The sequence below is a fragment of the Babylonia areolata genome, chromosome 7 (genome assembly GCF_041734735.1).
Source record: "Babylonia areolata isolate BAREFJ2019XMU chromosome 7, ASM4173473v1, whole genome shotgun sequence".
NCBI lineage: Eukaryota > Metazoa > Mollusca > Gastropoda > Neogastropoda > Buccinidae > Babylonia > Babylonia areolata.
Genome location: NC_134882.1, coordinates 43948619 through 44020707, shown reverse-complemented (window position 1 = coordinate 44020707; position 72089 = coordinate 43948619). Strand labels below are relative to the sequence as shown.

Genomic DNA, 72089 nt, shown 5'->3' with positions numbered 1-72089 from the left:
GGGTTCGAATCTGCCATTAGGACTTTTTTTTTTCATTTTCTTTAACCAGAAGCTTTATAATAACAAATACAGAACACATTTTAACGATTAGATTTTTTTTTTTTTAAAGTGTATCACAAGTGAGTCATGAAGGCCTTGCCTCTCTTGTCTATCTATATTTTATACTCCTTGAAATGAATATTTTTTGTCTGTTTTTCTAGACTTGATAAATGGGCACTCTTACTTTGATGGTGTTTTTAGTGTTTGTAAGTTGCCTGTTGGCTTTTTTTTTTTCATCTGTGTACAATATTTTATATATAATTTTGTTAATCATCTGTAATCTTGTTCATCTACAGGTTTGAATTTTAATCCTCCAGTGAAAATGGAATGGTCTATTCCCGAAAATGGGATGATCCACACTGGAGGTATCTCCTTGGGATACAGAATGTGACAGTATTTGTGCCCAGTTGTCTTTTCCATTTTTTCCCTTTTCTATTTTTCAGGACCAACAGGATTGATACTGACAGTTTTTTCAATCCATATATGGCCCTTTGCATTGGCTGGGCTATAAGCAACAAAGATTAATGAACAGATAAGGAATAATACAAGTTAGTTAGTTTTGAGCATTATACCATGTGTCACTTTAAATCAGGCAAACCAGTTAACAACGACAAAATTATTATTGTGTGAACTCATCTCATTTTCTTACAGAGAAGTCACTGAAAAGGTCCAGATGTTCAGTCCTGAAAGACTTGTCACGTGCTGAGAGAGTGGATATCGAACAGTCTGTTAAAGAGATTGTTCGCCTGAAAGAGATTGTGACTGATATACATGTGAAGTGAGTATTTTTTCCAAAGTTGATTACGTAAGGGTCACAAATTTGAGAGAGAGGAAACTGAGAGGTCATAAGGTTGATAAAATGTTTGAAGCAGAAGAAAAAAGATTAGAAGATTATGTTCTCAGCACAACATGATATCAAGTTTGAGCTATCAGTTCATTTCAGCTTTAAAACATCAGCATGTGTTGTTTGATGGATTAAGCTGTTGTCAGTTATGATTGTTGTGTTTATGTCAACATATACCAATATTTCTTGACTATTTCAGAGCAAGCTGTTTTAAAAAGAGTTCTCAGCTATCATTTGAATTGTCAGTCATAACTTTTTCCCATGGTCTTGAGAATGAGAGCTAATTTAAAGTGACATTTTCAGATTGTACATATATCTTTTTTCTTCTCTGAGCTGGGCTGAAAATCTTTGTTGTTTTACAGGTTTGAAGAGACTCTTCATCGATGCCTGTCCTACATTTCTGGGTATAATCATTTAGCAGCCCAGGTTGAAGGTCATCGCAAAGTCAAGTACTCATCACAAAATTCAGAGCATGAAGAAAAACTGATGCAGGTATTTCAAGTCATTTTGTTTCACTGTAACATACACATACAAATATGCATGCTTGCACACACACATGTACAACCTCAAACACACAAACACAAACACAAACACGCACACACACACACACACACACACACACACACACATCTGGAAGGATTAGAATTATGCATTCTGAATGAAGAGAAGTATGTCACACTATCATGTAACTATGTTTGATAAGTATAATGTTTGTTGATGCTTTTGTTGATTCTGTATTTGTTGCTATGTGACTGAACAGATCTGTGATATGGAAATATGAAATTTAATTAACTGTACTAATTGTCTCCTCTGTTTAAATCACACACACACACACACACACACACACACACACACACACACACACACTCACTCACTCACTCACTCACTCCTCAGTAACTATTTAGAAAGAAATGCTCAGAATTTACTTCCCTGAAGACATTGAAAAAGAAATTCCCAAGAATGCAAACTTGAAATCAGAAAAAAATTGTTGTACGCTTTAGTAATATAGAGTGTTTGCTGTTAATGACAGGTGAACTGGATAAAGAGGGAACTGACAGTTTAACTGATGTGTTCTCAGCCTTGCTCTCAAAGGCAGTGCTATGGTTTATGTGCACAGACATGGCAGCTGTACAAGCCAGGAACTAAAATAGTTAACTACATACGTTATCAGCCTAACCTTTGAAGGCAGTGCTGTTGTTTGTGTACACATCTATGGGGGCTGTACAAGCCAGGAACTAAGATAGTTAAAAAGATGTGTTGTCAGCTTTGTCTTTGAAGGCTGTGCTGTTGTTTGTGTGCACAGCTGTGGCGACTGTACAAGCCATGAACTAAGATAGTTAACTAGATGTGTTATCAGCCCAACCTTTGAAGGCAGTGCTGTGGTTTGTGTTGACAGCTATGGCGGCTGTACAAGCCCGACAGCCCCCTGGAGGCCAGGGTGTGCGCACAGTGGGGAGAGCTTGGTTTCCAGGGTACAGACCCTGCCACAGACTTCCGAGGCATGGGGATACTGGGTCTTGACCAGCTGATGTGAGTTACCATAACGTGCGTGGTAGTAAACGAATGAAGGCCTTTGTATGCAAGTTAACCAGAAGAAGCAATTGCATTAGCTGTGTTGTTTTATGGATCTACATTGAAAGACGACATTGAAATTGTGGAATGTTAAAATGTTATCTGTTCACATTTGAAAATGTTTGATGTATTCATATACATAAACTGTCCACATAAGTTTCTCAGACTGGGTTAGGCCAGGGTTGATGCTTTGATTATAAATTGACAAATTCTCAAAAGAAAGAACTGTTTTCTTTATTCTTATCACCTCAGCTGGCTCAAGGCACATTTGTTCCAATCAAATTGGTTTGTCATTTTACACTTAGGCTGATACTCATTAAACATTTATGATATACATACTTTAGCACTCTCTATTTATGCTAAGACATTAACTGTGTGGATTCAGAAATACTGTAACTGTTTGATATTTATTTCTTGCTAATCAGTGTTGTTTGCGTGTGTGTGCACACATGTGGTTGATTGGAGATACATCCTTTGGTGTGTGTTCATGTGCATTTTTGCTTGTATACTCGTACCTGTTTGTGCACATGTGATTTATTGGAGTTAATATTTTTAACCACTGCTTCGTTTTTTCGTGTTTATGGGGTTTACCTATTTTTCTCTGAATCACTGATTCCTGCTGTTGAATGAGTGAAGTTTCATGCTGATATGTTTGTATCTAAGCAGTTTGTGGAATTTGTAATGATTTTCTGTGCTGTTTAAAAATATTATCAGCTTGTAATATTCCTCTGTATTTCATACATATTTCAGGTGTGTTTTTAAAAGTTGCATGGTGATGTTTTTGTGAATTGCACTCAGATATTCTCATGGTTTTATGAACAGCAGTTAGTAGAGCATTTACTTGTTTCTGTGCAGGTATTTTGCCGAAAAATACAGCAAAGAAGCCCAGAGTGCTCTGTCAAAGTCATGTCATCCAAAATATGGGTAAGGATTGTTTTTTGTACCTTTTTCTGCTACTTAATTAATTTCATATTTGTGTTGACTGTTATGGGGTAATTTTTAACATCATACATTGTGTCTTTATATGTGGGTAATATAAACATTTGAAAACAACATGTTTAATTCTGCTAGTCACAATTTTTTTCTTCTTCTATGTTAATGGAAGAAAAAAGTTACAAGTGCTCACAGTCCCAACATTAAACATGGGTACAGAAGTTGGAAGGAAAGGCTGGATTGGGAAAAGGTGAGATGGAGGTCTAAGAAAGAATTTTGGATTGATGAAATATTAATATAGTTTGACTTTTTTAAATCTGAGAAGATACAGATGAGATATGGATGTTTGTTTTGACTAATGTATTGAAATGAATCACCTTTTCAGGTTTTCCTTTGCCATTGTTGGGATTAACATCACAGACTTGCAGTATCATCTGATGATGAAACGCAAACTACGCACCCATTTCTACAATCTGCCCACCCCTCAGCCTTCCATGGACGATTACCATGAAGTCTTCTGTAAGCAAAGAGGCAGTGTTTAGTGAGAAAAAGTGTTTTTATGGGAATCTCTACTGTATGTATGTCAGTTTCCTAAAGTTTTTGTTGTTGTTATTGATGAAATGTAAGCTTTCCTTTGTTTGGTAAAACTTTTCATTTTGTTGGTGAGCTTTTCTCAAAAGGGGAAACAGGTGATATTGTAATTGAGTGCAGGCTTTCTGATCAAAATAATTTAGGCCTGATTCATTTTGGAAAGAGAGTTGTCGGCTTTAAGTCATACTATGATTTACATAAAACTTGTAGTCATTTTTACAAGTTTTCTTTCACTCCGGTTATTTGATTAGACATGCTAAGGATTGATGCCATTAACTGAACTGCTCAGCCTTTTGGTAGGATGTGCAATACATTGATGCACCAGGTGAAGTTTTCTACCCACACTGGAGTTGTATTATTTGATAGTCGAGTTAGCTCTAAATATTCTACATATTGTTACTGTTTTCCCCTTGTTGTGTGCAGGCTATCTCATGTCTGAGTTCACCAAGTTCTGGTTCAACGAGAAGCCCCGAGATGTCATGGAGTTCAATCGTATCCGGGACAAGTTCCAGCGTCACATCATCAGCCTTCTGAAAAAGCCAGACGCTGTTTTGATTGCTGACTTTCAGCGGAAGTGACGAGAGTTGTTTTTACTTGCAGTTGTTTTCATTAACTGTGGCAGTGGGTTGTAGTTGTTGCCATCATGAATCTTCTGTCTTCATTTCCATATTTTTGTACTATCACCACAATTCTGTCTTACTTAGTGCAATTTATGTGTCTTATTGAGTTGATTATTTGTTTTGTTGGCAACACGTTAGTATTTCGAGCAAATCTCTTTTTTTAACATTTCGACAGAGAGATTTGTTGTTTTTTGAAGGCACATGTTGCAGTCGGATGTAAGGACGATGGTCTTCCCACTCACTTATATGTATACTCACTGTCACACACAGACACATACACACACAGACACACAGACACATACACACACAGACACACACACACATGCAGAGACACACATCTCACATACACACACACATACACACACATATAAACACACACACACAGACACATGCAGAGACACACATCTCACATACACACACATTTAAACACACACACACACACACACACACAAATATGGCTCACACACACACATACAGATTACACACACAGATGGTGCACAGTGTAAAAATAGTGCAAGCTGTAGTCAGGAGGACTTGCTGTTTGCCAGGTTTTCATCTTTGTGTCAGACTGTTTGAGGTGAAAGATTTGTTTCAGGGACTTCTTGAAGTCTGGGAATTTTTCAGTTGTGAGTTCATGCATGTAGTCTGTCTTTGGTTGTAATTCAGCCCATTGGGAAGGCTTATGTTTTTGGGTCACAATTATCACAAATAGGAAGATGATTTTTAAATGATTCCTTGGTCCAGGGTGAATTGCTGTTCATTTGCAGGTATGGAAGATGAAATCTCCAAATGTTTGGTTGTTTAAAAACACCATACTTTTGTTAGTTTGGCTGTTGAGCATGCTGTTGCAATCGTTGCTGTGTACCACATTAATGGAGCAGAGATGAATAGTTGCGTCTAATCTGTAGTTACCATTCTGTTTCTTTGTTTTTTAATGGGAATGCTGTTGTGAGTATTTGAAAATTAGAAGACTTTTTTTTAGTGACTTCATTGAGTAACAGAAATTTTTTTTGGCTGTTCTTTGACTACGCACTGTCATCTGTTGACAGTATGGAATTATGTTACTTTTTCAGAAAGAATATCTTATACAAGATGTTCTATATTGCTATAATAAAAGGCATGATTGTATGAGCATGTATTTGTCCATTTTCTTCCTTTAAAAAATCACAAAAAGTTACATGGCCTTTATCAGCTTTCTTGAACAGCATTTAAGTGCTTTTGGGACTTTGGTTTGGATTTTTTTTTTTAAGACTGTATACAAAGTTGAACCACTGTGTACTTCCATCTTTGAAGATTCTTCTTCTTCTTCGTTTGTGGCCTGCAACTCCCACATTCACTTGTATGTACACGAGTGGACTTTTATGTGTATGACTGTTTTTACCATGCCATATAGGCAGCCATGCTCCGTTTTTGGGGTGTGCATGCAGGGTATGTTCTTGTTTCCATAACTCACCAAACATTGACATGGATTACAGGATCTCTAACATGCGTATTTGATCTTCTGCTTGCGTATACACAAGAAGGGGGTTCAGGCAATAACAGGTCTGCACATATGTTGACCTGGGAGATTGGAAAAATCTCCACCCTTTACCCACCAGGCGTTGTTACCGAGATTTGAGCCCAGGACCCTCAGATTGAATAAACAAAGCTTTAACCACTTGGCTATTGCACCCGTCCATCTTTGAAGATAAAATCAACTTTCCCTTAAAAGAATCATTCCATCTATTTCTAGTTCGATTGAATTATTTTTCAGATATTACTTTTAATCATGATTTTCTTTACGTGATTGTCTTTTTATAATCAGTGGATTCAATTTTGAATCATGGTTATAGAATGAAAGAAGTTGAGACACACACATGTTTGGTTGTTTCTTTTCATAAACTGGACATTTCATTTTTTGCAAAGATAGTGTTGAAAGGAAGCAAAATGAATTGAATTATAAGAGAGCTTTACAGAAAGACAAACTCAGAAAGAAAATATACCTGCCTGATTGGCCGCTGATTAATATGCAGCAAGGCAGTTTGAAGAAAACTATATTGTGCACCTCATATTTATTTTTGTGTGTGTTCAAGCATTCCTTACACATTACACACAAAAATAAAAGCTTGAGCAGTTCAAAGAAAGGGTTCCACGTTACAAAACCCAAGAGGTCTGGAACACACACTTTGTCCCAATGCCTGGGATTAGAATGTTTTCTGAGACTTCTATTGTCAGCTTTGCTTTCCTTTTGTGGTTACAAGGTTGGGGTGATAGTCATCCACAGAATTGTTACAGAAGAACACAAAATACTGTGAGACTGGTTTGTCACTCAGTGAGCAGCCTTTAAAGGGCATGCAATTCCATATTCTGCACCTATTTCCAAAGTTGCCGTCAAAAGATGGTCACTAAAATGCCTGTGTGGTGCTAGACCATTGCATTGTATTGTATTGTGTTGCATTGTATTGTTTTGTGTTGTATTTGCTGTGAAAGGCATGGGTTTGGTAAAATAATAACAGTACTTCTGATTTTAATTCCAATTTGCATATTGTTGTGTTTCTTTTAACAACAGTGTCTTTTCTGTCTGACTGGGCATTTGCCTGTTTTCAAAATCTTTCTTTTTCTTCTGTTCTGAATTGTAAAACCTGTTCAAAAGATGTGTTGAAATTGGCTTTTGCTATTGAAAGTTTTGGATTTGCTGTTCAAAGTGGAGAATTTATTGACTAATAATGAAATACACCAAACTAAGATCACAGTCTGTATATTGTGTTTGTTCTGATTTTGATACTGATAGTGCCACCTGTCTTTTCTGCCTGTCTTCAAAATCACTGTTTTGTGCACACCTGACTTCTTACACAGGTACAGCCAGACTTGTCAAACTGCACTCCTTGAGTGCCACTCATCCTATATCTATACAAATGTACATTCATCCATCATCCATTGCACCCACCCATACTCTATAACAATCCAGCAATCTTCATGAAGTTATTAACATTAGATTGCATTTAGGACAGCCACAAAGATTGCGTTTAAGCCAGCCACCAAAAGAAATCCTATGCTGCTGTTTAGTGGCTAACAATTGTATAGCACACAAACTGCAACCATTTCCACAAAAATAACAGGTAGACATGTAACATGTCAGCTATCTACAGGAGATAAAATTATGTTCAAGATGCATTGAGTACTCATTGCTGTAAGTCTGCATCAAACATCACCAGACTGAACCTGACTTAAAACCCTCAAGGCGAGAGGAAGAGAAGTCAGCATAGAATCTTCTAGTGCTAAGATCATGAGACTGAAGGACAGTGTATATCTAGTGCTGAAAAACTTCTGGTGGTCAGATCTTGATGCTGGCACCAAAACAACAAGGTATTCCTGGTCACCTACAAACATCACAAAAGCTCAGAAAAGTGATATCCAGAGAGCATTCTTCTTCAGTATATACCACAGAAAGTGATGTAGGCATAATAAGTAACATACATTCCCACTGCATTTACCCAGAAGAATCTGCAGACATTCACTCCTTAAGTGAATTTTGTCAGAAGAACAAAAATTACAAAACAGAATGAAGGTGATCCCCACATAACACTGCTTCACATCACAGCAATTTGATGTCATCGCCTTTTGGTCTAGCTTGTATTGAACATGAAATACATGGCTTTCTACTTTGCTTCACAAACTTCCCATTCGAGCCCTTGTTGCCCTCAGGTCTAGGTGTATGTAGGTGCTGGCGGGGGATTCCAGCCTACAACCTTGCAGTCAGTGGCCTGTTGCACAAATGGATGCAGTGCCTTGGCGTTTGAAATTAAATTGCAATGTCAATAAAATCAAATTATTGTTTCAAATTTATAAATGTGGCTGTTTTGACTTCAGTTTGGTGATTAACCATCCAGAAGCTCCAAACTGAACAAGTATGAAGACCGGAATATATTCATAACTATAGGTCAAGTTAAATGTTTAAACAAAAAATGTCAATAATGGGATCACCAGGTGAACAATAAACTTTTTTGTCTTAAGCTTCACAATTATGATTTGTAACAGGGAAGGTTGGGGAGACCATGCTTTGTGGGTTACTTTGGAGTCACTCTGTTCTCACAGTTCCAACATTTTCCTGGTTACATGTATACCAGTCACTCATACATCTGACAGAAAGGTGAGGCACTGTGTCATACATAGCCTGTGATGAACTTTAAGCATCAGGTTCACATTTAATTGAATTGTTGGATGTCTATATTATTCAGTGCTAAAATCTCTCCAATAACAATTCTTTGAAACCTCTTGATCCTTATGATTGATGTTGGATGACCATAAGCAGTTAATCAACATGATATGTAAATATTGAACATGATTGGTGGTAATGCACAGTCACACAAACACAACCGCACATCCTAATATCAAATACACAAACATGCATGCACACACATACACATAAAACTCACACACATATACAAACACATACACACATTTTCACACACACACACAATACACACACTCACACACATACACTAACACACACACACACACGCTCTAAATTTAATCACTCGGAGTGAAAGACGTTGAATCAAAGAACACACACATGTGTGTGTGCAATCATGTACACACACACAACCCCCGAAAGCGGAGTATGGCTGCCTACATGGCGGGGTAAAAACGGTCATGCACGTAAAAGCCCACTCGTGTACATGCGAGTGAACGTGGGAGTTGCAGCCCACGAACGCAGAAGAAGAAGAAGTACACACACACACACACACACACACACACACACACACACACACTAAAATCACTGAAAATGAAAGACACTGAATCAATTGACACACACACGCACACACACACACATGCACACACATGATATATATTTTGACATGCGTGTGCACGTGCACACACACACTGTTGGGGGGAGTTGGGGGTGGGGGAGGGAATGGGGGGGCGAGGGGGGGGGGGGAGCAAATATATTGGGTTTCCATCTCAAGGATATGTGAGAGTCATAGTGTGAATTTCGGCACTGGAAAAACCTTGGAGTGTTCTGCATGTATTTCCAATCTTCCAGGTCAGCACCATGATAATGACTGTTCACACACACACACACACACACACACACACGGCAGCGCACACAGTCAGCTTTCACATATTCATGTATGGCGAAATGTGTTGTTTATCTCCATAGCCTCTTCGTTGAATTTATAACTGATCATGTAGCTCTTTCAACGGAGGAAACCAAAAAAATAACGGATTGCGTAATGTTTGTCTGCTCGTCACACTTAGCGGACAGACATCACGTGATACTATTTACAATTTTTGCAGAGTGAAGATGGCGGCTATGACGAGCTGCCATCCACTTCTTGTTGCTCCGGGCTAGAAAGGGCTGGAACACTTTATATATGCGCTGAAACCTGGTTGCTACCGAAAAAACATGTGGAGGTTTTGGAACTGCGTCCCTCGATGTAAGTGTTTTATTGAATTTGTTGCTTCTAAATGCCTTGTGAATCAAAATATTATTTGGGTCCAAAACCGTAAGTTGACCTCTAAACTAAGGTTAGACAAAGCATTATAATTTGATAGTAATTATGCTCTGTATCTGTTATTCATAAAGGGTCGGTATCGCCGCGGTTCTTTTAGACGTTTTGAAATGATTCGTAGCTGCTCGATTGTGATCACTGTCTCTGTCGACATAGAAATTGTCCCCCAGGTGACGTCTGTGGTTTCCAAATGACGAAATAGTCTATTTATAGTGCACAGGGAATGCCCATGATTGCAGCGTTTAGAGACTCACTGTCTCAGCAAAAACGCTTGTTTTTGATCGGTTTATCTGTCGAGTAGGTTATCAAAAATCTAAGGAACAAATAGTTTAGTAATGTTTGAAAAAAAGCCCAGAATGTAAAAAGTTTACTGTTGTTAGTATTAATAATAAAGTTTGATTCATTTTCATTGACAGGAGTAGATCTTTTTTCTATATTATTTCATTGTGTGCCCCCATGCCTCCATGCACCCTACCCCATCCAATCACACACACACACACACCTGTGACCCCAACTTGTCCTAAGAGCAAAGGCCATTAGGCTGTTGACCACTCCCAATGGTGTCATGCACACACACATCCCCTCCCCCCAGACCCTTCCTTTACAGACCCCCCTCCCACCCCCCATTATCCCACCCCCCCCATCCCCCGCCCATCCCCTGCTTTAAAAATACAATGACATAACACACATTTAGCAGAATCATAAGTCTCAGTTGCTGTATGACTTTGACTATAAATGAAAAATGAATTATATCTAACTTTTATTCAAAATTGCAAGCAATGCTAAAGGTGGTCAACATAGGCAAAAGCAGCAAATATGTGCTATCCTTTCATTTCTTCAATTGATAGCCTCCATTGCTACAACCAAACTCATAACAATGAAGTGCCATCATATGCATAATATAAAAAAAAGAAAATGAAGCAAAAAGTTGAAAAAAGAAGCCTGCTGTTTCGAACATTCTGCCTCTCTCAGTCACCTTTGTTGGTCACAATTTTGGAGAGCCAGTCAACTTTGAGAGCATAGATCATGTGACACACCTCATTAAGTTGCAAGCACTGAACTTCTAGCAGTCTGCTATGTTGACTGTATGGTAGGAAATGATAGGTAGATTCGTTGAATTCAAGGAAAAGACACACAGTCAGGTTATGGACAGAAACAATATCTTTTCAGTTTGGTTTAGTTTTGTCACCCTGATGTAGAATCATTCAACTCTTTAACAGTGTGTTGATTTATGAAACGTTTGCACAATATTTCTTGAGAGTGATGGCTGATGGTCTGTTTCAGTTGTACGTCAGCAGCTCCATGGACCCCGGGCATCAGCGGGGGTGTGTGTGGAGGAAGAGAAAGGTGACCATGAAGCACGGGAGAAGTTTATCCTGACAGGGTGTGCCGATGCCAAGGAAAAACATGGCACCGCTCAGGAACAAGGTGGCTTCACAGTCAAAGATTCTGAGGCGTTTGAATTCAGAAAGAAACATTTCTGGGGACCACATGGCTGTCGGTCAGTTGTGTTCTTCACTTATTGTCATGTCCTTACACCACTCGCTGCTCTTCTCATTTTCCCTCTCCCTGTCTGGAAATTCTTACCTTGACAGTACAAGAGAGTGTTTTTGTTATAAAATTCATTGCTTTGACATGAAGATGTATGTTACATTGTTAGATTATGAGCAGTTCAACATTCTCCCTCTCTCTCACTCAAACACACACACTCACATGCACATATGCATTTTTATATGGTGTGAGTCACAGTGTATTTATTTTAAAACAAATGATGTGGTTAATGATGAATATCAACATACTAAAAACATGGGAAATGAAATAACATAGTTCAGACTTCAAAAGGAGATCAGTAGTAAAGTCAGCAGTTGATTGAAAATAAATTCTATCAAAACCATAGTGGGTAGGGGTTGGATTAGTCTGTTCATGTATTAGGTAGTGCAAAGTTTTACTTTTATATTTTATTTATATTGTTACAGTTTCCGGTCACATCCAAAAGCGGATGTGCAGGAGGCAGACCCAAAAGGTGAAAGGTGTCAGGAACAAAGGAAAGGAGACTGCCATGGACAGTTTAGGCCTTCTTTCCATGGCCAGAACCAGAAGAAAGAACATTATCATGGGCAGTGCAGGCCTCCTTTCCATGGCAAAGACCAGAAGAAAGAACACTTTTATGGACCATTTTGGAGGCCTTTCCACTTCGGAAATCAGAAGAAAGAAGACTGTCATGGACCATTTTGGAGTCCCTCCCACTTTGAAAATCAGAAGAAAGAAGACTCTCATACACAGTTTAGGCCTCTTTTCCATGGTCAAAGACCAAGGAAAGAAGACGGTTGTGGACAGTTCTCGCATCCACAGGAGACAGACCTGAAAGGTGAAGGTCATCATGAACAAACGAGACAGAGGAAAGAAGCCAGTCATTCTCAGTTTTGGTCCCGTGTCCGTAGCCAGAATCAGAGGAAAGAAGATGGTGAGAGGCGGTTTTGGACTCCTTTCTACGACCAGCAGGATGCCTCTGAATACGAACACCACCACAGGTGGAAGGAGCACTGGCACGGTCACTTCTGGTCTCAGCTGTGGGGTCCACACCGATCCTTGGAGGCTGTTACATGGGTCAGTTGCTTGTGCACTGTACTTTTGTAGGCTGTAGTACAGTGTGATAAAGAGCCAGACTTTCTGGCATGTCATCCTCAGTAAGGTATGATACAGACTTTGGCTCTCTGGCACACCATCATTTGCTTTTTGGAGGGAGGTAAAGGGTGGGGGTGTCTAATTATGAAAATTATGATTCAAATTATGAAAATTAGCTGTTCAGTGAGTCATTTGTATGTAAAGGTGGATGGCAAAATATCACATGATGGAATCTGACTATCTGGTATTAAATCATTTGTCTTTTTTTTTTTTTTAGATACAAATGAATAAGATTATATTTGAATAGCCATTTTTTGATTGTAGTATAGTAATACATGTTTTAAAAATTTACTTTCTATCTCTTGCAAAGAAAGATAAGTTACTACCAGTCTCTTTCAAGAAAAGCAATCACATCAGTTAACATTTTATTTTTAGCAATATTTAAATGGACGTTGTAGTGAAGAAGGTTTCCTGTGAGTCAGTCCACTTTTCTTACTGTTTATCCTTCTTCCCCTCTGTTTTAACTTATTTTCTTCTCTCCTCTTTCTCTTTCTTACTACCTTTTGCAGATTCATGCTTTCTTACCTGATGATGATTTGACTTTATGAATTTAATTTTTATGAAGGTGCATGTTTTATTTTTATTGGGTTTCTTTCCATTCACCAGGGGGCTGCCATGGTATTTGGTCTTCACATGTCACGAAAGCCACAGCTGCAGGATTTCTTCGAGACCTGGAAGGACCCAGACAAACGACAGCACTGGTGGAATGTGTTGCTCAGGGTGGCGTTTTCCATGCCTCCGGGTGAAAGTGTGTCAGTGAGCCGGTCCATAACTCAGGGGCCCCTTCCACAGAAGCAGGATGCAGAGACCAAGTCAGTGGACAGCCCCAGGAAAGCACAAGAGAAAGTGCCTGAGACAGTGGTGCCAGAGCCAGAGGTAGATTTATCAGTGTGTGTGCTCAGTTGTGTGTGTATGTGTGTGTGCGTGTGTGTGTGTGTGTTTGTGTGTTTCATAACATGTGCTGATTTTGTGTTAATGTTCCTGTATGGAGAGGGAATGTTGGTGGAGAGGGAATGTTGGTAGGGAAGGTGAAATTATCAATGTGTGTGTCTCATTATTAGTGCTGACTTAGTGTTAATGTTCGTGTATGGAGAGGGAATGTTGGTGGGGAGGGTGGGTTTGTGGAGATTTTAGGAAGAGACAAAAACAGATCATATTTGATGTTCCTTTCTTTGGCTGGATTGCCTTACTGATTCTAGTTCAAATGCCTAAACCTAAGGTATTTTACAGTGTACTGGTCAAGTGTTGCAACATGGGTTTCAAAATCATTGATTGCTGATGGCTAATTAAAGTCGTTGATTGTGTCTGTTCAGTTTGAATGGCAGATTCTCAGACATACAATTATTTTTGTGCATCTTCTCCCCACATATATGAAGAAAACTATTATAGATTTGGACACTGTTTTTTTTCATCAGGACAAGAAAACACTGAGTGATGTCATGCAAGAGTTTGAGGCATCATGTCAAAACTACACAGCTGTGGCCAACTCCGTGTCAGGTGTGTTGGCAGTGGAGCAAGGAAAGTTCATGACAGCAGTGGAGCATCTTCAGATGGCATCACGCCTTGGTCACGCTCCAGCGTACTTCAACCTGGCAGTGTGCTATGAGACAGGACTGGGCATGAAGAAAGACCTGGAACAGGTAATCTGCTGTTCACTGAAGAGGTTTGATGTTGAAAATTATTTTTGGCTTGGAAAGACCCGAAACAGGTAATCTGCTGTCACTGAAGAGGTTGGATTGATGAAGAATGTTTTGGGGTTTTTCATTTTTGCTTTTGTTGTATTATTATTTTTTTCCTAATTTGAAGAAAGACGCAAAACAGGTAATCTGCTGTTCACTGGAGAGGTTTGATTGAGGAAGAATGTTTTGAGCTTTTCACTGTATTTATTTAATTTTCATTTATTTTCTTTTTTCTTTTAAATATTCACTTGATCAACCTTTTCTGGTTCAGTCACTTTGTACGAGCTAGTTAAATTTAAATGTTCTGTGATTTGTGTACCAATATTAACGATAGCAAGTTTGCTGGATAAAGTCAGTTAATGTGGATAAAAAAAAAATTCTTCATGCTTTGTGCCTTGCCTGTGATCTGTTGAATTTCCACCCCACACCTCTTCAACAACCAACCACCTCAATCACCACACCCTGGTCAACCCATCTGTACCACCCTGTGGTTGCAGAAATCCTTGATCACAATCTGGTTTGGGTAAAAAAAAAAAAAATTGTACACTTAATTTTATGTATCCTTCACATGCTTCTATTTGAAGCACACGTTGCTGTACATATATATTTGCATATATTGTAAACTTGAAACTTGTATACATGACTGACCCAATCTTTCTCTGTCTGATTGCAGGCAGCCGTCTATTACCAAATGGGAGCTGACGTGGGTCACACTCAGTCTATTTTTAACCTAGCTCTCATGACCTTGAGAGGTGAAGGAGGTATAGCGAAGGACCGAGCCAAGGCCATCCAGTTGCTTACCAAGGCAGCTCACAAAGGATTAGCACAGGTGTGTGGCGGACATGGTCCACAGCTGTCTTTATTTTTCTCTTTACTTTTTGGTTTTGCTGAAGGTTCTTTTCTTTCAAAAAAACATTCTATCAAAATATGAAATATCATTTTACAAAGATCACTTGGGTTTCACGCTTCATACACAGATATTCCAAGAAGATACAATACTGTCACATAATTTTTTAGAAAAAGAAATTGATGAGTCACTTTCTTCAGTAGTTTAGAGCTTGTAAACGCACATGTTGACAACCTTCCACTTGTGGTCCCCTCTTCTCTCAACCTACACATACAGTGATTCCCTGGAGCAGTCAATATTTTAGTGAACCTATCTTGTCTGATTAGAGGAAAAGAATTAACTGACAAACATCACAGATGCCCAGGCTTTTGGATTTACTAAACCTTTTCCATGGACTTCACCAGCTGGCAGTCCGTGGGATGATGGATTATGAAGTGCATCATTCTGCTGACATGACAAGAGATATGTCATTACACAGTGACACAAGACACATGCATTTGTGCATTCTTTCATAAAAACAAGTTTAACCCTTTCAGCCTTTAAGGTCTTCTGCCTGTGCAATCCTCCCAGCCTGGCATGTTTTGGCCTGGCTGCATCAACGAGAAGGGGTGTTTCACTTCAGGCACAAATTTATAGCAACCACTCAACCAGTAGCTTCTGAACTTCACATAATGACTGAAATATAATTTTGACACAAATTGTTGAAGTCTCAAGATGAGGGATGGAAAAGTTTACTTGTAACTTCAAATTAAAAACAGAAATAGTAAAATGTCAGCTTCTGTCGATGCTGAAGGTTGTGGGCTATCTTCTTGATTGAAATGTCCGCCATTTTGTCTAGACCGAATGCTAATTTCATCTCCCTCACTTTCCCAAGAAATGTCAGATAAATTATAAGGCAAATCGTCATAATATGGGTTGAATTTGCTGCATAAGCCCATCATAATTTCACTGAGCACTTACTACGTAGTAAGCCTTTGACATTTTATCATATCAATAAAAAACACTAATCATTCGATTTTCGGAGTGAAACTTCGTGTGCAAGTGAGGAAGGAAGTTAAGTTGGAGTTACTTCCCTTACATAGCAGTTTAATGCATTCTAATGAACTGAACCGGTGTAAATAAACTGGTTTCTTCACCCGCCTGTCAGGCGGAGAACAGCAATCAGCGGCACACGACTCTCATGTGGGCGCAGGGTTGAATGAATTAAAGGAAAGGTGGGGGAAGTAGGTTCAGTTAGTGTGTCTTGCCTTCAGTTCAGTAAGTGACTTAATAACAGGTTGAATTAGTGTGTTGCCGAATGTCTTGCCTTTAGTTCAGTGACTTACTAATAGGCTGAATTAGTGTCTTACAGATGTCTTGCCTTTAGATCAGTAAGTGACTTGCTAATACAGAGTACTGGTTATGGACCAGCCAGAACAAACTCTAAAAGTACAAAGTATTGTTCTCTTTTAGTTTCACACTCACTGTCTTTCTCCCTTTATCTCTCTGTACACACTTGTGCAAGCTTGCCTGCACACACCAAATCCATTATCTGTCATTGGAGAGTACTGATCAAAACCATTCAGCATGCCAGCAAAGTTAGTGTGTAGCACATATCTAGCATTTTTCTGTTCTCTGTGCATCCTCAGCACTTGCAGACTTAACTTGTTTGTATTGCATCTTAGGTCTGAAGGAAGTTGATCATCTGCAAAGATGTGCCTTGCAGCAGTTGTGGTGTCAGATATTTTCTTGTAAAAACGTTGATGTTGGGTCAGTCTTCCCTTACATATTGAGCCATTCCACATCTTTCACAGTTGGTCAGACAGATGATGTTAGTGCTGTCTGCTTTTGCTTGTACCGAAAAATGTGATTGAGTCATGTAGTATAGAAACGTGGTACATTACTTGAGAGTGGACAGCTCACCCAATGAAATGCAGAACAATATGGGTAATTTTGTGCATTGATTGCAGGCTCAGACCTATCTTGGAATGTACTACACGGAAGATGATGACAACCAGCAAGATTTTGAGCAGGCTGCTTCTTTCTTCAATGCTGCTGCAAGTCAGAATGTAAGGAATTCTTTAATTACAGGTTCATTGATTAGATTCTAGAAGGTTTGTTTCTTCTCTTTTTTTTTATCTCTTGTAATTGTGGAATCACTGGTGTTTTTGTACACTGGCATTAAATCCATGAATATATATCCACTGCAAATACCTATCAATAGATGCTGTATTTTTGTTGCTGTTATTGTTGCTTTTTGAGGGGTGGGGGTGTGTGCATGTGTATGTGTGTGCACACATGCTTTAGACAGGAGGTAATCTGAAGGTATTAAGTTTTCTGGAAATGGTTATCAGGTATCCACTAATTTGTTGTGCTCATGATTATTCTAGTGATACCTGTTAATGTATGGTTGCAGGCTTCCAGTCTTTCTATATATACAAAAAGTTCAGCAGTCAGTACACATACAGTGCGAAGCTTCATTTTGAACATGGTGTTTGGCATGTTCAGGACGCAGAGGCCCAGTATTTCCTGGGGGTGTGCTACGAGAATGGCTGGGGGGTGGAGAGCAGTGATGAGGAGGCTGCCAAACTGTACTCAGCTGCTGCAGAGTTGGGCCATGATGGAGCGCTTTACAACCTGGCCGCTTTTCATGAGTATGGCTTGGGAGGTACAGTTCCAGTATTCTTTTGTTTTATTTTACTTTTCTTATTTTTCATAAAATCATTCACGTGTGAGTCATACATTTATATAAGTCATATTTATGGCATGTGAGAACAGTTTTATAATTCTGCTTTGCTCTTTTTCTTTTCACTGCTGTTTTGATTTTTTTTTAAAGATTGAAGACAAAAATTTTTTGTTGTTTTGTTCTTTTTTTCCTGTTTCATTTGCTTTTTGAGTGAAAGGAATATGTCAGAGCAATGTAATCTCAAGAAATGGTGATTTTAATGACGACTTTACTTTTATTTTTTGTTGTATAGTTGTTGTCATTCAGGTAACAATATTAACACAAATAGTTAGCAATGTCTAGATTGCTGAACAGTGGTTGTAATCAGTTTTTGTTAAACATTGGGATATTTGTGGTGATGAATTGTTCATTTTTCGCATTGTTGAATGTCTTGAACATAGTTGATTGTAATTTACAGTATAGTCAATCCGTTGCTTGGTCTTGTGTGCAATTACATTTTAATGAACTTTGTGTGTAATTTGTTTTGCTTTGTTTCATTGTATTTTGTAGATGAAAACAAAAACACATTTAACACATTCAGTTCAAAGTGAAGGTGATTCAAGAGTTTAAGTTCAGAAATTCCAAATGTTCAGTGCAAGATTTTTAGCCACTGATCTATTACTCAGTGCGTATTCATTCTTCTTTGTTTTACTGCTGGTTTGTTTGTTTGTTTGTTTGTTTCTTAGTTTTTTCATACCTCTCAATATGATCATGTGTTTGGAACATTGTTGCAGGTATAGCACGTGACGAGGAGGAAGCTATGGTTCTTTACAGGCGATCAGCTGAGAGTGGTAATGAGAATGCCAAGTTCCGACTGCAGGAAGAGGAGGCCAAAAAAGCTGTCAGTTTGTGGTCAGGTAGGAATAAGTACAGTCTGTTCTTTGTCATTTGTTTTATTTATTTATTTTTTTTGCCATGCATAACCAGTGTCAGTTATGAACACAGCTGAGTGAATACATGACATGTTGCTGGTAAGTCTCACACACACACACACACATACACACACATAAACACACACACACACACACACACACACACACAAACACACACATATATATGTGTGTGTGTGTGTGTATAAAGAAATCTTTTAAACTAGCCAGGGGGACAAAGGGGAGATTACCTACTTCCGGGAGGTTATCGGCCGTAGTACTTTCGTTTTCTCCGCATAGGCGGATAGTAGTTTGCACAGGACAGGAATGTCAGACCCCTGCCGGAGTCTGCACTAGTTGGGTCATGGTAAGTATGTAATTTAAACATAATTTTAGATAGAAAATTTCCTTTTTGATTCAGCACGTGGTTTGGGGGGTAGATATATTTATTTCTGAATAATGGTAGTGTTACACAGTGGCTTCTTTCTTTTTTTCCCTCATCCTTCTGTACTTTGTTACCCTTGAAGGGCCATAGAATTTTGTTACAGTCAGTGGTGGTTTGAGACTGTGATGGAGCTGCTTTACATGCTTCCATTCAGAACATGTCATCAGGCCCAGGTTGTGATAACACTTGAAGTGTTACTTGACTCTGTGAAAGGTGTGATTATGAAATGGATGTCACTTGACTATGAAGTGACAGTCATTTCATTTGCGCACATAACTCACTTAGATTTGGGTCCGGATAAAATTGATAGAGAAGAAAAAAAGAATCACACAATTTAGATTAAGACGCCGATAAGGATGAGACCCCAAAACTTCCCACTTAGTAATCCACAATCCTAAGGCACCTTGTGTTGCACAACAATCATGAGTCCTACAGGACAAGGGTTAGAATACTTCTTTCCTGTAATTTACAGTGCTCATATTACTTTGTAAAGTACTTCCTGACATACTTTACAAATATGACAACAATGTACAAAAACTTCTACATACATATTTCTGACCCTTAGTTAACCAGTCATTTCTACCATCAGGTTTGGGCAGTGGAGGAACTCAGCTCATCTTTCTTTAAAAAAAAAAAAATTTTCTTTTATTGAATTTCAAGTTTAATTAAACTGCGTTCTTCTGATTCTTTGTGTTTTCCAGAACAAAACAGCTCAACTATATCTGAACCGTCCCCAGGATTACGGAAAAATTCCCGTTCCTCCTCCCCAGTCCTCACAGACTACATGCGTGAAAGCATTGCTGGTATATGGAGTGGAGAGCTGACCGCCTGGTTTTCATCCCAGTCCCTGAACTCCTCATCCAAACTGTCTGACAGCCAGAGACCTGTCTTTCTAGTTGGAGATTATGATCCTGTGTCGCCCTTTGATGTCAGTGATACAGAGATGAACACATCATTGCTGGACTTCCCACAGCGGGTCAGTGTGCACCAGAGTTGTTTTGCAGGTCTGCATCGCACTTCCACCATGCCAGAGCTGAGAGCAGTATCCTGTCAGTGAGAAAAGGAATTTCTGTTCAACCTTTATAATACTAAGGCTACATGTAGTGAATTCCTGCCATGCAGGAAACAAGCCTTACAGTGAAGGAGTCTTGGAGGATTTCCCAGCTGTGTACATTGCTCTTCACTCAAGCTGTTGTATAATCAGAATACTGAAATGGGACAGGATTTAACTTATGCACCTGCCCAAATCGTTGTGGAGATTTTCAGGGTGGTAGGAGATGGAGGAAAGCAACGTAATTCACAGAGATCTTCAAAGAAAACTGGAGTGGAAGAGGGAATTGACACATCAGCCACAAATAGTTGGTTTTTTGTTTTGTTTTTTACTTTTGCATGCGTTTTCCTGTTCTTGGTTTTTGTTGTTGTTATTAAAAAAAAACCAGTGTGATCTTCACCAGAACAGAGTACTGTTGTGTGGTAGACATTCTTAGCACTGACTTTTTTTTGTTTTTGAGCATAGCTGGCTAGCTGGTATCTGAATCTTTTTTTTTTTTAACATATCAGTGATTGAAAGGCATTTGAAGTGATTTATTCAAAATTATTTCAGGTGCTGGCTCTGCATAACTTTGCATTTTCAGGTGTTTTTTTTTTTTTTTTTTTTTTTTTTGCCTTCTCATTTTCTGATAGAAAATGAAAAATGAATTAGAATGACAATTTCTGTCTCAGTGTGTTTAACTGTGTTTACAGTCTGAGCAGAACACTGGCTCAGACTTTTTGAAAATTTTAACCTATTCAAATTATGTAGATATGAATTGACAAGAATGATTCATTTAAAATTTGCAGCACATTGTGATAAGAGTAAATGATGCACACATGCACAAACACATTCCCTTAAACGCAAGAGAACGAATAAAACAAACATACCATCAATTAAGTCTTCCACACGTAATGAAAAAAGTGAATTTAGCTATGGTATGAACATGGTGCTTTTGGGTGATTGTTGAGAAAGGTAGAAGTAACTTGGGAACTGGCTTTCTTTCAACTACAGTGACTGTGGAAAGAAGATTACAGTATGAAGCTGATTTTGACATGCCCTGGTGTCTAATATGATGAGAGTTGTAATTATTGTTACAAGATATAAGAATTATTTATTATATCTAAAAGATAAAGTATTTGACACATTCACTGATAAAAAAAGCAACATACTGTTTTTTTCAAAAAGAATAAAGAAAGAAAAAAAACATAGGTGCCTCATCCACATAAAATCACAATGCTGATCACGCTTGTACATTTCAACAATAACTCACACCTCATACCATTTCACATACCTAACATAGCACAAACCCACACAACACATGCTTTGCTCAGTTACATAGACTGCATAATACCAGACTAAATTCTTATGTCACCAGTTCGAGATTGAAGGAAATTGTGCCTTGAGAATGGGGTGATGGGGTGGGGGAGGAGGATGTGGGTGGAGTGAGTGACCAGAAAGCAGAGGGGAGGGGAGAGAATGGCTGCAGTGGGACGGTGTGGTTTTCTGATTTCTTTGGTCAGAATGTGTGTGCCTTACCATTAATCATAAAACCCATACAATTTCTGTCCACTTTTACCAATATCAACATTATTTTATCTGCATGGATTCTGTGTTCAGAATGATCTCAATCACATTTGGAGCATTTCATCTTAGGCAAAACAAAATGTTCAGAAAAAGAAAAATCTCTTGCCTTTGCCATTCCCTCATGAATTTAATTATCATCAATATTTTAAAAGTTTGGAATGGTATGTTGCCTTCTGAATTCCTCTGTCCTTGTGCTTTATGTTATGAGACGGTCATGGTGTGAGAGATTGGGATGAACAGAAGTTGAAGGTGTGATGAGGTGATGACAGGGGTAGGTAATAGGAATTCGTCAAACCCTTATTTCATTATGATGGATACATTTGTTGATTTAATTGTTTTAATTGAAGATGAATATATTACTTGTTTCTCTTTTGAGTGAGCTTTATTTTTTTGTTGTTGTTGAAATTAAATTTTTGTTGTTCTTTCTGTAAATTCCAGTCTGTGAGTCAACGGAAGATTTGGTCATAATTTGGCAAGTTTATAAATATGATGAATTCAGCAATAACAGTTAATCATATTTTAATATGATTTTATTTGAAATACTTCACAGTGTTAATAGTTTAAAGTTATGACATGGATTTACATGGAGTGCTTAACAAAGCACCAAATATGTTTGGTTTAAAATCATATTTGCAATCCTATACAAAGCACTATGAATGTTTATGGTTAAATTGTAATATTATATATACATTTGTAGCTTTGGTTAGTTATATTACTTTGTAGTCTTTTTTTTTAGTAAGTGAAGTTGCATAATTATTAGTTTTTTAGTTGTTTTTTTCTTTTTCACTTTTTATGTCTTGAGGTGTTTTAGTTAAAATGGAGATATTTATATATTTTTAAATATTCATCATGTTTAACATTTCTACAGATTGTTATTGTTCATATTAATATTCATTGTTTGAATAAAGTGGAACTTGTTCCTTCATCTTACAACCATGTATTCATATCATCCATTAAATAGCACGTTTTACACAGTTGTTGGCAATTTTTAATCACTTATTTTGAGAGAAAGAGGAAGACTGGCATGTTCATTTATTTACTTATTTAATTAACCAGTCTATTTTGTTGCTTTCCCTTCATCTAAGCCATACCACTGGCATTATTCCCTATCCAGTCATCCTGAGTCCCTGATATATGACAACTCCCAGCTTCGTCTGCCACAGTTCTAGCATCAGCAGTTGCCACGCTCTGTAAGAGTATGGACTAGAAACCCCACCCAACCCAGCACGAACACCCCAACAACAGAAACACAGACTATAACGGAATAAAGGTTTATATATATTTATTCAACACATGATTTATGAAACAACCAATACAGAGAAACAATCACGCAGATCAAACAAAACAGTGCAACATTGAAGTATAAACCAATCAATCGATCAATCAATGATGCATGACATGACACAAAAGGTGCCAGTTAAATCGATCACAACTGAGGCAGATGGTGTTCCGAATGAAATAAATAAACCAATCTATTTGAAAGAAAAGCAGCAGGAAACACAGACACAGACTCTATGTTGATGACGATGGAGGCACTAAAGCAATACACAAGGACGATGAGGACAATGAAGGTGAGTAGGAGATGAAGACGAGACTGGAACTGAACCAAAGTACGACGACGATGAAGACGAGTAGGAGATGGAGACGATGATGATGAAGAAGAGTAAGTGATGATAACAACAAAGAACAGTGGGTGACGACGATGAAGACCAGGACAAACATAGAATGTCCTGTAGAGACTCGACCATTCCAGAGGACACTGGCGGTGGAAGGGGGTAGAAGGCGGTGGCAGCCATGACGCCAAACCCACGGAGGTCAAAAGCAGGCAGTGGGAGCCAAGGGGAGACAATGGATGCCCAGTGGAAGGGTAGGGAAGTCTGTGGATGGACAGGGAAGTGGGAATACTGAAAATACTTCCAGGTGAGGTACTCGGAACACAGAACACCAAAGAATCAAAGCAGCTCGGAGGAAAAAGATCCTCACTACTGAGTGCAGAACCCAGGCAAACAGCCCTGAAGAGACACAACAGGCAAGACTGCTTCCTTTGACAGTCACAGGCGAAAAGCCTCGGTTCCTGTCACTGCCCAGCAAAGAAGAAGCTGATGTCAGTTCAGTGACAGCCTGAACTGAGACTGAGACTCGAAAATTATGTGCAGTCAGCACAACCCACACTGCTCTCTAGCTAGATGGGGTGGGTGAACAAGGAGGGGGTTAACTCGACTTGCCATGAGATGTGACAGCAGTTCACAGGAGCTGTCAGTGTTGTCATCAGGAAGCCACATACAAGAGAAGACCCTGCACTGCTGTTGAGTCACTTAGGTGGTGCTCAGTTGTGCCTGTTCTGATCCTTGGAACATACAATGGACACCTACTAAACTCCCTCCTAAAGACAATGATCCCTTAGATGGCGAGCCAAACTGGGTGAGTGTCCACCTTGAGTTGAGACCGCCACCATGTTCCTCCCATGACAGCACACCATGCCGACCCTGAAGACTGACAGGACCTCACCACAGGCATGGAAGTGGAGGGGAAATGGAGACCGAGGTCACCATGAGAGCACACTGAGGTCACCATTATAGCAGAGTATGAAAGGCCACAGAATGAGGGACTTTTTTTTTGTATGTTGAAGATGATGGTTATGCTGCTAATGAGGTACATTCAAGTTTCGGACTACATGACACGGCTGTACTCTACACTTCCTTTTATGGTATATCCTGTCATCAACCAGGCCTGACAGATACAGGCACCACCAGTGCTGATCAGGAAATATCGGCAACAGTTCCAAAGTTCACGTCCGAAAAGTGGATGACCCACAACTGGTCCCAGTTTTCCCAATAATTTTAAGCACCTAGTACACATTCAGCTCTGGGTTGGAGCATGCAAAGGGCAAAAAAAAAAAAAAAAAAAAAAAAAAAAAAAAAAAAATCCTGCTTCTGTTGGGGATCAACAGTCCACAGCGCTAAAAACATTACCACAGTGACTGATGACATTTGTTTTTATATGTGGGAAAATCAGTAAGGAGATGAACATAAACAGCAGTTTGGGACATAATAGCTTGTCAATTGTTATATACATAAAAAAACACAACTACATTTGATAACAGATCGCCATAAAAAAAGAGTAAAGTCACTGGAACCAGAAACGTGTGCGCGTGTGCACGCATGTGCAAGCACACAAACAAACACACACACACACAGAGTAAAGTCACTGGAACTAGAAACGTGTGCGCGCACACACACAAACACACACACACATACACAAGAAAACAAAAAGTGCCATGAAGGTACATTAACATGGTGACAAAATTATCTGGAGGTCCTTCACAAGAGATCAAGTCATCTGCATTATAACAATTCTGTTGGATTTCATGTGTGAAGCATCATTAGACTTCATGCTTATACAAGCTTGCAGACCAGCATGATTACTAAGTGACAGACGCATAAGACTGCTGACATTCCTGTCCTGCAGGTAAGATTTTTATGATTTCCCAGAACATTATATCTGCAAACCTGCTGCTGTGTTTTGACACCCTTCATATATATATATATATACATGAAGGGTGTCAATATATATATATATATATATATATATATATATATACAGATGGAAAAGATAAACAACATATGCTAAATAACATATTCCATGTATGCGTTTGGCGTAATATGAAAATGCAAAATGTACCTGGCATGCAGCCTCACTTGAAAAGCAAGTATGCCTAAGTTGTGGTGATAAAAACAACATTTAATGTAAAAGTTCTCCTGTAAAAATGTTTTAACATGGGAGTTACAGCCCATAAACTCAGAAGAATCTAGGTTTTTGTATCACAAAACACTGCACTGTAACTGGGTCTGAAAACATTTGTCTGTGTTCATGATCTCAGACCTGTATCACTGGACATCAGACAGACACTGAAACAAAGACAAGGGTGGTTGAGAAAGAGAATGAGAGACACAGACTGTGGAGACTGATGTGAGAAGAGAGGGGGAAAGGGATACACAGACTCTGGAGACTGAAATGGAAGAGAGAGAAAGAGACACAGATTGCTGGAGACTGGGAGAAGCTGAGAAAGTGAGAGACAAGAGTAGACAGAGATCTGGAGGATTAAGAAATTTGCTTTCAGTTATAGGGTTACTAACGACTGGAATAAACTAACCACTAACATCAAGTATGCTTCCAATACCAACAACTTCAAGAACCTTATCGATAATCACAAAATTTTAAAAGACATTTGGTTTGACTTTGATGGTCCAAGATAATTGTAACTGGGCCTACTTAGACTGAGACAAGACTGATAACGACATAGCATAAAGAAGGCCGTGAGGCCTTGTGCTAATCATAAATGAGACGGGGCGTAAAAAGCCGTGAGGCTACGATGATCAACATCAGCCCCTAACCTGAATCTGAACCTGAAGACAGAAGGAGACTGAAAAAGAGAACAGGACACATATACAGTAGATACTGACAAGAACACAGGGAACAGGGACACATGTATGAGGCCTGTAATGACAGGGAGGAAACTAACAAAGCAAGTAAATAGGCATATAAGAAGAGAGAGGGTTACAGAGACAAATCAAAAGAAGACAAGATGAATGATGAGGAGGAGAAGGATTGAGAGACAGATCTCCAGAAGGAGGTGTTGGTTCACAGAAGAAGGATGTAATAAAAAAAAAAAGAAGAAGAAATGAACAGTTTAAAGAATGAAAGAAAGGAAATTGAAATGAGAGAAGAAAACAATATCCGAGGTTATGGAGATATATAGCGTCCCCCACCCTCCCTTGCTCCACACCCGTTTCAGTGGAAGGGAGCAAACCAAGGTAGTGTCACTTTTGCTTCTTTTTTTCGATAGCCTCCCCTTTATGTACTTCAGCTGGACCATCCATGCATTGATTCTTCCTCTTGATATCTCTCCAAAACACTTACACACACACACACACACACACACACACACACACACACACACACACACACACACACACACACACACAAACACACAAACACGTTTCATGTTTCAAGTGTTAATTATCCTTTCACACGTATTGTAGTAATGAAGAACAATTACAAAATAAAAGCTTCCCCTATGTGCACTTCAGATGGTCCATCCATGCATTGATCGATCTCTCTCCTAAACACACACACACACACACACACACACACGCACACACACACACACACACACACACACACACACACACACACACACACACACACACACACACACACACACACACACACACACGTTTTAAGTTTCATGTTTCAAGTGTTAACTAAGTTATCCTTTCACACCTATTGTAGTAATGGAGGACAATTACAATATAATGGTCCAGAATAAACATTTCTAAATGCACAACAGCGTCACATTGAAGTTGAGAAAATACAAACGACTTCCCCAGTAGAGTATCTTGTAAACATCCGCAGATTTAATAAACTTACAGGGGCTTTTACACATCAGTACACAACGGGACACTAGCTGTCATCTTGTTGAGTGATAAATGGAGACCCTCCACATCCTTTGCTTTTTGCTCTGACGTGTAGAAAACCCCACAGTGCATGTCCCTTCACTGGTTCTGGAGTTTGACCCAATTCGTTTCATAGTTGGCCACCATCTCAGGTTGTTCTTCTGCTGTTAGGGATTTGTGGTCTATGACAAAGACGCACCCTCCACGTGATACAGATACAGATACAGAATACTTTATCGTCTAAACAAGAGAAATTCATTTGTGGCGTAAAACACAAACGATACATGAAAATCACAGTCATTAAACATGCGTACATAAAAGACATAAGATGTTTTTTTTATGTCAACCTAGGGCAACCCATTGCGTACAATCAATAATAATAATAATAATGGTATTTATATAGCATTGAGTCTTGTGCAGAGACAAATCAAAGCGCTTTCGCACCAGTCATTCACACGCATGCATAACTCTAAAACTGTAGAAACTAAAGACAAGGAAGGGCAGGCAAGGGAGGCTATTTTGGGAAGAGGTGGGTTTTAAGGCCAGACTTGAAAGATCTGAGTGTGGAGACTTGACGAAGCGAAAGATGAAGTTCATTCCAATCGCAAGGTCCAGAGACAGAGAAAGAACGGCGGCCAACAGTCGAGTGTTTGAGTCTGGGTATGCGTAAACAGAGTGGATCCGAAGCCGATCGTAGTGAGCGAGATGGAGTGCAGAGGTGAAGGCAGCCACAGAGATAGAAAGGGGGCAGTTTTGTGAATGGATCTATAACATAGAGTGCTGATCTTGTACTTTATTCGGTGTGAGCAGATCTTTTCTTTCTGAGGACGAGTCGGGCAGCAGAGTTTTGTATGCGCTAAAGGGACTGAATGGATGAAGCAGGCAAACCAGACAATAGAGAGTTACAGTAGTCAAGGCGAGAGAGAATGAGAGAAACGACAAGTCTAGATGTTGCGTCAGTGAACAGATATTTCCGGACGGCACTGATGCGCCGCAGTTGACAGTAGCAGGACTGAAATGTCTGACTGATAAATTTTTGCATGGACAGTGTATTGTCAAGGACAACACCGAGGTTCCTGACTGACGTGGAAAAAGGGATGGATATACTGCCAAGTTTGATTGTGTCAATTGTGATGGAAGACAGTTTTTGTTTAGTTCCTATGATCATTGCTTCAGTTTTGTCCGCGTTCAATTGTAACTTATTTCGAGTCATCAGTCCAGTTTTGAATGTCCAAGAAGCAGTTGGATGTTTCTTGCAAGAGCGACAACAATTTTTCAGGGGTATCACTCTTCTGGAGTCGAGTGTCATCAGCATAAGAATGATGACTGATATTATGGCGGTTGATAATTTCAGCGAGAGGAGCAGTGTACAGTGTGAAGAGCACTGGGCCGGCCTAAAACAGATCCCTGTGGGACTCCATGTTCGATTTTAACGGGTTCAGATTGGAAATGATCAACAATGACAGACTGGAATCGAGATAAGATTTGAACCAGTTTAGAACAGTGCCGTTGATACCAAATGTAAAATGAAGACGGGAAAGAAGGATAATAAATAATCATAGTAGACAACATAGACAACAACGACAGAAATCTTTAAAAGGTAACGGTGTTAACAGTCATACAAGCAGCATCACAGCCACATATGCGCAATCCAAAATCACAGAGGATGGACATAAAATAGCATACTAAAAATAGACATAAGACATACAATAACAACATGCAATTCAGGGTCAACAGTATTTTGATTTCAGGTGTCACATTCCATATACATACATTCTAGCATACATTTTCAATCGCATACCTGATCATTTAATCATTACTGTTTAACACTGAATTGAGGTTGGGACAAAACTGCATTTGGTTCTGTTTGTTTTGAATTTTGGAACACATAAACGTTTGCCTGAAAGTAAGAGTTGATACTGAATAAATCGCCAGCGCATGGCTGCTGTCCCTTGAAATGCATCTGGCTTTCTGTCGAACTATGTCGTTGTGCAATTCACTCAAGCTGTCCTGTCTCACACCAACGACCTTACTGCACATATTCACAATCTTGTTCAGCATATTCTTCAGTATTCTTCACAGCAATACCATGTACCACCACACCAGCACATCATGTAAAAGAGAAAGTTAACACAGGTTTAATAAAACATTTTTCAAAATGTTTGAAGCACTTTCGGATTGTTTCTGATGTTTTTGAGTTTCTGCAGACAATAGATGCGAGACTGGCATTTTTTGTGAATAAAATTTGTGGTGCGGTCATTACTAAAAATATTCCGAGTACTCAGTAGAGTTGTACCCATCAGGGGATACCTTACGGTTGACTTCACCACTGCACGTTCGCAGGAGGAACATACGCTCGCTAACAACAGTGCACACAGCACACACGCACACACACGCACACACCCGCCCTCCGCCACTCCACCCCGCTCCCCCCTCATTTGCTGCATGCACTGTCAGCGCGCGCGGCACGGGAGTACTGACATGGCGGCCGCTTTGACTCAGCCGCGCGGCCATTCGTTCAGTTCATTCTATTTATTAGGGTGTGGAGACACTCCCGAACAAGAAACACAAATCCCTTGACCTCGCGCATGCGCATAGAGTCAATCAGGAAGTGTCCGCTTCAAATGCGTCACCTCAGGTAGACAACAAAGTTGTGTTCGGATGGGCTTTTGTCGTATAAACAACTCATTTCTGTCCGTGTGAAGTGGTTTTAAGGGGATGAGGCACGAAAAGGATCGCAGAATGCTGCTGTTAATCGGTTTGATGAGCTGCTTGGTGGCGACAGGTGAGTGCCATTCTTGTCGACCTGTGGCATGTCACTTGATAATCTTGTTTTACCTGCCTTACTTCCAACAACAGAACTTGTAAAATGTAGCAGTGATCCCAGGTCCCAGGACAGCCTGGTACTTTAAACAATAGTTTGGGGTTTTGTGAATCCAGAAACCTTGCAATAAGAAGCAAGATATTGGTAAGTCAGGCTACATTGTGTATGCACATTGTTTTATATATTCCATTCAAACCGAAAGGGAAGTTCTCAAGTGCTACGTTTAAAACAAATTATTTTAAAAGGATAACCCACATCTCGCATTATTCGTGTTGTTTTCTTGTTCGAATTTCTGCAAAATGGAAAAGTAAAGAATATGCAACAGTTTACATGTAAGTAAATTGTGTAAAGTTATGTAAATACAGAAATACACTATTCAGTAAGAATTCAAGGAAGTCAGAACTTGTGTGAACCACATTAGAATAGATGAACTCATACTAGTCTTTAGTTTAAAAAGAGTCATGAACTTACCTGTTCATATTTCCTAGTATTAAAGACAATAAACAGTTTCAAGGAGGAGAGTACTTTTGTTCTACCACATTGAGTCTGTGATTGTGACCTTGTTTAATAGTTTATGAAATATAGATATTTGATATACAATTTAAAATTTATAAGTTAATTGGGCAATATCCACATTTCTTCACCTCTACTCTTCCGCTTTGAAGATGGAAAAAGTTGTTAACTGGTTAGTGGCATTGTGAAATATATTCTACCCCCCCCCCCCCCCCCCCCCCTCCTTTTTGGCCTTCGTTACATCATTCAAGAGGGAAAGAATTGAAGAGTAAATATTACAAGGTTATTAACCAATTTACAACTTTTTCCGTCTACGGAACGAAACTGAATCAGAATGGAAAGAATGCATGGGATTTTATTTATCTTGTTTATATTGTATATTTTCAGTATGAGTCTTGACAACTTTGTATTTCGCATGCTGCCTGTTTATAGTATTCCTTGGTATACTATACAGTATTACAGGTGTAGCCAGGACTTGAAAAAAAATTGTGTAGAGAGTCATGCAGAACTTGTGTATATTATGCTTATTCTCAATACAAATTAAATTATTAGCATGCACAGGAGAGGTAATCCACGGGGGGAGGTAAATGGCTGCATCTGCTTTTGTTTTCTCCCCTTCAGAGGAGGGTAATGGATTGCATGGGACAGGGAAAGAGACTCCTACTGGAGTCTGCACCAGTTGGTCATGGTATGTTATGTGTAATTAAAATGTTTTACTGATTATGATAAATGGTACAAAACATTCAGTTCCACACTTTCTCTAGTTCTTAGCAGTGTAATATTTGAAATATAATAAATAAGCGTGCAGTTTCTCATCAAACTGAAGTACTGTGGAGTGAGCGGCATGCTCACCAATGAATCAGAAGCTCGAGTACTGGAAGGACTCAGAAGGTTGCCATACTGATACTCTGCAAGATCATCTCCACCTCTGCAGACATAAGGGAACACCAAGATGATCTAGGAAACTGGAAGAATTGGGAGGAAAAGAAAACTGATAAAACTTCAGTGTGGCCATCTCCAGCAAAACCCCATTCCTTCAGAATACTACTTGTATCAATGGATTGTTACAAACAGGAATAAGTTTAGCTAAGTTCTGTAGCCTAGTTAAGGGATCAAAGACAACCTAACGTATATTGGTAGAAACAAGTCTCCTCTATCACAGCCAAAGCAAATAGATCTAGTGTGTGTTCAATGCCAGAACCTGAAGGGGTAACCAGTCATGATTCAGATGCACTGCTATGAAGGTCATATGTGACCAGTGGTGGAGTTTGCGGCGATGTTCATGGAGCCACACCTCTTATTCTCTCACATCTCTGAAGAGTCATTTGGGCATGGCACAGAAGTGCTGAAAACGATGTGGTGTGTCTTGGGCAAGTCAAATCTGGTGGAGCCTGTCCCTATCCAGATCAGCTTTTCTTGTTGGGTTTATTCCCCACATGTGGCAGGTAGTACTGGGTTACATGGTTACCAGTTGCAAAGGAGATTCTCAGTCTCGGCATTGATCCGCACCAGAGAATTCATATTGACACACTGGATATGGTGCAGAGGAGAATGGCACACCACATCCCCTTCTTCCCCAGCTCTGCTGTTTTTGTTCAGCAGCTAAAGCTTCAGCCCCCAGTGGAACATGGGAAAGAAGACAAGATCATAGGGTTTTTTTTTTCTAGATCATCAATGGCCTTGTTGACATCACCTCTCCACTGCTTCTTTGACCTGAGAGAAATTCCACCAGGGGGCACGAACACAACAAGTTTATCATCACCCAACCCATGTCTCTGGCTAGGCCCACTATTTCCCCATGAAACACGCTCCATCCTGCAGCTCCACAGTGGACTCTGCCCCAGCCTTCAGAACTGACATGGACTCTGCCCCAGCCTTCAGAACTGACCTGGACTGTGTCCCAGCCCTCAGAACTGACATGGACTGTGTCCCAGCCCTCAGAACTGCCCTGGACTCCGTCCCAGCCCTCAGAAAGTTCTGCCTTGGACTGACAGATCTATGGGCAGATAGCCAGGGGCATTAATGAACCAGCTGCTGTGTTTTCCTCTCATTTTTAAGCTGGGTTATTCAGTCGATGTCCAGCAACTTTTAGTCTTTACCTGATGAGGACAGCTGCATGAATTTGATTTATTCTTTATACCACAACTGTACATGCAGTAAGTCAAATGTAGACAGGGGTCCCCCCAAGTAGGGTGTTATTGTCTGCTACCACACAACAGAATGGAACCTTTCATTCTTTATAAATCATCTTTGTGACTAACTTTCTTTTGTGCAGTGGTTGCTGACGACCCCATTGTCAGAATCATCGAAACAAACCCAGTAATTGACACAGTGGAGGAGAAGATCATCTCAGAAAAGGACAAAGATGTGCAGCTGACATGTGTGGTGGAAAACAGACCCATTGATAAAGAGGTAGGTTTTCTGTCCATGCCAAGTCATAACTGGCTGTGGATGCGAGAAGGTCGAATTGTTTCTTTATAATGAAATCTGCTTTTCTTTCCAATGTTGTTTTCCTGATTATTTTGGTTTTCTTTTGAATTGTGTGTGAAACTGAGATAGAAGAATTAGGGATCAGTGTCAAAAGTGAATTTAGACAGGTGTATTGTTTATTGCTTTTATTAAAACCAAGCTTATCATAAATGATTTTTCATTTTATGAAATTCTATGTATTTACTAATTTTAGGCAATCAAATGACTAACTTCAGCAACAATGACAACAAAATGTAAGTAAACTTCTCAGCATTTACAAACAGTTCTGCATACTCTCTTCTTGACTCACTCACTCACTCACTCTTATAAACACCTAACAATAACACTGATAAAATGGAAAATTTTCAGCTTACCTTCACACTTTTAAAAGTTTTTATATAAACAGATTAAACTGAACTTGATTGTTTTTCAAAATACTGTTCCATGGTGCAGTGAACTGCTGTTCTAACATCTGCAACCAATTCCTTAATGATATCAGTACAAGTCTTTTGCATGTTATTTTAAGATGATGTTAGCATTTCAGTTACTTTGCTTTTCCAGATGTTAAATGTCTGTTCTGATTTATGTATTTTGATTTAAAATTTAGTACCAGTTCCCAGACCCCTGATGTCATTTTTTTCTCACAAACTTTTTTCATTGTGATTTTTAGTGGTCTCAGAGGGACAAAATTGCCAGCTGTCTAACACAAGTTGTTTTACTTTAAAATGGGACATAATATTAACTGATCATCAGTGATTTATTTGGCATCCACAGAAGCTGGGAATAAGAAAACTGGATTCCTCAGTCGGACTCTGCGACTGAGCATTTATTGCCATCAGTAGGGGGCTTAGTAGGTGGTGCCAGAGGTAGTTAACTCAGAACAGGCACTAATGAACACCACCGAAGTTACTCAGCAGCAGTGCAGGGTCTTCTAAGGCATGTAATCTCCTAATGACCAAACATTGATAGTTCCATGTGGTCTACCGATGCTTGGACTGTGACAGACAAAACCTGATGTGGCTGCATATGAGGGGCTGGGATAGAGCGGCTGGGAGTAATGTCACTGAAGCAGTGCAGGTGATGGCCAGAAAAAGAAAGAAAGAAAAAAAAAAAGATTCTTCTTTTTTGTGCAGGTTCAATGGGTAGGCACAGTCCGTCGGAATGGAAGTGTGACCACAGTCCCCATCTCCACGGCAACGCGGTCCTTCGACTCTTTCAAGTACAGCATTGACCTGCCGTCCCCCACCTCCTGGAGACTGCGCATCCAGAATGCCCAGGTGACTGACGAGGGAACCTACACCTGCCAGGTACAGGTGTCCAACCAGAACTATGCAAGAGCCTTCCACGACCTGGTCATTGTTGGTGAGTATGTCTGAAGTAAGGATTTATGAAAAATTGAATGTTTAGTAGAGTGTTTTTGATGTAGATGATTTTGGCATCTGTTTGCTTATGCTGTTCTAAAATTAAGATTTATTGAAGCTGAATTGTGATAAAAAAAAACATGTGTGTTGATAATTGAATGAAGATTACATTGATTCTGATTCAGTCTTTTCTTGTCAATATCACAGCCATTATTTGATTATTTGTACCCTGACAGAAAAGCCCCAGATTGCGGACCTTGAGACAAGCACTGATGTGTCAAAGAACGAAGGTGTGAGCTTGGACCTGAAGTGCCATGCAACAGGACGGCCCACCCCTTCCATCAAGTGGACGCGCATGGCAGGGGAGCTTCTGCCTTCAGGGGGGAGAGAGCATTTGGTAGGTGTACTGCAGAGTCATCATGTATAATTACAGGTGTTTGATTGGGATTGTTTTACAACACGTTTTGTGCACGTCTCATGTATAGTATGATATTTTACAGACAGTTAATCTTGAGTTTTAGAATATTTTATGTCAAACAATCTGTCATTCTGTCACTTTATAGCTGTAGAATTTTTTAAAACTCTTGTCTATGAGCAGTGGCCAAGTTGTAATGTGCCTAGCTGGGAAGCAAGTGTCCATAGGATCAATATCCATGTGGACTGGGATTTTCATTATCCACTCCACAAGACCTTGAATTGTAATGTACCCCTGAAAACGGAGTATGGCTGCCTACATGGCAGGGTAAAAATGGTCAAAATGCCACCTCGTGTACATACGCGTGAATGTGGGAGTTGCAGTCCACGAATGAAGAAAAAGAAGAATGGTAGTCTGGCTGCTAGTCCTTTGCATGTGACAATAAACGGAGGTCCTGCATGCAGCATGCACTTAGAGCATGCAAAAGAATCCACAGCAGTAAGAGAGTTCTCACTGGCAAAATTCTGTAGGAAAATCCACTTTGATAGTAAAGTACATAGACTTGCAGACAGGTGGAATAAAAGTGGCATCAGATTGTGTTGAGGCGCTCTTCCTGGGCTGAGAAAGCAGCCTGCATTCAACTAACAGAAATGAACTGTGGCCAAAGTACAATATAAGGAATATCATATGATATGATATCATATATGATTGATATGATAATAATACTTTTTGAAACAATTCAATAGAATACAGTACAATACAATACAAATTACAATGCAAGATTATATGAGTGATACAGTGTCATGAGCCTAAATTGATGACTATATGAAACAATTCAATAGAATACAGTACAATACAATACAAATTACAATACAAGATGATATGAGTGATTCATTGTCATGAGCCTAAATTGGTACCAATGTAGATACGATGTCTGCTAAATACTGACATTTGCTCAGCAACCATAAAGGAACAAAACTTTGTGGCATTGTGAATATTGATTTCCAGTATTTCCACAGATCTCTTTTATGAAGACTGTGGTTTTCAATGAAAATGATCGTCTGAACCTTGGAAATGGCTATCAAGATCTGTCAGATGTTCAACAATATTGCTGTAAAAGATTTGAGAGCAATAAAGAAAAAATCAAAACAAAAAGCCCCAACAAAAACAAAACAACAACAGCAACAAAACAAATTAAAAAGCATTCAGTGAGTGCAAATTTACAAATGTTAAAATGGCATGTTTAAAAAACTTAAATTATTCATTTATCTTCAAACCAGCTTAAGGAACTGATGATTTAAAAGTTTTCTTTGTCATTATTTTTCTAAGTGTGTCTTTTTTTTTTCTCTTTTTTTTCTTCTTCTTTTTTTCTCTTCTGTTTCTTTTCTGTCACCATTTGTTTCTTTTTAATGACATATGTTGACTGTAAGATTCTATGTCCACCCGAAAAGAACATAATTGTTCAATGTTTATTTTCCAGAAAAGACACAGGGCACAGTGTCTGTTGGCTTTAAGATTCTATGTCCGCCCAAAAAGAACAATTTTGTTGAAATATTTAGTTACCAGTTAAGGCACAGGTATCCTAGCCTGCTTTTTGTGTCTGGAACATACCTGTCTGTCTGGAAATTCTATCACACATAGATTTATATTCTTTCAGTGACTCATTCATTTAGACATCTGAATTTATGTTTACAGTCACATTATCATTGCTGTGTAAAATTATGAACAGCTGAAAAATTCCAAATTAGATTTTGCCTGTTAGCAGTAATCAGAATTCTTTGTTTTGTCACGTTCCTGGTATGGGTTTAGTCAGTATGACATTTGGGTTGTAAACATCTTAACGTTTACCGTGTCACTGAAGAAGATAGTTATTTTGATAAATGAAGAGCAGTTGGTTGCTGAAGAGCATACCTGTTACAAAAAAAAAAAAAAAAAAAAAAAAAAGGCAGAAGAAAAAAAGGCCTGAGGTAATAGTTTATAAACTTATATTCTTTACAATGCTTTTATTTTTCGAAACAGCTGAATAAACAGTGGATTATATGAATGCAGCATGCCTGCTGTTAAACAGATTTATGCTACAAACTAACAAATGTCTTGTTGTGTTTTGAAGCATCCTGAGCTGACCATTCATAAGCTGAAACCAGAGCATGCTGGGATCTACAAATGTTCTGCGAGCAATTCAGCTGGATCAGACTACAGGGACATCCTGGTCACTGTCAACTGTAAGCACAATTCTGCAACTGCTCTGATTCCTTCCTCCATTTGTGTGAATCAAACAGTTGCTTACAAAGCAGTGTACTGTGTTGTAGAATAAATGTTCTGTTGATTCTTGCCCAGTGCCACAAAAGGAGCAAAGAGAAACAGCCAGTTTATGTATAAAAAGAATTTTTTGGAGTTGGTTGCAGTCAGTAGAGAACTATGTACTGGAACCATCTAAGTTTGTTAAATTATTTGTTAAATTGAATTACTTAAGGAATATTTTCCACTTGTTAAATTGAACAATTTAACAATATTTCCCCCCCTTAATTTAGAAGAGAATTCGGGTAAGTTTCCATCCATTTTCAAGCTGGCTACTTTGGTCTGTAAGGATCTGATGTATTGCATTTCCTCTTTTTTTTTTTAATATAATTTTTAGACTTAGACCTGGATTCAGCAGCCCGGAAGTCCAGTTTGCAGAGAGTTGTAAATTTGAGGTCACCATGCAACTACAGTGTATGTACGTCACTGAACATGAGAAGAAACATGCTGAATGAATTTGATATGGTTCCTTTGCTGTTTTACTTTTAGCTTGTTTATGGTTTGGGGGTGATGATCATTCTTAAAGCTTACACACACACACCCATACTCATGTCCATAATAAATTAGTATGAGCAGTGTGTTTGTCTACACTGCAGATGCCCTTTCATGTACATAATAAATCAATTTGAGCAATTTATTTGTCTCCACTGCAGATGCCCTTTCATGTACATAATAAGTTGATATAAACTATGTGTTTGTTTCCACTGCTGACGGGCGAAATAGCCGAGTGGTTACAGCGTTGGACTGTCAATCTGAGGGTCCCGGGTTTGAATCACGGTGACGGCGCCTGGTGGGTAAAGGGTGGAGATTTTTACGATCTCCCAGGTCAACATATGTGCAGACCTGCTAGTGCCTGAATCCCCTTCGTGCGTATATGTATGACAAACAGTTAATCTGACAATAAATGGTTTCAGTCAGTCAGAATCCCCTTCGTGTGTATATGCAAGCAGAAGATCAAAAAGGCACATTAAAGATCCTGTAATCCATGTCAGCGTTCGGTGGGTTATGGAAACAAGAACATACCCAGCATGCACACCCCCGAAAACGGAGTATGGCTGCCTACATGGCAGGGTAAAAATGGTCATACACGTAAAAGCCCACTCGTGTGAATACGAGTGAACGCAGAAGAAGAAGAAGTTTCCACTGCTGATGCCCCCTCATGTACATAATGAATCAATATTAGCAACGTGTTTGTTTTCATTGCAGATGCCCCCTCATGTACATAATGAATCAATATCAGCAACGTGTTTGTTTTCATTGCAGATGCCCCTCATGTACATAATGAATCAATATAAGCAACGTGTTTGTTTTCATTGCAGATGCCCCCTCATGTACATAATGAATCAATATAAGCAACGTGTTTGTTTTCATTGCAGATGCCCCTCATGTACATAATGAATCAATATTAGTAACATGTTTGTTTCCATTGCAGATGCCCCCTCATGTACATAATGAATCAATATTAGCAACGTGTTTGTTTCCATTGCAGATGCCCCTTCATGTACATAATGAATCAATATTAGTAACATGTTTGTTTCCATTGCAGATGCCCCCTCTTGTACATGATGAATCAATATTAGTAACGTGTTTGTTTCCATTGCAGATGCCCCCTCATGTACATAATGAATCAGTATAAGCAACATGTTGTTTTCACTGCAGATGCCCCACTCCTCAGCTCAGGCAACGTACAGGTGCAGCAGGCCCCTGGTTATGTCAAAGAGCTGGTGTGTGATATCCGAGGCTACCCGACTCCCAAAGATGGGCAGATCTCTTGGACTAAGAGAGGGTCTGCCCTGGGTTTTGACAGCCAGTATGTCTTGTTTTTGGTTGTTTTTTTTCTCTCATTTCATCATCAGCCTTTTCTTCTTCTGTCTTTCTCTCTTTCTCTTCCACCATTTTGGAGAAACAAAAAAATCCAGAAAAAATTCTTGTGAGGAAGTTGTCATTTCTGCTGGTTGTGATCAAAGTTTTGGGTAGCATTGTGATCAAAGTTTTGTTGTTACCCAAAATACTTTGATCGAAGACAGCCACCTCTTTGATCAGAAATAGCTACCTGTGACTGTTTACATGGATGAATAAATCCGATATTATCTTGCTAATGATATATGTATAGATTTTAAAGAAAAAGGTATTCTAAATAATCACAAAAAATATTTTCTTAATTTCTTAATGAATCCTGTCAGAGATCAAGGCATGTCAGGAAATTCTACCTTGATGTTAGAGGAATATTCTGACATTTTGAGTCCTGGTGAAATGAAAAACATGTCTAAATGTAAGAATCGTCTGAACATTCTTGCTGTTCGGTCATTTTCTTATAGATTTCGGTGTCAGTTTTCAGTATTAACTGTAATGTCTACATACATTAGTTTGTGTTTATACAAAAAGACATTTAATTAAACCTCGTTCTGGATATTGCTCTTGGCAACGTGGATGCTAATAGCAACAACAGAGCGATTCAGATAAGCGGAATGTACCACTTAGTTTTTCAATGTTTTAATTATCAAATGTTTTGAGCATGCAAACTGTTCGTAGATGTTGTTTGGATGCAAACACACAACACTGCATTTTACTGTGAGGGATGCAAACACACAGCACTACATTTGCTGTGAGCATTCTTGCTTCTTGTTCATTTTCTAATTGATCTCTCAATTTGTTTTTCCTTTTCAGTATTTACTATAGGAACATCCCTGGTGCGTCCAGTCGAATCACCAGCATCCTGGTGTTCTGGGGGGTGCGGGAGGACGATTATGGTGAATACACCTGCAGTGCCAGTAATGACAAAGGAACAGGCAGGATGAAGTTCCAGTTACAAAGTATGTGCAATATGTTACTCTTTTATTTTGTGTCTGTGTGTGTTTTCTTGTGTGTTTTTGAAAGTGCACGTGTATAATTTGAACTCATATATGTGTGCACCCCCTCTTGCAAAGTATGTGGAACATGTTACTCTTTTGTTGTTTTTGTGTGTGTGTGTGTTTTCTTGTGCGTTTTTCAAATTGCACATGTGCGTTATTTGAACACATGTGTATGTGAATCTCCTTTTTCAAAGTATATGGAAAATGTTACCGTTTTATTGGTTTTTTGTTGTTGTTTTTTTGTGTGGTGTGTTTATGAAAGTGCACATGTGTATTATTTGAACACATGTGCATCATGCATGCGCTCTGACATTCCTCCTAAATACTTTTGAGTTATCAGCACCCATATAATAAATATGTATATGTATTTTTTTTTTATTCTGTTCCTACATAATTCTGTGTTATTACAGCGCTTCTGTACAGCGCCCCAGTTACTCTTCACACAGTTGTGGGAGAAGAAGAAGAAGAAGACTACAGAATTTATGTATAACTTCACTCTTGCGATCTCTGGAGTTGAAAAAGTAAACAACATGATCAGATCACTTCGGCATTTACTGATGAAGCAGTACAAACTGCATTTGGTCAGCATGACTATTGATTGTGTGTGCGTGTATGTTATGAGAGAAGGGTAAATATAGGACATGATTATGCATGTAACTTTTTGTAAGACCAGCAGCGTTCAGTGCAGAGGTAGTGGAAATTGCTGGTAGGCTGTTCTCCATTATCCCACAAACGAAACTGCTGGAATGCTTTGTTCCATTCTTTGCAAGGAGTGATTGTTCTTTGTTATCCCAGCTGTACAGGGTGAAGTTCAATCCAAAAGTATTGAGAATGAAACAGGCTGCAGTTCTGTTTGTTGTAGAATTTTGATGCCACAAAAAGACAGCCAGATACAACAATTGAAAGAGAGTCAGATAAAAGACAGAAAAAAGAAATAATCTTCTTGACATTCAGCATCTCCATTTTGTTGGTACTCGAGCAGAAAGACATGAATTAAAAAACAGCTGTTTAGCAATGACAGTTCTTCAGGACAGGTGAATATTGAAAATACAAGAGGGACCAAATATTCTCCTCAGCATATCTTTATATATGAGGAGTGATGGCCAAGAGGTAACGCGTCTGCCTCGGAAACGAAAGAATTTGAGTGCACTGGTTCGAATCACATCTCAGCTGCCGATATTTTCTCCCCCTCCACTAGACCTTGAGTGGCGGTCTGGTCTAAACTGATGTCCTGTGTGCAGCATGCACTTAGCGCACGTAAAAGAACCCACGGTAACAGAAGGGTTGTTCCTGGCAAAATTCTGTAGAAAAATCCACTTTGATAGGAAAAACAAATAAAACTGCATGCAGGAAAAAATACAAAAAATGGGTGGCGCTGCGACGCGTTGTCCCTGGGGAGAGCAGCCCAAATTTCACACAGAGAAATCTGTTGTGATATTGTGATAAAAAGAAATACAAATACAAATATATATATATATATATATATATATATTGTGTTTGTGTGTATGGAATGTACATATTTATTTTTCACTCCCAGGATCCGCCACCCCTACAGAGGACAGGACTGGTCAAATCAGAGCTGGGGCATCCATGCTGGCTGTCAATTTGGGCACAATCGTCATGCTTCTCTCAGTCTGCCTTCTTCAGCGGTTGCGATTCTGGTGATGCTTTCATGGCACTGTCAAGTCAACCTGTTGTTATTGCTGAACATGTGTATATTCATTAATGGAAGTGTTGTCATTACATATCAAAATGTCTGTCTATTTTAGAAGTGTACATGAGATATATCTGTTGAATAATTAGAGAAACGTCAGAAGAAAAATTTGTAGCTATCAAGAACTGTACGACAGTGCCTTTGATTTTTGTGCATATACACTGGTTTATAACATGTTTAAGGAGGATTAACATGATGCTTAAATTTTGGCTTACAGCAACAACAAAAGATGTGACTTGGTGAGAGTGGAATGCCTGAAAAAAGGGAATGAAAAGTGTCTGTGGAAAAGTTGATGAAAAATGTGTCATAGTTCAGTCATTTTGATACCAATATTGATTTGGCGTATACTTTACAGGGGCACTTCCATAAACTTTCACTTTTCAACCCTTCAAAGAAATAAATATATATAATTAATTCATTTTCATTATTCCTTAACATTGTGATGTCAGCCCTTTCTCTATATAGTTCATTTTGTAAATAATATATAATTCTAGAAATTTTACAGAATATAAAAAAAGGTCCAGGTGAGTGGGACTTTCAACATTGTCAATCTTAACAAAACACAGGTAGTGCAGGAGCACTTACAAATCCACAAACACGCCAGCATTTAATGCAAACAAACCTTTTTTTCTCTCTATTTTTAGATATACAGAATGTAAACAGATCCAAAAATCAGTCTTGTTTGTGAACATAAAAATTACATTCCTTTTAATGTTTTATATGTGTGTGATTTCCATCAGTGTCATTCTTACACAAGAGGTTGATGGAACAGGGGGAAAAAAGGTTGTGAATGTGTCAGAGAATGACTTTGTTGAAAGCCATTTGGTTGTAATTAATGTACAGTGGCAAATAAATTTTTACTTCTAATTTTACCTGATGTTTTATGCAGGTAGCGCTTACCTTGTGTATGCTGTCTTTGCGAAACATATCAGTGTTTTCATGAATCATAATAATTTTATAAAGATTTCATTTGTATTCCAGGTAGAAGTGTAATTGCATTGTGGTTGTGTTTTCTTTAGCATGTTTTGCCCTACAATTATAGTAATGATTATATGTATAAAAACAGTTGTTACCCTTCTGAAATAGTAAATATATGTATTTCTTTTTGCTTTAGACTTTGCTTTTCAGTGAGATAATCATTTATAAAATCAAAATATGATGGGAGATAAATTGTAATGGGAAAAAAATCAGAGGCCAGCATAGACTGGAACCTAAGTATAGTTTTAAGCAAACAGCGTTTAACTTGATTGTCGCATAACTGGTATTTTGTGTTTTTTAGAAATTAATTTTGCAGAATACCATTTGATTTTTCAGTCTGCTTTTAAAGTTTCAGGCAGTTAGAAATAGTTACAATATGATAGAGGAAGAAATATAATGATAAAAGGAAACTTCTCACTGAGCTATGATTTGACAAAAAAGAGAATAAATGTTTAACCCCAAAGGCAGAAGATGGAGAAGGTAGAGAGGATGAACAAGTTATCAAAAAAGATAGGGAAGAGACAGGTAGAGAACACTGAAATGAAGAATATTTCACTACTTAAAATAATCATTTCTTCATTAAGTGTCTCAAGACTCAGTAACTGTGGGAGATGTCTAGGGTCTAACGTCCTATAACAACGGACACCAAAACAATAGTTTTAGTGACCAAAACTCCAGCTCCCAATGAATTAACGATAATGTGAAACCAGGATGTCATGTATAGAGGAACACTGAAAGCAAGTGCAGTTCACAGGGAAAAGGAAGAAGTTGTATGTCATCTGACGTCATCAGTCACAGTGTGAACAACACATCTGTCCTTGTCAAGAATGTATCACATGGGTTTGAAAGTCTTGCACCTTCTATTCATTTTCTGTATGTGTTTGACAGAATATATGATGTATGTATATGTCTGGATGAGAGGCAGGGGAAAGAGCGTGTGGTTTGTGTGTGACTGTATATGTGAGTGTGTGTGTGTGTGTGTGTGTGTGTGTGTTTTAAAGCATAATTTCAGTTGTAAAGGCAGTTGTCGTTCCGGTGGAGTTGGTGTAGTGTTGGATAGCTTCCTGTCCCCCTTTTTTTTCCTGGGATGGTTGACCCCTTCAGCTTTATCACCTCAGATGGGAGTTAAACCTGAATGAAAAGGCAACCGTAATCACAGGACGACACTGCATAACAGCATGACTCATTTGTGGATATTGATTGGAGACATCATTCAGCGAAACTTTTTTTTAATTTTTTTTTTTAACAAGCCAGCCTGTTATTAAACAAGTCAAATAAGATGATCATGAAAGAATGGTAAGTATTAATATAAGAAGCTGAGTGGGTTCTTCTGTTTTGCTTTTAAAAATCCTTATGACTGAACATTGAAAGGAAAAGGTTTGATATCAAGTAATTTCAGGAGATTTCACTAATCATCTTTAAACTTTTCCATTACCAAATTCAATATAATAATACATTTTGCTGTTTTTTTTTAAATGAAATATACTTGTGTGCAATTTTAAACCTTAAGGCAAGTGTGTAAGTATTTTAATTTTGATTTTTTTTCTTCATAATTTGGTTCAAACCACCTCCATTTCAGCATGTTGATAGTGTGATGTAACTTCTAACCATTTGGGTATACGGGGCACATCTTGGGGCATAATTCAAAATTTTCTCAGGCTTTAATGTGTACTCAGGTCTATAAATTCCTTTTCTGGGATAAGTAACAAGATTTGCTCATGTCTAAACAAAAAACACAAGTGTTTAAGAAAGTATTTAAGGTGAGTGTACAAATAAAGATTCTGTATCAAAGAGAAAAAGAAAAAAATGTTCAAACATTTTATAAACAACTGACTGTATGGTTTGATGGTGGTTGTTACATTATTTTGTTTTGTTGTTATTGTGTAATCCTGTTGAAAACATTGTGTCCATCATTGTGCATATAAACACATGTAATTAGCATTCCATGAACATGAATATTACTTTGGTTTATTTGGAATTGTTAATTTACTGTTTAGTATGATAATGACAGTCAGGAGGTCAGAAAACCGAGAGGATTGGAGGATGCTGGTTGCCAGATCACCTGTGGCGCCCCAACGGTCCACAAGACTATGGGATAGGTGAAGGTGAAGGTGATGATAATGAGTGAAACTTATCCTTCATTGTGCACACACATCTAGCATTCTTCCAGATGCCTCCTTAAGTTCTCATCTTCATTTGTTTTGTTTGTAGAATTGCCCTGTAATTTTAAAATTGCTGATTCTAGATACATGGACCTGTACATATCGAAACTGCCAATTTTACATGAAAAATGATAGACATTCCATTGTGTAATAAAAGTTGAATTTTTATGGCTGACAATGCTCTTTCTCTCTGTATGTGTGTGTGTGTGTGTGTGTGTGACAGAAATATGTATCCATTTACTTCAGTTGAAAATAACACAGTAAAGATTGCTTGCAAGCATGGAATTATTTCTGGATTAAAGTGATTTAAAAAAATTTTTTTTTACAATGCATTTTACGTCAAGATGTACGCCCCACCCCCTCCCATCCCGCCCCTCCATTTCCCTAATTCTGACTCTGACAAATATAGGAAAAACAAAATGAATCTGTGGCATCTGATATACTTAGGTGACAATCAAACCCTAACATTGGGAGTGATTTTGGCCTGCACTGTGAAAGTGAAAAACCTTTCAATGATATCATTATCCATTTCCAATGTTGTTCAGAATTTCACCCAACTTTTTCATAGATTTTCCACTAACATACTTTATCATTTTGAGGTCGGCATATCTTCCAGGTCATGCCCAACATCAAACTAGTCTATACTCCATCACGTCAGTCTGCCACAGTCTCAAGCTTTTTATAACTTTTATTCCACAATCAAATTATGGTAACAATGGAGGCTAGGGAAATCAACTTGTTGCCTTTCACACCAGGCATACACCAAGCCTGCAAGGTTTTACATATTTATCTTGATTCTGACATTTCTTGGTAAATTACACATGAAAGAAGCCTCCACTCCAGGAGACAAACACAGAATGAACACAAAAGCTGAACAGAAAATGAGCAAACCAGTTTTGTAGCTCATCGAAACAAAAACAAAAAAAACTTTGTAAAACTTTTCACACGCAGTCCTCAATTTGACCACCTGCGCATCAAAACAAACATGGCAAATACACCAACCTGAAAGGATTAACCACAACCTACTTGATACACACATGGTCATACATGCACACAGATACTTATGATATATGCATGGATGCACACACTCACTTATGCATGCTTTTGTCGAATGGTTTATAAATCCCACATTTTTTATACTGAATTCTTAAGAAACTGAAGTCCAAAATCTTGTTACCCTGCCACATATGCAGCCAGACTTTCGTTTTCAGGGTATATATTTTTCAACCTACCAACCTACTGAAACATTTCAGCTGTTGTCTTTTATGCACAGGTATTTTCCCACTCACTGACTGTTCTGATGACATCAACAGAGAGAAAGATGAAGCCAGGATGAGAAGGAGAGCATTCACAAAAGTTTTCATTAAAAAAACAGAAAAGAGCTTTTAACAAAAAAAGTTTTAAGTCCCAAAAATTTTTTTTAATGTCTACCTGTAACATTTAGATTATTTGAAAGAAATAAACACAAAAAGACAAAAATGTATTCCTGGATAAACTGACATTTAAATAAGAGATTTAAGAAGAACAAAATTTTAAAAACTCATAAAACACTGATAAACTACAAATGTTAGTATTAATCAAAATGAAAATAAGAAACGGGTAAAGGTTTTCAACAAAACATTTTGAAAAAGATAAAACAAGTAAAAGTCAAAACATAAAAATACAAACCTAGAGCATGTACAGTATGGAAAAAAGATAAGCACAAAATGTATTCCAGGATAAACTGACAAATAAAAATTTAAAGTAAAAAGAGCAAAAACAACACTGACAAACTCCCAAGATTCACTTAAATTTAAATAAATTATTTAAAATAAACAACAAATGAAGCAATATATATTTCAAGAAACACTGAAGGAAAAGTGGGAAATGGGAACAGCACTCCTGTACCTCACCCACAAAACCGGCCCACCCAACCCCACCCCATCACCCACACAAGTCCCTTTCAAAAAATGACTCTCAAGGGCATATTAGGCCAAAGGCGGGGTTGCAGAACATCACTATTTCGGTCAAAAGTCATTTGAAGGGCAGTCTCCATCCCATGAATCATGGCTGCTCCTTTGCCGTACAGGAGACGCATCTCTGAGGTTCGTTTGGATCCCGGCCGTTCTGCTGGGGCACTTGACGTTCTCTTCTTCATTCCCTCACCTGTCACCAAGGACAGAACAAAGCCAGAAAAGTTAGTTTTCAACTCCAAACTTTGATAACATGATACATGTAATAATGATAATAATGAATTGCATTTGTATGCTGCCTTTCTCTAGGTAAATATAAACTAAAAGAGCTGGCAATTATCCATTCTCACACAGCTATGAAAATGACTAACCACACTCAGTCATATACACATGCACACATGAGAAGAAAACAGCTCAAATCAACAGTGGGAAAAAAAAGTCACAAAGATGCCTCAAAGAACAGATGAGTTTTCAGCTGGGGTTTGAACACAGGGAGTGTTGGATGATGCCAAAGACTGACAGGCAGTGAATCACAGGCAGGTGGAGCACAAAAACTAAACCTGTGGTTGCAAAAAGACTTTAAATTCATTTCTGGTACTTGTAGGATTTTTTCCCCTGAGGACTGTATGTGAGGAGTGCTTTTGACAGGTCAGGCAAAAATGTCCCATCAAAGTAGTGGTAGGCAAGGACTGTACTTTGTACTAATTGTAGTATATTAGATCTATGTATAGAAAGTGATCAAGACAAACACTTTCCAGCAGCATTTGTGGAACTGGGATCTTTTGACTAAAAGCAATGAAAATGCTTGAAGTTAAAACCGAATTACATAAACCCAGAGTTGAAAAATATGAGTTCTCACTTATTTTACTGTCTTTCCGTATCAGTTTGAGAGCTGTGGTTTCAGGGCTGATTTGTTTACAATACTTATGACGTTATGTGCATTAATGTGCTATTCTGAAAACAACCAGGCTGAAACAATTAACAATGCACAAAACCCCCCACTATTTCTAAGTTTTTCATGGTCTGGCCTATTTCAGTTGGTGAGGAGAGAGACGGAGACACACAGACAAAGAGAGTAGTGGTTGTTGATGCTACTTGAACTTGAAGTTCAAGCCATCTTGGTTGCACCTGTGTGGTGATAAACTGAAGAATAATAGTTAGTTTTTAATGTACTGTACTACTGTATTACTTTTTTTTGTCCCAACAGATTTCTCTGTATGAAATTCAGACTGCTCTTCTCTGGGATAGCTTGTAAGCACAGTGTAGCCCCATCCTTTTTTTTTCTGTCAATATTTTCTGTCTGCAAGTGTTTTGTTTTTGTTTTCATTGTATCAATTTGGAATTTTTCTTCAGAAATTTGCCACGGACAATGCTTTTGTTACAGTTGGTTCCTTTCTGTATGCTGAGTGCATGCTGCACATGGGACCCCAGTTTATCATCTCATCCTAACGACCAGCACCCAGATCAGTACTCACGGTCAAGTGGAGGGAGGAGTAAAAAATCCTGGTCTGTTCCTGAGCACTCCCTTCCTAGTCAGTCGTATCATCACAAAGCCACCGTGCCGCTGTATACACTTCCACTGATATATTTAGTTTCTTTTGTGTCTAGATCAAAGTACAACAGGTAATACTCAAGGATATTCAACTCTTACCTTCTCCAATATTGATGTGTTTCTCTTCTTTTTCACCTTCCTTGCTCTTTAAAGCATCTGAAGCAATAATAACAAGTTATGTTAAAGTTTGCAATGCCTCCTGATACAAAATTATTCAATTTTCGTATACCTCTAACAAAAAACAATCAAGCAGGAGTCGCTTGCTCATCATTCACAATTTTTACTTTTCATAAAATATCTTAAAAATGTTTCTGGAAAAAATGACCAGATCAAACAAAAGAAAAGAAACTAGCACAAGAAAAGGACATAATTATGTGAAAAGAAAATTTGGAAACTTGTGTGACATTGGCTCCTTTTTCTTGTTCAACTATGTCATGTGTATGCAAGTACATAATGTACATGCGCATGTAAACATGTACATGTGTGTGTTTGTCTCTGTACAAACATTAATTCATCTCAAATTGTTGGATCTCATTCAATGTAGCTTGGAACAATACATTCTTTGTTTGAATATCGTAAATAATTAATCCATTTGAATTTTAACTTTAATCAATCAATGTGACAAACAGAAAGAGACTCTTTTGCATAAATCTGAGCTTGTGTGGTAAAAAGAAGATGGTTGGCTTCTGCGAAACTTAAGAAATAAATACAAAGAGAGCTATCAAATATTAGCCACCCAGCATTACAATCACTCAAACTCAGGTCAAAGCAAGCATATTTTAAACTGCTGGACATACACACACACACACATGTGCGCATGTGCACATGCACATGTACACGAACGCACATAAAAGATTAAAAATAGTGAAAATGTTGAGAGCAGATTTCAGGCGCTGACAGTGTCAGTCAAAACAACAAGTCCACCTACCTCTCTCTTGTCTGTGCTTGTGAGTGTGAGCAAAGAAGTCCAGCAGTTCCTCCGTGATTTGCATGTCCTCCTCCTTTTCTGCCCCCTCCACTGCAGACTCTGTGGTCTCACCCTGCCCTGGTTTCTCCTCCTCTGATGACTGTGACAGTGTAGAACAGTTTGCTGCCACGTCTCCATTTCTCAGGGCCATTTTCATTCGCTTTTTAGCGTTTTTCCGTCTGCGCCTCGCTTTCCTGTTGCGAATGGTTTTCTTGTTGATGGGTTTCCTGAATGTGTTTGCAGGCTCAGTGCTGTTTGCTGCTGTCTGCTGTCTTACAGCTGTCTGATGAGTCATCGTCATGTTGTATTGCTCCACCACACTTTTGTATGTCTCCATGTGCTTCTGACACCACATTGACACATAGTGGTAGTGGCGCCAATAATGGTTGAAACACTCATGTTCATACCACTTTCCCTGCATTGACATCCAGTCTGGATACTGCAGTCCGCTGTCTGATGGCCGGCTCTGATTAGAGCTTTGATGTGCACTTGGCTTTGTTTTCTGGGAAGGCTGACTGACTGGAGTGTGTTTGGTTGGTTTAGGTTCATCAAAAATTGCAGCAGAGTCATCTTGTTCACTTTCTGCCTCCATGTTGACATCAACAACATCCTGTTCCTCTTGTTTAACAGAGATGTCCAGCGGTGGTTTGTAAACTACAGTAGTGTCACCCTCGTTAATGGCATCTGACGATGTAATCTGAGATGATGTGTCAATGTCATTGCTGCTGGTATCAGTCTCATCAAGTGACAAGTCTTCAGTGACTGATGTCATAGTCGCTGTACTTATTCGGTCATCCTCCATTGTTGTCCTCTTGCCACGTAGATTATCTGAAAGTAAAAACAGCAATCAATGTCAACTTCACTTTGGATTCATGATTAATCACTGTGGAGAGTAAAAACAACAACAACATCTGTTCTGTATTTTAATCATTTTCACAAGATATTCACAAGGCATAATAGTGAGAACAAAAGTCAAAACATTCAAAGAATGTACAGACACCATGCAGCATACAAATGTTGTACCCCGCAAATAGTGAACTCTATCAAATATCCTGCATAACCATACACAAAGACCTCAGCTCAAAAACACACATTGATATTCATAGATGAAATCTGCTCCAAATCCAACAAGATTCTCTGCAGAGGATAAATTAACAAGAGGCAAGTCCTTCAAGACTCACTTGTGATACACGCTTTATCGAGTAAAGAAATCATGAGAAGAAAAAGATATTCTAAAAAATTGTTAAAATGTGTTCTGTGTTAAAACTTATACATATATTTACACACACACACACACACACACACACACACACACACACACACACATACCAGTATATCTATAAGCCTGGGAAAAATAAAAAGCAAAAAAAGCATGTGAGTAAGATTGAACCATGCATGTTCAGTTTGGAAGCAAGTAGACTTATCCACACCACTGCAGTGCATCTGACATCATTCGAACAAATTTTATATTTAAAGCTAAGTGTTTTTTGTTTTTTTTTAGTGCAATAAAGATAGTATTATATTGGAAGTAACAACACCATTTAAATCAAGTTTTTTTTATTGCTGTATCTTTTTATATCAATTATTAAGAAATTCTTTTAATTCAGAAGTAACGGATACATTGTCATTGCCTCAGGCACACCGCAACATATTGCTGTTTTCTCAGGATCTGCACAGATCAGTCTAGACAAGGCTGACCAAAACTCAATGAAATGGTGGATTCATTTTTTCTTTCATGTTTAGTCCAGTTATTTCAGTGTCCGCTTTAGAATATTTATATGCAGTAAACATGTCAATGGAGTAGTTAGTGTCACTGTATGTGTTCTGTCCAGAATTTGTGTATCTTTTATTTTAATTGCAAACAAGAAAAATGAGTGTCATGCCATCCTCTTACATTACCTATGTTCCGATAACTGGGTAATATGGTGTTGTCGGATCCGGAATGAGTCTTAACAAAATAAACCGTTAATGAACCAGAACTACAGCTTATTTTGGAAGACTTACAACCTATCAATGGTATGGCTGTGAAGATTTTTTTCTTACTATATGATATTCAAGCTAAATTTGGTATTGGCTGACAAAGTATTTCCAGAGAAAATGGCAATGTTAAAGTTTACCATGGACACACAGACATACATACACACACACACACACACACAGACAGCCGAACACCGGGTTATAACAGTCAAAAATCAGCTCACAGACCATCCTCTGTTTGATCATTCCTGAAATATTTACCTTCTGTTGGGATCCATTCCAACAAGACATTGATCAACATGAGAAAGTTCACTGTTCAGTGATACATTATGAGCTTTATGCTGAGGCAATATCATGATATATCATGTAAATGCAATGACCCAGCAGTTAAAATGACCCACTCTCCAACACCAGTGATAAGTGTCAAGACTGGCCATGCTGTACAAACTACATGATGTGGTGGACATTAATACTCTGAAACTGATGTTTATCTTACCACCATTTCATCAACTTCACTCTCACACTGAAAAGTTCTTTAGACTGTCTGCAGGATCAGATACAGATAGACTGGATTCCAACAAGCTGCAAAGACCAACAATTGGACCCTTTGTTACAATAAGTAAATGTCTGTATCAAGGGTCTGCCAGGCTAACAGCTGTGAATAAATTAATATCTTCTTTTCAAAGGGAGGAAGACCAGAAAGGGGAGGTGAAGGGTGACTCTGTCTTCTGGCTGATTCCTTTCGTAAAAAAAAAAAAAGAAGGAGAAAAAAACAACAACAACCATTATTTCCTGTTTCCTCAAGGCCTGACTGGGCGCGTTGGGTTACACTGCTGGTTAGGCATTTCCTTAGCAGAGGTGGTGTAGCGAGTAATTATGGATTTATTCGAACGCAGTGACGCCTTCTTCAGAAACTGAAACTCCCTCCTTAAGTGACCGAATTGTCACTATTAACTATGGTCAGTTAACTGAAGGGAAAGGAAGAGAAAAGGCTGACCACGTTACGGCTACTTTCAATTTCACATTATTTTTTGTTGATCCGTTTTCCCACCACATAGCAGACAATCCTTTGGAACAACAGTCACGGTAATTTCATGATTTAGTGCCATAAATTCTCAAAGTGTTATAATAAAGACACAAAGGGATTATGTAAAATGATAAATAAACTACATATAAACAAACCCACCCACATAAAAACACTGAAGTCTGTTCCTTTTGTGAAATTACTTTCTGTCGAAACCATGTCTATTTTAACGGAACCCACCCAAATTCACACAGGATGCTTGAAGTGGTGCTTGAGGCTCGTTCACCATCAGGAATTATTATAATGCCTGCGAAGCGGTTCAAGTCTTATTTTCCTACCTATACATGGCAAACAGGATTATAGAACGCCGATGAGTTCGCACAGTGGGTATCGAGACAAGACTTGAAGCTGTTTACAGTTACACCGCCGGTGCTGTTTGTGTGTTGTGTTAGGTGCCATTTCTCCACTGTGGGAGACTGATACTTATACCTGTTTCATACCTGTTACACACGTTCGCGCGTTTGGGGGTGGGGGATGGGGGTAAATTGAGTGGTATATCGCAGATAAGATATATCAAAAGTGCAGCACCACACTGGCTAACCGCTGAACACCACTTTTATTATTATCATTTTATTAGTATTACTAATATTATTACTACTACCTTTTTCTATATTATAATTATTATTTATTTATTTATTTATTTATTTATTTATGCAAGCTTATCTATTATTTATTCCCCCGTTTTTTTTTGTTTTTTTTTTTTTTTTTTTGTTTTGTGTGTGTGGTTGTGTGTTTTTTTTTTTTTTTTTTTTTTTTTTTTTTTTTTTTTCCCAAGGCCTGACTAAGCGCGTTGGGTTACGCTGCTGGTCAGGCATCTGCTTGGCAGATGTGGTGTAGCGTATATGGTTTTGTCCGAACGCAGTGACGCCTCCTTGAGCTACTGAAACTGAAACTGAAACTGAACACCACTTCCAAGCAATTCAGTGTTGCTTTTTACTTGTGTTTCCTATTTCAGATTTTTTCATACAATGCCAATCGAATATCCAACAGAAAAATCAGTTCTTTCCATGCGTTGGTCCTGCTCTTGCAATTTCTTTATCCGCATGGAACTTATTAGCGTTCTGGATACATGTGATACTGGAATAGTTGAAACTTTGAAATGTTTGGGTGGATTTTGATAAATTTGGGCACAATTCACGTTTTGTGTAATACGTCACAGTTTATGTGTTGCTGAGAAAGTAGATGACGCGAGCACAATAACATTCAGAAAGTGAGAGGAACCACGTTCATATGAGTCAACTTCAAGTGGCTGTTGTCAGTTGGTTCTGACTAATATACGAGCAATACAACATCACAGGTCAGTGACCTTTTGTCTTAATTTTACTGCTTAGGACCAGTAGAAATACTGTTAAAGGATCAACTAGTTAACGGCTAAGGTTCTGAACACAAAAGCTTCGTTCCATTTTATCATGTGTGTGTGTGTGTTTAAAAATATTAAAGGTGCAAAAGCGAAAATCGGGCTAATCAGACTCCCAGGACATCGCATTGTGGTGCTACATATCCATCGTTGAATGTTTAACACACACACACACACACACACACACACACACACACAGAGTCTCTCTCACTCTCTCTTTCTCTCTCTCTTTCTCTGTGTCTGTCTGTCTCATACACACACACACACACACACACACACACAACACACATAAGTCTACTAAAATGCTTCACAGTTTGTCAAGGCCGTACATATACAGGCATCACCCCATGAATTTACCTCCATCGATTATTCATGAGGAGCATCTTCCAGTCGAGCTTTCTATAGTCATTCAAGGATTTTATCTGAAGTACTCTGTTCAGATGACACTTTCAAAATAGCGGATGACAAAACACAACATAGCCCTATTATAGTGGGTCTAAACAGCAGTGTGTTACAAAAAAACAACAACAAATAAACAGAAAAATGTTTGTGATATTGCTGCCCCAGATGTTGCAGAAGTTTTGCAAGTCATTGTTGATGATGAATGCAGTGTTAGGTGTGGCAAAACCTTGTCAGATGGTTAGCTTGACAAGATTGAAACAGAGAACTGACGATTTGCAGAGAGAAGGTATGGTAGTATTAGTTGTAAAGCTAGAAAAAAGTGAGAGAGTGGAACAGGAGGCTGAGTATAGCTCTGTAGTTGACCCAGAGTTGAACTGAAAGAAAAACTATCCGTGGATTAAGGGCAGGAAAGGAGGGATGGAGTGATGAAGGGGGTGGAACAAGTCCTAAAATATTTCTCCTACGTGATTTTAGTAAAGCATGCTTGCATTTTATCAAACATGGGTATCGGCTATTTCCTGCAGGTAAAATTTTAATTAAATGGTACTCAATCTTCTGCACTTTATGCCAAATGGGTCACGGTTATCCTCTTTGATACTGTCTGAAAGAGAGCATGATGTAAATAGGTGTGGCACAGGTAGGCACACACACACGCTGCTCATATGTACAGTGATATACTGTGTACACATGCACATGCATGCGCATAGACATACTGATAAAGACATATATATATATATATATATATATATATATGTATATATATACTTTCTGTCTGGTTAAAGAAAAATGTTTTTGCTGTGCTGTTTTACTTAAACTTTCACTCAGGTAAGTCTTGATCCCTTCATGGGTCAAGATTACATTTTGACTTGTCATTATGTAATGCTTAGGACTTTGTGCAAAACCTATATTTGTATAAACATCTTCCACAAGTTCCAGTAAGCTGTTAGTGTGTTATCATGTTCACAGCCTACATGATGGACTAACCCATCATACTGCAGTTGCATCTATATTCATATTGTCTACATGACAAGTTAACCTTGCCTAATTTTCCTTCTGCCAGAAATATATATAATGTGTGTGTGTGTGTGTGTGTGTGTGTGTGTGTGTGTGTGTGTGTGTGTTATACATCTCTCTCTCTCTCTCTCTCTCTCTGTATATATATATATATATATATATATATATATATATATATATATTTATAGACACACACACATAGTGTCATGACTGTGGTTAAACCCACATGATGACTATATTTCAATCATGAATAAACAAGAACACTGTCCCAGTATGGTATATGGTGTGATCTGTGGCTTAAAGCATTGACCAGCTGCCAACCAGATCAGAATATGAAATGAACAAGTAGTCAAAATCACTCATGCCTTAGGCTGTGTTCAAGGAAATTAAATGTTCTGGAAGTAGGCCTTTCAGAGCTCAAGTTCTAGTTTAGAATTCTCTACCAACGACTCTTAGAAATGCCACTGATCTACATGCCTTAAGTCAGATCTGAAAACTTACCTTTTCCGTAAGCATTTCTGTTCTAGGCAGAACAGTTAAACAAAAGTCTGTTTTGTTAGCGAGTCTATTTGTGCTAGTGTTTATGTAATCCGGTTGAGCCACACTGTGTGTAGCCTGGAGGGGGCGGGGTGGGTGGCAGGTCAAGGGTGTGTGCGTGAGATGGGGAAGAGGCAAGCACAACCACCCAGTTATAAATCTATAAGTCTATTGAGCTTGACAAGGATGAGGAAAGCATGTGAGAGGAAGCGGATTGGAGAGGGGGTGGGGATGAGGAAGAAGAGGGGGGGGGGGGGGGGGGTAGGAATTTTGATTATAACACACAGTTTGTACAAAAATGAGTATAGTTTTGATTGTTATTTTAATTCAGTAACAAACACCTTGGATACTAGAACTTCATTCATTGGGTTTTTTGTGTTTGCATCCTTGTTTTAGTTGCTATTTTGACTTTTGTTGAAACATTCACAATGATATAGCTATGTTTTGTGTAATCAAGAAATATAAAATTACATTGCTAAATTCACTTCATTGTCTGAGTGGCTAAAAAAAAGTGGTTCAGGAAAACATTTGGTTTACATGTTTTTTACAACAACAAAAATAGCCTGTAGTATTTTTTTTGTTAATTTATACCCGTTTTTATGGAAAATTCCTTTGCAGAGTCCCTGCAGCAGGAGTTATGTTTTCCTGGCAGTAAATGGGTCAATAACAATTATTATTATTAACTGACTCCAGCGCAGTGGTAAAAATATGTTCCTGTTGAATTTCTTTTCATAACACACACACACACACACACACACACACACACACACACACACACACACACACATATGTATATATATTTCTATATGTGTAATGTTTTTTTGTCCGAATTTTGTGTGAGGCAGTATATTGGTCATGAATAAGTTGTTTCCCTTTTGTCCCTTTTGGAAGCTCCATAAACGCGCGCGCGCGCACACACACACACACACACACACACACACACACACACACACATTTGCATGTTCAGCATAAACTGGGAAAACATGGCTTTCCGTTTACCTGTAATTCAATGTCAAAAAACTCACAACAGAATATTTTAGAATAGTGTTAAAATCATTCAGTGTTGGAACTATACACTTTAATTCATAAACGCAGTATCAGTCATCACCCATGCCTGCTGTTTTTTAATAGATAAAATTGTAAACATGTAATTCTATGTATGTAAAATTGTAAACATGTAATTCTATGTATGTTTGGTATTATTTCTCACATTCTGAATACATAATCAGTAATGTTAGTGATCTAGTCTCTTAGAAGGAGGTAAGAGAGAAATTAGGTTTAATCAGTATGGGAAATCATGTTATGTTGGTGACCTAGGTCTCCTAGTGGGAGGTAAGTGAGAAAGTAAGTTTAATCATTATGGAAACTCACGTTTTTCCCAAAACAGAAAAAAGGATGGCTGTGCCTTATCTGAAGTTAGCTATCTCCTTTAGTCCTTGAGGGTCAGAAACTGAAGAGATACAGTATCTCTGTTTTGGGCCAGTGTCTTCTTTGTCTCATGCGCAGTTAGGTTTCCTGCTGGGACTTCGACTGTTGGAGACAGTCGATTAGTTATATTTCTTAGTTATAGATTGCATCTTTTCCATTTGAGAAATAATTTTAGTTGACTCCTTTGGGTTGAATCACCGTATGCTGAATACTCAACCCGCTGTGCAAAGCTGTTACTGGTTTGGTCAATAGATAGATTTGAACTTGTAACACGAATAGCCTTGTCATCTGTGCACTGTATAGAAAGTGTAGTGGTGTGAAGGAACAAGTCAACAACAGTGTTGGGATTTGTGTCATGGTCACCTTATCGTGTTGATTTCTGATTCATTCGGCACTGATGAAAATGGAGGTATGTACACGATGAATTCAGCATGTCTTGTTTGAGCAGTTTGAGTTTGTGAATGTTAGTTTTTGTTAGTGTCAGCATGTACACCCTCCTGAAGCAAAGATTCATGTGCTGGCTGGGACACATCATGTGAATGGATGACGGGCGAATACCCACACTAGAGACCTCCTGTATAGAGAGCTGGCCCAGGGAAAGCACCCTGCAGTGCTACAAAGATGTCTGCAAATTAGACCTGATATTGAAGACCACGGGCATCAACCCCAGACACTTCGGAAGCTGTAGCCTGTGATTGATCATACTGGAGGAGGACAGTACAGAAAGGCCTCTACAAGTTCAAAGAGACAGTACAGAAAGGCCTAAAGCTACTACAAGTTCAAAGTAGAGGTCCAAAGAGACACCTGCCCAACAGTTAAAGATGAAATGGCAAAGAAGGATGGCCCAAATTCTGACTGACAGACCAGCATCAGACTTCATCTGTGCAAAGTGTGGGAGAGACTGCCGTTCCTGAACAGGCTTACACACACACACACACACACACACACACACACACATGGCAGCAAAAATCATGAATTATCAGACATTGGACTTGTTCTTGCACATGTCATGGGCGCTCTTTCGACGTGTACATTTTCCTAAGAGATTATGCAACACCAGTCGTATTTGTCTCCAGTTTTCAACTGACAGGCCCGCAAAGTCAGTTTTACAGTTTGCAGTGTAGAACGTCAAGCATTTATACTTTTGATGAACACACACACACACACACACACACACAGAGACATGCACATTCGTACTTACATATTCACATATGCATACATACACACAGAAAGAGATGTATTTTCTTGCATGCATGTTTGTTTTTATTTTTATACAGACCTTTGCTTAATGATATTCTATAACAAACATGCATGTAACTATGACTACTTAACTTTTTAGTAGAATAATCAAAACATTTTGAAAACTTTTTGGTTATTTTTTATAATTGTGATCCATCATTTCATAACAGCAGCAGTCTGGCATGAGCCATATGTTTCCCACTTTGTGATGAATGAATTGGTCTTAAGGTCCAGCTCATGATCTGACTTTGTTTGTGACACCAACAGCTGTCCAGTAGCAGAATTTATGCGGGTTGCCTGAACTGCACAACTTCAGTGGGTGCCAGCACAACCGAGCGTCCTGATCAAGACTCTGCTGCCCAAGCAATGGAGGATTTCTACATCGGTCTCTTCTTGGCCATCTCCTCCAGTCTCTTCATTGGCACCTCCTTCATCTTCAAGAAGCTGGGGCTGCTGCGACTGGCGAAACTGTCTGCCACCAGGGCTGGTAAGGTTGTCCAGTCCCATTGTGATTCAGTTCTGATAGATATTTGTGCTGCAGACCAGCCGGTATGGAAGTGCTGTCCAGTCTGATTTTGATTCAGTTCTGATAATTTGTACTGCTGACCGTCCACTATTTGTATTTGTATTTCTTTTTATAACAACAGATTTCTCTGTGTAAAATTTGGGCTGCTCTCCCCAGGGAGAGTGCGTCACTACACTACAGCGCCACCCATTTTTTGGTATATTTTCCTGTGTGCAGTTTGATTTGTTTTTCCTGTCAAAGTGGATTTTTCTACAGAATTTTGCCAGGAACAACCCTTTTGTTGCTGTGGGTTCTTTTATGTGCACTAAGTGCATGCTCCACACGGGACCTTGGCTTATCGTCTCATCCAAATGACTAGCGTCCAGACCACCACTGAAGGTCTAATAGAGGGGGAGAAAATATCAGTGGCTGAGCCGTGATTTGAACCAGCATGCTCAGATTCTTTCACTTCCTAGGTAGATGCGTTACCTCTAGGCCATCACTCCACTTGCAGTGCTGTCCAGTCCCATTGTGTTTCAGTACTGATAACTATTTGTGCTGCAGACCAGCTGGTATGGAACTGCTGTCCAGTCTGATTTTGATTCAGTTCTGATAAATATTTGTACGGCTGACCAGCCAGTATGGCAGTGCTGTCCAGTCCCATTGTGTTTCAGTACTGATTACTATTTGTGCTACAGACCAGCTGGTACAGCAGTGCTGTCTTATCAGCTGTCTAACAGCAGATCTGTCTTATCTGATTGTGTTTCAGTACTGTTTTTATATTTATATTATAGACCAGGCATTATTGCAGATCTATCCAATCCGATTGTGTTTCAGTAGTGTTTTTCTATTATACTATAGACTCAAGGTCAGATTGTGTCTCACTTCTGTTATATAGACCATCTGTTGTGCTGGTTTTGAAGATCCAATCAGTTGCTAAGCAACTGTATTCAGCAGTTATATTTGTGTACCCCATGTGACTCATCTTCTTTGGAGTTATCTTCCTATTGACACATGCATGGCAACACACACACCCATCCGTCATGTAATTGTATTGGATTATGATATGATATTGAATTGCATTAGTTTTTGTCACATCAGATTTCTTGGTATAAAGTTCAGGGAGAGCATGTTGCCACAATGTGGTACTAACCTTCTTCTCTTCTCTTTTTTTTTCTGAATGCCGATGTATAATTTGTTTCACTGTGAAAGTGGATTTTTCTTCAGAAATTTGCCATTGATAACTTTCTTGCTGCTGTGGGTTCTTTTACATGTTCAAAGTGCATGTTGTACTTGGGACCTTTGTTTATCATCTCATCTGGAAAGTCAGAATCATCGGATGAAAACATCAGTGTATTACTTTCAAAAATGCATGTCACACTTTGGACCTTTGTTTATCTTCTGATGTGGAAAGTCAGAATGATTGGATGAAGGCATCTGGTACCTTTGAAATGGCTGTATCCACAGGCAGAACATGAGCAGGACAGAGAGCAGTAATCACAGTGTGTTTTGTTGTGTGACAGGGCAGGGCGGCTATGGCTACCTCAAGGAATGGATGTGGTGGGCAGGCATGATTCTCAGTAAGTCACTTTCCTTTGTCCGTCCTGTAGTTTTCTGAAGCTGTCTTGGTGTGGGTGTGGGTTTGAGAGAGAGAGGGAGAGAGCCTGACTGTATGTGTGATTTTGTGCGCTTGTGTGCATACTTGAATGTGTGTAGGATGTATGCGTGTACGTCATTACGTGTCTTTGTTTGTATATGATAGTGAGTCTCCCAGTGTGTGACTGTATGTGTGTGTGTGTGTGTGAGAGAGAGAGAGAGAGAGAGAGAGAGAGATTACAATTCTCTCTCTGTCTGTCTGTCTCATTCTCTCTCTTTTCCCCCTCTCCTTTTTTTTTTTTTTTTTTTTTAACCTGTCTTTCTTTCTGTCTCATTCTCTCTCTTTCCCCCCTCTCCCCCCTTTTTTCTCTGTCAATCTGTCTCATTCTCTCTCTTTCCCCCCTCTCCCCCCTTTTTTCTCTGTCAATCTGTCTCATTCTCTCTCTTTCCCCCCTCTCCCCCCTTTTTTCTCTGTCAATCTGTCTCATTCTCTCTCTCCGACCTCCTCCTTTTTCTTTTGAAGATTTATTTGACATTGTTTATTATGTTCATAGTATACTATAACAACAGTTCACTCTAACATTGTCAGCACAATCAGTTGTAACGGGTCATATGGCCCATACAATAAAATTCTCGCGTTCTCTTACCCCCGTCTCCCTCCTTTTTTCTCTGTTTGTCAGTCTCATTATCTCTCTCTCTTTCCCGTCTCTTCCCCCCCCTCTCTCTCTCTGTCATTCTCTCTCTCCCTCCCCTCATCTGTCTTTATAATAATTTATATAATAATAATAATTTATAATAGTGGATACATATCCCCATTACCAACACAGTGATAATCAGTAGTGATAATGTAGCTGTATGATATATAATTTAGTTGTGTGTGTGATGTTTACAGTGACCCTGGGTGAGTTTGCTAACTTTGCTGCCTATGCCTTCGCACCAGCCACCTTGGTGACCCCCCTTGGAGCACTCAGTGTTCTGGTCAGGTGAGTTTCTGTGTGTCATGGGGGATTCTTTTCTGGCACCCTTTTGAAATGTACTCGTGGGGATTTGGGAGGATCTGTCATATTGATTGTGATTGATGGTTCTGTTTGCGTTTGTGTGTGTTGTTGTTATCAATATTTGTATAACGCCCGAGTTGGATCAGAGACCAAGCTTTGTGTGCTTTACAAACACAGTCATTTGCACGACAGGCTGCCCATTAGTGTGGAGCTGACTGACAGCTGCCATTAGGTGCTTATCATTGGTTTCTTTAGTCATTCAGCCAGGCTTTCAATCACGTGCACAAGTACACATGTATATTATAATGATTTTTTATTATAGAATTTTGCTTGGGGCAACCTTTTTGTTGCTGTGGGTTCTTTAACATGCATTAAGCAAATGCTGTGCACGGGACCTCGGGTTTATCATCTCATCTGAATGACTAGCGTCCATACCACCACTCAAAGTCTTGTGGAGGGGGAGAAAACACTGGTGAGTGTGGGATTCAGTCCCGTGGGGTCAGAGCGTCTTGCATCCTGGGTGGTTGCGTTCCCACTCTACAGTGTCGGAAGATGCTGAGATCTTCAGGAATTTTGGAAACAATAAACGTTACGTGATAAGTGTGGAGCCCAGGCATTGCAGTGTTGAGAGCCACAGCTTGGTGAGTTATGACTGAATGCAACAGTAGCATCTGTGTGAAGCTTACTGCTGGTGTCATGTCATCAGTGATGGCACTAACAGGTGCAGGCAGTACGGTGTGGTTGCAGTGTGGTGACTCTAACAGATCAGCGTGGTGACTCTGACAGATCAGTTTGGTGACTCTAACAGATGAGTGTGGTGACTGGTGACTCTAACAGATGAGTGTGGTGACTCTAACAGATCAGTGTGGTGTGGTGACTCTAACAGATGAGTGTGGTGACTCTAACAGGTCAGCATGAGGACTCTAACAGATCAGCGTGGTGTGGTGACTAACAGATGAGTGTGGTGACTCTAACAGGTCAGCATGAGGACTCTAACAGATCAGTGTGGTGTGGTGACTCTAACAGATCAGTGTGGTGTGGTGACTCTAACAGGTCAGCATGAGGACTCTAACAGATCAGTGTGGTGTGGTGACTCTAACAGATCAGTGTGGTGTGGTGACTCTAACAGGTCAGCATGAGGACTCTAACAGATCAGTGTGGTGTGGTGACTCTAACAGATGAGTGTGGTGACTCTAACAGGTCAGCATGAGGACTCTAACAGATCAGCGTGGTGTGGTGACTCTAACAGGTCAGCATGAGGACTCTAACAGATCAGTGTGGTGTGGTGACTCTAACAGATGAGTGTGGTGACTCTAACAGGTCAGCATGAGGACTCTAACAGATCAGTGTGGTGTGGTGACTCTAACAGATCAGTGTGGTGTGGTGACTCTAACAGGTCAGCATGAGGACTCTAACAGATCAGCGTGTTGTGTGTGACTCTAACAGATGAGCATGAGGACTCTAACAGATCAGTGTGGTGTGGTGACTCTAACAGGTCAGCATGAGGACTCTAACAGATCAGCGTGGTGTGATGACTCTAACAGGTCAGCATGAGGACTCTTACAGATGAGTGTGGTGTGGTGACTCTAACAGATGTGTGGTGTGGTGACTCTAACAGGTCAGCATGAGGACTTTTACAGATGAATGTGGTGTGGTGACTCTAACAGATCAGCATGGTGTGGTGACTCTAACAGATGAGCGTGGTGACTCTAACAGATGAGCGTGGTGACTGGTGACTCTAACAGATGAGCGTGGTGACTGGTGACTCTAACAGATGAGCGTGGTGACTCTAACAGATGAGCGTGGTGACTAACAGATGAGCATGGTGACTCTAACAGATGAGCATGGTGACTCTAACAGATGAGCATGGTGTGGTGACTCTTTAACAGATCAGGAAGGTGTGGTTTCACCATGTTGACTCTAACAGCTGAATTAAGGGTGATGTGGTTTCAGTGCCGTGCTGGCCTCCAGGGTCCTGAAGGAGAGGCTGAACCTGCTGGGCAAGGTGGGGTGCCTGCTGTGCGTGCTGGGCTCCACCATCATGGTCATCCACTCCCCTAAAGAGCAGGAGGTGGGCTCCATGGAGGACCTCAAGGCCATGGTGGCTGAGCCAGGTGAGGCCAGGTGTTGGCTGGATGGGGTGGTGTGTGTGTGTGAGGAGGGGGTGTGGGGGGAAGGGGATGTGTGTGTGTGTGTGAGGGTGTGTGTGTGTGAGGAGGAGGTGTGGAGGGAAGGGGATGGGTGTGTGTGTGAGGGTGTGTGTGTGTGAGGAGGGGGTGTGGGGGGGAAGGGGATGGGTGTGTGTGTGAGGGTGTGTGTGTGTGTGTGTGAGGTGGGGGGAAGGGGATGGGTGTGTGTGTGAGGGTGTGTGTGTGTGAGGAGGGGGTGTGGGGGGGAAGGGGATGGGTGTGTGTGTGAGGGTGTGTGTGTGTGTGTGAGGTGGGGGGAAGGGGATGGGTGTGTGTGTGAGGGTGTGTGTGTGTGTGAGGAGGGGGTGTGGGGGGAAGGGGATGGGTGTGTGAGGGTGTGTGTGTGTGTGTAAGGAGGGGGTGTGGGGGGAAGGGGATGGGTGTGTGTGTGTGAGGGTGTGTGTGTGTGTGAGGAGGGGGTGTGGGGGGAAGGGATGGGTGTGTGAGGGTGTGTGTGTGTGAGGAGGGGATGTGGGGGGTTAGGGTGGGGGGTGCATGTGTATGTGTGTGTGTGTGTCTGCGTGTGTGTGTGTGTGTGTGTTTGTGTGCATGTGTGTGTGTGTGTATGAGTGCCTGGAGACAGCATTTGTTTGGAGGAAGGGGAGGGGGTGGGATACAGTATGGACCATGTGAGGGCCACGTTGGCTGAACAGAGACTGTCAGGAGCAGTGTGTGGTGTCTGTGTGCACACATAGTAATCATATACACACACATGCATGCACAAACACATACACATACATTGCATGCATGCACACACATACACACGTTCACAGATATGAAATTGCACAAGAATACAGATGAATATGTTGTATTATGTACTCAAAAGCACAAACAAACACCGTTCACTGTGTTCCATATGGACACCCATCTCCACCTGCAGGGATGCCGGGGGTCTTTCAGTATAAATAGCATCCCCGCCTTCTGGAAATTCTGTGCTAGAAAAAAAATCCTCTTTCCTATCACTGTCTTTGTTTCTGCCTTTTTTTCTTTTTACTGTTGTCTGCTTTTTCTGCCTTCCTGGTCCATTCCCCTTCCTTTTTTCATGCAAGCCTTGACACTTTTTTTCTCTTTTCCGCAGTCTATGATGTACTATCTGTGCTGTTTTGCTCTGGTGATTAGGTAGTGAGATGTAAACACTAGGATGGGCACTAGTTGCCCATTCTGCAGTGTTATTTGACTTTTTTAATGTATTTTTTGTTTAACTTTGAAGTATTGTTTTTTCCCTTTTTATGAATGTTTGTAATCTGGGGATGATAAATCACCGTTAAGCGGAATGGCTGGCGTCCTCAGCATGGCCTGGTCTTATTTGCCATAAGGAGCTAAATGGTTGGGATACTGTGTCATGAACTATGTTTTGTGGGTTTGTCTTAGTGTTTATATGTAGATGTGATAGATTTGTGTTGATGCGGTTGAGCATTTGTATGGTTTGACAGTCCTGATATGGCCCTGTGCAGTCTGCTGGACTATTAGGAACAAGAACAAGAACAATGGACACCCATCACACACACAATTCACATCAAATCATGTTGCTTATGGCATTGCTCACCACTAAGGGACCATTTCAGGGCTGCTCACAAAGATCGAGAAAAGCATGTTGAACTATAGTTGAAGAAAAAATTATCCTTTCTTGATGATGGAAAGAACTGTGCATACCAAAACCAAAGTAAAACCTCAACAGAACCACCTCAGTGTGAACACGACAAACCTTCTTTATCTTGTGATTTCAAAATCCCAACAGAAACACCTGAGCATGTACACTTCAAATCTTGTATATCATGTGGTTTCAGGAATCCCAACAAGAACACCTGACCATGTGCACTTCAAATCTTGTATATATTATAGTTTTACAAATCGCTACATAAACACCTGAACATGTACACTAACAAACCTTGTATATCTTGTGGTTTCGCAAACAGTCCCTTCCATCCCAGTGTTTTCCATTTTCAGCGTTTGTCGTGTATGCTGCCCTGGTGGTCATTCTGTCCATCTTCCTCATGATCCACACGGCTCCTCGCTATGGCAACAAGAACGTCCTGATCTACATCACCATCTGCTCTGGCCTGGGCTCCTTCACAGTCATGGGCTGCAAGGGGGTGGGGGTGGGTCTAAAGGAGACCTTTGCAGGCATCAACCAGTTCACCAACTGGATGTTCTACATTCTGCTCTTCGTGGTGGTTACCTGCATCCTCATCCAGCTCAACTACCTCAACCGTGCCTTGGACACCTTCAACACGGCCGTGGTGACGCCCATTTACTACGTGTTCTTCACCTCCCTGGTCATGGTGGCGTCCATGATCCTCTTCAAGGAGTGGAGCAGCATGGGCATTCAGGACATTCTCGGGGACCTGTGCGGCTTCCTCACCGTCATCTGCGGCATCTTTCTGCTGAACGCCTTTAAAGACTTTGACATCAGCCTGAGGAGTTTGCCTGGGTTGAACAACAGTGCGAGCGGCTCCTCCTCCTCAGACAACAACAACTGTCTGACGTTGAGCGATGATCACACCTTTCTGCTGAAGAACGGTCCGGCGGAGAGTGTTCCGTCTGAGGTGGTGTCAGTGTATCGTGACGGTCCCAATGGGCTTTGATGATGTCTTATCTATATTGACTGTATGCCTGTTCCTTTTAGTAACCACCGCCTGCTCAAGGTAATCCAGATGTTGAGCAGACTAATGACTGTACAGCAGTGATTCTGTGTCAGGATGTAATCTTTGTTTATTAAAAAAAAAAAAAAAAGCACACACTCACACACATGCATATGCACACATATACACACAAATACACAAACAGAGACATACACAGGCAAGCACTGCATGTGCACACATGTATTCACACAAACGAGGAGACGCACATGCATGTACACACACATACAGTAATACACATGCACACACACGTGCGCGCGCACACACACACACACACACACAACTTTGCAACAAAACGTTCTTGAATAAAGCCATGGCACTTTGTATTCACAAGGAATATATTACTCATAAAATTATCATGACAATTAGTCTGACACAGAAACTGGTCTTTCATTGATGGCTGTTGTGATAAATCATCAGAAACAGCTTATCAGTCGGGTACAACTTCTGTCATTAGTATTTGTTTACAATGTCAGGTTTCTGCCAAAGTGCCAGATGTCAAGGTTTATTTCTTATGGAAATTAGTTAGTGTCATTAGCAGGATGCATGTTCAGTATCAGATGTGGACTTGTCTTGAAGACGAAAATGCAGTATTTGTGTTTGAAAGTAGATCTATGCCATTTTAGTGAGTTTGTAAGCAAAAAAACAGCCCAGTGGAGGAAGTCTTTAATGGCAGAATTGATGAAGTGTGAACAGTACTGTTGGTTGGTGGTGGTTTTTCGTTTTGTTTTTTAAGGGAGATCTGCCATGAAATGCAGCTTTTCTTTCTGTCTCACACACTCACATTTACACTCACACTCACACACACACACACACACACACACACACACACACACACACAGAGGTCTTGTCTGTCCTGTTACCTGTCTTTTTCATTTTCGTCTTTCATGATATGTCTGAGTCTCAGTGTGTAAGTGTTACATTGCATATTTTTCATATCAGTTATCATATAGTGTTACCACGTCAAGCTCCTTTTGTCCATGTCTGCTAACAACTTCACACATGTATATATATATGTGTGTGTGTGTGTGTGTTCACACTTCAGCATATCCATATATACATATACATACGTATACACACACATTATACACATATATATATGTACATTTGTCACTTGCTGGTATAGAAAATCTGCACAAGTAATGTTTCTCTTTCTAAAGCACAGTCAAGTTCGCACTGTCATGTCAAGAACAGCTGATAAAGAAATGTATGGAATTAGTTCATCAGTCAGAGATACCACATTTCTTGTGATGAGGAAATGTATAGAATCAGGTCATCAGTGAAGGATACTACATCATATGATGATGCAGCCAGCATCTGTGCAAACCTTACATGCATAATACGGAGATTGTATGTGTGTTCCCCTCACATACGGAACTGTATGTATGTTCCCCTCACAGGCAATACCCAGGCGTTTATCATATGGTCATTGTTCAGCAGCCTCAGAAGACAGAAAAGTGGATATGTTGTGTTAGAGGAAACTTTTTTGAAGGCAGCGACTGCGGAAATTTGCCTTTGCTTCTGGATGTGCCTTTTGTCTATACTTCTAAGACGCTTCTCTTGAGCGAAACACAACGACAACAGCTGAAAATATTTTCCCTAAATATTTGAATGGGGATGGTGGGGGATAGGCTTGTGTGTTGATTCTAGACTAGAAAAAGGAAAGGTTCTGTGTATTAGATTTTGCTTGTTATTTGTCCGGAACGTACAGTCTCTGAAATGGCTAATGATTTGATTGAATGGGCTTTTCTTTTGACAGAATACTTAATGACTTCAAGAGTCTCACATCTTTTGGGCTTATCAGTATTTTGTTGATAAATTAAAGCTTCCTCTTTTAACTGGTAAATAGTGTTAAGCTTTCTTAGAATAGAGAAAAAATCCATTCATCTCAAAACTTGATTTGAAAAGAATGTATTGTTCGTTCATGCTTGTTTGTCTATTTTTATCATTACCTTACAACTGATGAAAGAATTAGATCTTCACAAAGACTATTCAAAATTTAATGATTACTCTTTCAGAAGTAGTTTGGTGAAACAGAATAGTTGAAGGAAAGAAAAACTGTTTTTAAAAATACAGCATTTTATTTCAAAATCAGATCTTGATATCAGTGACCTGAAAGTATTACTGTTAGTATTACTTTTTTTCGAGTGAAATCAAATCAAACAGCACCTAAAATGTGCTTGGCTGATATACACGCTGAAGAACAACTTAGTTTCTTATATTCTGGGGGGAGGGATCTCACATTAAATTTTCTAAAAAGTTTAATTCTGTGGAAACACCCTCTGTCAGCATATCCATTATTGAGATTTGATGCCGTTAAGAAAGTGAGAAATGTAATACATGACGGTCGTCAGTTACTTTTACTGGAACAGACTTTGTATGAGATTGGTTTTTTTCTTGTCACATGTTTGGGAGAGTCTGGAAACATTTTTTTTCCCTGAAAATTTTGAACTCATAATGCTTGAATTATGCAACATCAGCAACACCAGTTTGATTTCTTTGAAATGAATCAGTATACTTGTATGTGTCTAAATACATTTAATGAATGTGAGTATTGTTTGCTATTGTTTTGTACATACATTCTGATGTCAGTACTGAATTACAGCTAATTTTTTTGTTTTTTTTATTATACAGCACAGCATTTCATTGTTAGATTCACACTGTACATTGATACATAGTTTATTGTATGCTTACTGAGAGAACATAAGCATTGGGTACACATTGCTATATTCCCATAGCCTGTCATGTTGGATGTCTGAAAGTTACTTCATCTTCATACTTGGGAATAAGTTGCTCATTTAATTTAAAATGAACTTGTTTCCTGATTTTGATGTTTAGTCTTGTGAGTTGATTTAAGAAGGGGTGGGTGTACTGTTGTCTTTAACTTTGGGATTTAGAGAAGAGCCTGTGATATAGAAAATTATTTTTTTAGAGTAATTTTTTTAAAAATTATATTCAGGCATGGAACCAGTGGAATTGTGCCTAAAGCTTTAGAAAGAGGTTTTGATCTCACTGCTAGAGTTTTGAAGGGTGGCAGTGTAAGGTCCAGTGTATAATTGTTTGCATCAGTATAGATGGTTTTTTTAGTGCTATGGTGACAAAGAGATGCCATTCTTGTAATGCCAGAATTGTGTTCCAGTCTCAGCACAGCATACAGGGGTTTACCTTTGCCTTCATGTCTGTCCTGACCTCTGCCTTTTCCCCTTCCACCCTTTCCTCCTTTACGACCCCTTCTGTACATAGCCTCTCTTTTTTTCTCTCTCTTTCTCTCTCTCACAGCCACCAGCACTTTTGATTGCGCATATGCAGAGACACATATATGGACAGGCACATCCGCACACAGACGTGCGCATGTGCATACACACTGTCACTCACACACCCTCACATGCAGACACACACACACATACATGTATGCTTGCACATGCACTGCCCCCTGAAGCCCCTCACACACACACACACACACTCTCTCTGTCTCTCTCTCTGTCTCTGTCTCTCTCTGTCTGTCTGTCATTCTCTCTGTGACAGCTTTCAGGAGTCATTATGAAAAGGAATCTGAATAGAAAGTCTTTATCAGGAAAGGTTGCATTGCTTGTTCAATGATTTTGGCTGGAGGATGTGAGCACAAGAATTGTTCTGGGAAGATAGAGGGTACAGTGTGTGTTGTGTGTGTGTGTGTGTGTGTGTGTGTGTGTGTGTGTGTGTGTTCACCATGTACACCAGTTGAAAAGAGAGAGCTGAAACTGCACAGTGCTGTAAATTTGTTGTGCTGTTTAAAGTGTGTTGATTATTTTAACATTGTGAAATATCAACTTGATATGAAATTATCATGATGCTAGAAAATGACCGCTGCAAAAAAATCATAATTACACAATGTGTAAGATAATCAGCACACTCAAAACAACATAGCAAAACAAAAAAGAAAAAAAAATCGTAACAGTTCTGTAAATATTTGTACAAATTAGACATATCACCAGAATGGAGATTACCTTATTTGATGTTGAGGGTTGAAAGTTTTGTAAGTATTTAAAATTTTATCAAGTGTTTAAATTATGACCATTGAGGGACATATGAGCTTGGTGAATCAATTGGTATTTGATACTATTGTATGATTGATTTGTTGGTGGATGTATGCAGTTTGAGCTAACATTTTTTCTACTAACAGTGTGGGCATTATTTGGTTGGTTATTTTGATAAATTGCATCATTATTTATCCATTTGTCAGTTCAGACATTTGAACACAAGGGTCATAACATATATTCCACATTCTATCAAACGTGTAACAGCACAGTAGTTAAACATACCAGTTCCATTCAGTTCAGTTCAATAGTGTAATTCATTTCCCTCAAGGAGCATATAGAAAATTGGGTCAAATATGATCATGATAACAATGGCACAACAAAAGAACATAGCTTAAGTGGACATAGACCATGGATTTAAGAGGATGAAATATCATGAACATTAACATCAGTCACGCATCCCTGGTTCACCCTGACCACCAGAACACACACCCAACATACACCATGTGGAACATTACCCTGACCACACACCCAACATACCCCATGTGGAAAATTACCCTGACCACACACCCAACATACCCCATGTGGAACGTTACCCTGACCACACACCCAACATACCCCATGTGGAACATTACCCTGACCACACACCCAACATACCCCATGTGAAACGTTACCCTGACTACACACCCAACATACCCAATGTGGAACATTACCCTGACCACACACCCAACATACCCCATGTGGAAAATTACCCTGACCACACACCCAACATACCCCATGTGGAAAATTACCCTGACCACACACCCAACATACCCCATGTGGAAAATTACCCTGACCACACACCCAACATACCCCATGTGGAAAATTACCCTGACCACACACACCCAACATACCCCATGTGGAACATTACCCTGACCACACACCCAACATACCCCATGTGAAACGTTACCCTGACTACACACCCAACATACCCTATGTGGAACATAACCCTGACCACACACCCAACATACCCCATGTGGAATATTACCCTGACCACACACCCACCATACCCCATGTGGAACATTACTCTGACCACACACCCAACATACCCAGTGTGGAATATTACCCTGACCACACACCCATCATACCCCATGTGGAACATTATCCTGACCACACACCCAACATACCCCATGTGGAAAATTACCCTGACTACACACCCAACATACCCCATGTGGAACATTACCCTGACCACACACCCAACATACCCCATGTGGAACATTACCCTGACCACACACCCAACATACCCCATGTGGAACATTACCCTGACCACACACCCAACATACCCCATGTGGAACATTACCCTGACTACACACCCAACATACCCCGTGTGGAAAATTACCCTGACCACACACCCAACATACCCCATGTGGAACATTACCCTGACCACACACCCAACATACCCCGTGTGGAACATTACCCTGACCACACACCCAATGTACCCTACGTGGAAAATTGTCTACATGTTTACAGGAATATTCACTCTCGAGAATAATATCCACCAACATGAACGATGTTTTCACGGCTGATTTATCAAATGATGCCTCTGAGTGTGTATGTATGTGTGCATGTTTGTGTGTGTGTGTGTTTGTTTGTGTGTGTGTGTGTGTGTGTGTGTGTGT

At 39.5% G+C, this 72089-nt stretch overlaps 5 protein-coding genes across 6 annotated transcripts in view; 4 read left to right on the top strand and 1 right to left on the bottom strand.

Annotated features, from left to right (window-relative positions):
- The window catches only part of LOC143284068 (ELMO domain-containing protein 1-like), an 11227-nt gene extending 3900 nt beyond the window's left edge, over positions 1-7327 (top strand). The window contains exons 3-8 of the mRNA XM_076590681.1: positions 691-817; positions 1246-1375; positions 2280-2413; positions 3311-3379; positions 3774-3907; positions 4403-7327. Coding sequence (XP_076446796.1) covers positions 691-817; positions 1246-1375; positions 2280-2413; positions 3311-3379; positions 3774-3907; positions 4403-4557 — 749 coding nt within the window. The 3' untranslated portion in view covers positions 4558-7327. The remainder of the gene's footprint in view (positions 1-690; positions 818-1245; positions 1376-2279; positions 2414-3310; positions 3380-3773; positions 3908-4402) is intronic.
- Positions 7328-9878: 2551 nt separating this feature from the next.
- On the top strand, positions 9879-22914 carry LOC143284067 (uncharacterized). The gene is made up of 10 exons (XM_076590680.1): positions 9879-10016; positions 11376-11592; positions 12068-12698; positions 13383-13652; positions 14192-14416; positions 15129-15284; positions 17252-17350; positions 17790-17949; positions 18741-18863; positions 20022-22914. The coding sequence occupies exons 1-10, from the start codon at positions 9986-9988 to the stop codon at positions 20375-20377; spliced, it is 2268 nt and encodes a 755-aa protein (XP_076446795.1). The 5' UTR covers positions 9879-9985; the 3' UTR covers positions 20378-22914.
- A 7078-nt stretch (positions 22915-29992) lies between these two features.
- On the top strand, positions 29993-45157 carry LOC143284065 (protein amalgam-like). Its single transcript, XM_076590678.1, has 8 exons — positions 29993-30178; positions 33006-33142; positions 34333-34561; positions 34797-34957; positions 37086-37197; positions 38933-39083; positions 39941-40086; positions 41663-45157. The coding sequence occupies exons 1-8, from the start codon at positions 30112-30114 to the stop codon at positions 41788-41790; spliced, it is 1131 nt and encodes a 376-aa protein (XP_076446793.1). The 5' UTR covers positions 29993-30111; the 3' UTR covers positions 41791-45157.
- A 495-nt stretch (positions 45158-45652) lies between these two features.
- On the bottom strand, positions 45653-52646 carry LOC143284066 (gem-associated protein 8-like). The gene is made up of 4 exons (XM_076590679.1): positions 52614-52646; positions 49412-50278; positions 48583-48639; positions 45653-47124 (listed from the first exon to the last, which is right to left on the bottom strand). Exons 2-4 carry the CDS (start codon positions 50250-50252, stop codon positions 46922-46924), a joined length of 1101 nt encoding a protein of 366 aa, XP_076446794.1. The 5' UTR covers positions 50253-50278; positions 52614-52646; the 3' UTR covers positions 45653-46921.
- Positions 52647-53708: 1062 nt separating this feature from the next.
- Positions 53709-71448, top strand: LOC143284064 (magnesium transporter NIPA2-like). Of its 2 annotated transcripts, none has more exons than XM_076590677.1 (6): positions 53709-53808; positions 58756-58975; positions 60517-60573; positions 61482-61572; positions 63541-63701; positions 65724-71448. In XM_076590677.1, exons 2-6 carry the CDS (start codon positions 58855-58857, stop codon positions 66359-66361), a joined length of 1068 nt encoding a protein of 355 aa, XP_076446792.1. In that variant the 5' UTR covers positions 53709-53808; positions 58756-58854; the 3' UTR covers positions 66362-71448. The 2 variants fall into 2 exon arrangements, with proteins under 2 accessions (XP_076446792.1, XP_076446791.1); XM_076590676.1 differs by lacking the exon at positions 53709-53808 and adding an exon at positions 57362-57658.
- The last annotated feature ends 641 nt before the right edge of the window (positions 71449-72089 follow it).

Bases quoted from the DNA above. Each gene is read 5' to 3' on its own strand.
- LOC143284067 (XM_076590680.1), top strand. From the start codon at position 9,986: ATGTGGAGGTTTTGGAACTGCGTCCCTCGAT. The intron at 10,017-11,375 runs GTAAGTGTTTTA...GGTCTGTTTCAG, and splicing joins TTGGAACTGCGTCCCTCGAT to TTGTACGTCAGCAGCTCCAT. The intron at 14,417-15,128 runs GTAATCTGCTGT...GTCTGATTGCAG, and splicing joins TGAAGAAAGACCTGGAACAG to GCAGCCGTCTATTACCAAAT.
- LOC143284065 (XM_076590678.1), top strand. From the start codon at position 30,112: ATGAGGCACGAAAAGGATCGCAGAATGCTGCTGTTAATCGGTTTGATG. The intron at 33,143-34,332 runs GTAGGTTTTCTG...TTTTTTGTGCAG, and splicing joins ACAGACCCATTGATAAAGAG to GTTCAATGGGTAGGCACAGT. The intron at 34,958-37,085 runs GTAGGTGTACTG...TGTGTTTTGAAG, and splicing joins CAGGGGGGAGAGAGCATTTG to CATCCTGAGCTGACCATTCA.
- LOC143284066 (XM_076590679.1), bottom strand. From the start codon at position 50,252: ATGGAGGATGACCGAATAAGTACAGCGACTATGACATCAGTCACTGAA. The intron at 48,640-49,411 runs GTAGGTGGACTT...TTATTGCTTCAG, and splicing joins CAAGCACAGACAAGAGAGAG to ATGCTTTAAAGAGCAAGGAA. The intron at 47,125-48,582 runs GTAAGAGTTGAA...CCTTGGTGACAG, and splicing joins ACACATCAATATTGGAGAAG to GTGAGGGAATGAAGAAGAGA.
- LOC143284064 (XM_076590676.1), top strand. The intron at 58,976-60,516 runs GTAAGGTTGTCC...GTTGTGTGACAG, and splicing joins ACTGTCTGCCACCAGGGCTG to GGCAGGGCGGCTATGGCTAC. The intron at 60,574-61,481 runs GTAAGTCACTTT...TGATGTTTACAG, and splicing joins GTGGGCAGGCATGATTCTCA to TGACCCTGGGTGAGTTTGCT.